Source organism: Equus asinus, chromosome X, assembly GCF_041296235.1.
Source record: "Equus asinus isolate D_3611 breed Donkey chromosome X, EquAss-T2T_v2, whole genome shotgun sequence".
Lineage (NCBI taxonomy): Eukaryota > Metazoa > Chordata > Mammalia > Perissodactyla > Equidae > Equus > Equus asinus.
Genome location: NC_091820.1, coordinates 95,014,483 through 95,070,832, shown reverse-complemented (window position 1 = coordinate 95,070,832; position 56,350 = coordinate 95,014,483). Strand labels below are relative to the sequence as shown.

Here is a 56,350-nt window from a genome sequence, read left to right as displayed (position 1 = left end):
TCTCAACAATGTCATATAAATGGAATCATGCAATGTCTGACATTTGCGACTGGCTTTTTTTTCATTCAACCAGCATAATTCCCTTAAAAGCCACGCAAGTTTTTGCACGTATGAATAGTTCTTTCTTTTTTTATTGCTGAGTAATATTCCATGGTATGAATGGACCACAGTTTAACTGTTCACCCATTGAAGGACATCTGGGTTATTTCCAGTTTTTGACTATTATAAATAAAGCTGCAAGCAGGTTTTTGTGTGAACGTGTTTTCGTTTCTCTCGGATGAATGCCCAGGAGTGCAGTTGCTGGGTCATGTGGTGTTGCCTGTTTAGTTTTATAAGAAACTACCATACTGTTTTCCAGAGTGGCTGTACCATTTGACTTTCCCACCCGCAATGGATGTGTGATCCAGTTTCTCTGCATCCTCACCAGCGTTGGGTGTTGTCGCTATTTTTTGTTTGAGTCATTCTGATAGCTGTGTAGTTATCTCCTTGTGGTATTAATTTGCATCTCCCTAAGGACTAACGATGTCAAACATCTCCTGTTCTTATTTGCGATCTGTATGTTCACTTCAGTGAAATGTTTGTTCAGGACTTTTGCCCATTTTCTAAATGGATTTTTTTTTAATACTTGAATTTTGATAGTTCTTTGTCTATTCTAAATACTAGTCTTTTGTCAAATATCTGGTTTGCAAATATTTTCTCCCAGTGTGTAGCTTGTCTTTTCATATTCTTCACAGGATCTTTCAAAGAGCAAAAATTTCTTGTTTGATGAGGTCCAATTTCTTGATTTTTCCTTTTAAGGATCTTGCTTTTTGTGTCAAGTCTAAGAAGTCTTTGCCCAGCCCAGATTCTGAAGATTTTCTCCTATTTCTTCTTTCTAAAAGTTTTATATTTTACATTTAAGCCTGCAGTCCATTTTTGAATTAATTTTTGTAAAAGATGTGAAGTTTCCTTTTTTTTTGCCTTTGCATGTCCAGTACTCCAGCAGCATTTGTAAAAAAGGCTATCCTTCTTCCATTGTATTACTTTTGCACCTTTGTCAAAAATCAGTTGGGCATATTCGTGTGAGTCTTTTTCTGGGTTCTCTGTTCTTTTCCATCAGTCTATGTGTTGATCCCTCCACCAGTATCACAGCGTAGCTATATAATATGTCTTGAAATCAGAAAGACTGTTGTCAATTTATTTTCCTTTGTCAAGATTGTTTTAACCGATTTACAGCTTGTACCTTTCCATATAAGTTTTAGAATAGTTTGTCTATATCTATAGAAAACGTTGTTGGAATTTTGATGGGAATGGCATTAAACTTCTAGATCAGTTTGGGGAGAATTGACAGCTTTATTGTGTTGAGTCTTTCAATCTCTGGACACGAATGCCCTGGCTTTTATACTGTCAGTCAGCAATATTCGTGAGTGCCTACTAAATGTAAAACTAAGTTAATAATACTTTTAGAACTCTAGCTTTAGTGAAGTAGAACTATCGTAATGTAACTTCATTGTTTATTGTATTTTATTTCATAGCTCACGGATGTTGAAGAAATCAACCTTACTGAGGTAGAGTAATCATAATATAACTTTACCGTTTACCCTTAGTGTGTTTTATTTCATAGCTCATTAATTTCAGAGAAATCATAAAGGTTACTTCCAAGCCTACCTTCTCACCTCTAACCCTCACTCCCATAGGCATACACTGAATTTGATTCACTGAAAAATGAATTCCTTCTTTACTGTTTGATAACTCCTAGAGGAAAAGATACAGTTTGGCCAATGACCCTGTGTATTCTAATCTGCTTTTTTGTCTGATAGTTATTTAAAAAGCCATTTCTTGCAAGCTGGAGTTCACTTTTACCAGCAGTTGTTTGCAATTGCTTATTCCCCCTCAAAGTTCTAATTTCTATTTGTGGCATGACGAATTGGTTGCTGTGGAGATGATTGTCTAAAACTGGATTTAAGGGAGAACATGTAACTAAGACCCAGTTTTTAAAGGAAAATCCTTAATAATAAAGATGTGGGGAAGTGACGTCCGGGCATTTGGACTTTTAAACCAAATTGTTTCTAAGTAACAAATAAGGAATTATAATTCTTTGCCACTGTGGGTCAGGGCGAATAATTAATAACTGAGACCTAAAGGTTGTGCCTCTGAGAGAGGTCTTTAACCTAGAGTTGCAAATTGAAAAGATTAAATGTCTCAAGTAATTTGGGAAAAAAAATAAGCTTACTGTACAAAAATCTAGACCCAGGTCAAAAATTCCTCCATAAACAGTATTACTTACAGTAGAAATTTGGTTGGATGGATATTAAAGAGGCCTAATTATTTGAATTCATTTGTATGCAGGATAAAGACATTACTGCAAAACCCGGGGAGTTAAATGATGTTACTGGTAGTCCCTTCTCTCCCGCTCCGGTGCAGTACATTGAGTCTCCTGATGTGGAAAAGGAAGTGAAAAAACTGCTGTGTTCTGATGCCGAAGCCATCAGTGCCCGTATCCTTTTATACTAAGTGTTTTCTGTGTCATCCCTCCCACCCCATATGCACTTCCTGGCAAGTCCTCGCTTCTGGTATTTGTGTGCCAATTTTGATGTGCAGAACTTCAGATTTTTGGAACTGTTACTTTCTAGCTAGGAACAGTAAATTCAGGGACTAGAAATTTATTTACTTGTGTAATTCAATATAAGGCACTTCTCCATACTAGGAATCCGGATCCAAATGGCCTGAAGTGGGCTAAATTAAATAGCGCTTTCAGCCAGAGACCCTCTTGCCTTTCAACTGTGCCTTCTCCTTTCTTTCTGCTTTTTCCTTGACTGCCCCTGTTTTCAGGATGGGAAGTCATTGGTGAAGATGGAACCAAGGAAATAGATAGTCAAGGCTTCATCCCTGTCTTTGAGACATCCCCAGGAATAAGTGGCTATAAGCAGGGTGGTGTCTCATCAGGTAACTTAATAAAGGCCAAGCAGCAGCTTCAGAAAGGGCAGGTGTTGGCTGTGTGTCAGACCATTCTCCCTAGACTCCCCGGCCAATCACAGGAAAGGGATTCCTTTGCCCTTCTTTTCTCTTAGTGGTCCCTCAGTGCTTTAGGGGTTTCAGATTGGTGTTCTAATCTCTCCTCCATCCCTGGTATTATAGATTTCCATGGGCCCTTAGATTCTCTAAATGTCTTGATCATTGAATACATGAATGAACGTTAGTGTTTCGCATTTCCTGTACTTGTTTTGTGAAGGGGATAATCTTCCTGTGAGAAAATTGTTTATAAAATTCATTGGTTACCCAGTGAATTTGAGGGGGAGGGAGTATAATTGCAGCTAGAGTGAGTCATTGGAAAAGCTTCAGATAGTTCTAACTTCCTCTTGCTTAAAACCAATAGAATGTGATACACTTCGGGAGATGTTCAGTGATTCCAGCAGTGACAGTGATGATGAAGAGGAGGATGATGAGGATGAAGATGAGGAAGATGATTATGAAGAGGCTCTGGAAAGGGAGCTACAGGCCAAGTTAATTGAATCTGACCAGTATGAGGCCAAGGAAGGAGCCAGTTCAATAAGTAAGTTAGAGGAAAAACCAAAGGGTTGGGACAGAGTGAGTGGCAGTGCTCAAGACTGACTCTAAACACGTGTGAGATGCAAGGCGAAGTTTGAGAAACTGTTGTTCAGATGTGTAATGGAGTTTTAGTTGATTTGGATCTCAGTCAACTAGTTTAGGCTGTGTTTAGATACATAAAGTTTCTGTCTGTCTCTATTAGCCGTGGAAATTCAGAAGGAGATTTACTACATGGAGAAAAAGCTCCGAGAGATTCAGTACAGAGCGGAAAGACAGAAGAATCTCATCATGAAATTGGAAAACCTGATGCTCAAGGTAAATTCTTGTTAGCTGGTATAATCCCATTTTTGTGTTTCCGTTCCTGTCGTCTCTGCAGCATTCTTGTTCATTCATGAACCTAAACAACCTCTTAGAAACCCTGAATAAAAGATAACCCTATTTCTTTTTATCTGGCTAATTTTGATCATCTTATGATAAGCATTTTTGTGAAGGGACCAGGAGACTTGAGGTAATCACCAATATTGAGCATTTACTTATGTGAAAGGTGCATAAAGAGCTGAGCATTTTACATGTATCATCTCATTCCATCCTCGCATCTCTGAAATAGAGGTACTGTCGTCATTCCCATTTTATAGATAAGGAATTGAAATTCAGAGAGGTTAAGTAACTTGCCAAGGACCACAGGAAGTGGTAGGGCATAGATTGAACCTTGTTGCGTGTACCAAAATGTATTCATTGCAGTGAAAGAGAATTAACTAAAGTCATTTTAAATTTTATGATGGATGGTTGAACAAGAATAAGTAGCTTTATTTTTATTAATACACATTTCATTAATACACATTTCAACAAAAGGAAAATACATGTTATGATATATTTGGTTCCCTTTTTCTAGTGAGGGAAATTTCTGAAGCATCTGGAGAATTCCTTGCCGGATATAATTTTCTGTAGAGCTGTAGTCATCAAGAAGGAGCAACTTGACACAGAACTATACCTATTCAAAGTGTCGTCCTTAGAGTAACCAAGTGAGATGAGATGTGGATACACTTTGAAAGATACATACATATGATTGTTGCTTGCAGTACTAGGTGGGAATAGTAATATTCTGCCCTAATGCAGGCAAATGAAGGTGTCAACACCAAATTCTAAGCCAGTTTATTTAATTGTTCAACACAGTCAAAGGGTTTGTGCTAAACTAGAGAAAGGTAACACGAAGGCATTTCAACTGTTTATTTTAGGGCAATAAAAAAATGCTGTGTAGGGTGTATAAAATCAAATCGAATGGCCCTCTAGTTAGGTGGTGCAGTTTTTATACTCTAAATCCTTTAAAAAGAGTGCTCTTGTTACAACTGACAGTTTTCTTACTTATCAAATTATTTGCCAAACTCTCTCTCTCTTGTCTTCCTTTGAGACTCAGCATTCATCATTTATACAATTTGTTTTCCAGAGTCATTTACAGTCTGCACTGGAGCGGCTTAAGATAGAGGAAAAACAAAAAAGTGAGCAGGTGAGAAGTGTGTTTTCAAATCAACAGAAAACATTTGCTGCAGGGAATTCCGCCCACCCTACTGTCAGTCTCCTTTCTGGCTGTTTCTTTCACGGGAATAATAGTGACCAAATCTTCTGAATGAGGGTAGCAGATTGAAACAAGGTCTTTGTGCAAATTCACTCAGATACTGAATGCCTGTTAAGTAAAAAGCACCGGATGTAATAGCGTGTTGTTGAATAAGACAGACATAATAACTGTCCTCGTGGGGCGAACAGTCTAGTAGGGAAGAGTGACAGGAAACAAATGACCATACAAATAGAAAGGTGCATATCATGAAGAAGTGCTGTGAAGGAAAAAAAGTCAGTGGCGCTATTTGAATAAAGAGAGTCCTGAATTAAATTGAGGGGATCGTAATGGCCCTCTCTGAGGAAGTGGTAATTAAGCTGAGACCTGAAGTATCCTTGACTTCAGGCCAAGAGTGGGTGAAGAGCCTCCTGGGTGGAGCATATGCCAAGGCCCACTTGGGAAAGCACTTGCCGTCTTTGAGGACCTCTGCGGTCCTCTGAGGAAGAGAATGACTTAACATAAGGTTGGAGAAGTAGGCGGAAGCTGTATTGTGTGGTCCCTTGCAGGCCATGAGAAGGAGGGTGGGTTTTAGTCTTCAATGCAATGGGAAGCCCTTGAAGACTTAAGCAGGAGAGTCACATTTATTAAACTTTTTCAAGATCACCTTGATTATTATCTGGAGAATGGATTAGAGGAGGGCAGGACTACAAGCAGGGGGGCTGTCAGGTAGTCTAATAAGAGATGATGGTCACTTGGGCTAAGGTGGCGGCAATGGATATGGAAAGAATATGTATATTTTTAACTGCAATAAAAGTGTTTAATAACAGCTTTATTGAGGTATAATTAACATACCGTAAAATTCACCCATTTAAATTGTACAATTCAGTGGCTTTTAGTATATTCACAGAATTGTGCAACCATCATCACAATCAATTTTAGAACATTTGCATCACCCCCCAAAAAACCTGTACCCATTAGCAGTCACTCCCCCTTTCTTCTGAATTCCTCTCACCCCCTCAGCCCTAGGCACCCACTCATCTACTTTCTACCAGCCTACTTTGCTTTCTCTGGTGATTTCATATAAAAGGAAACGTGGATGGTCTTTTGTGTCTGGCTTCTTTCGCTTAGCAAACGTTTGCAAGATTAATCCATATTGTGGCATGTATCAGTACTTTATTCCACTTTATGGCTGAATAATACTTCATTGTGTGGATATCCCATATTTTGCTTATCCATTCATTGTAGGATATTTGGATTGTTTCCACTTTTTGGCTATAATGAATTATGCTGCTGCGAACATTCATATATGAGAGAATGTGTTTTAAAGGTAGAATTGATGGGACTTGGGTCAGTCACTGGGTGTTGAAGAAGGAAGCGTTAAGGAAGTATGCCAGATTTCTAACTTGAATGACTGTATTGATAGCCACAAGAGAGTGAGCAGAGTGAAAAGAGAAGAGGGCAGTGTAGGATAAGTGAGGGTCAAGTAGCTGTGTAGAAAATGTCTGCTGACTCCAGCCCTGTACTGTTGAGAGCAACAATTTAAAAGAGACTGGAGGTCATGTTATGAGGATGGGGTTAGCATGGGGCTCTTAAGGTAGAGATGCCATCCCCTGTCTCCAGCCCCATCCCAACAAGGTCTGGGGATTTCTTATGTTCTGTACCTTCCTTCCCCTCAGCAAATCAGTTATCCAAGTACCGCTTATAGACAATCATGGGAACAGCTAATACCAAGATTACTTTAGCACCCACTAAACATCTTTGTTTTCATCCATGGAAGTAGTTAGTATTTTTTGTTGTTAGTGCTGTCCAGTTGATTGCGACTCCTAGTGATCCTGTGTGTAGCAGAGCAGAACCCTGCCTGGTCTTTTTGCGCCATCCTCTCACCTTCTAGCACCGTATCAGACAATGATCCACTGCTATTCATAGAGTTTTCATAGCCAATTTTTCGGGAAGCGGGTTGCTGGGTCCTTCTTCCTAGTCTTTCTTAGTCTGGAAGCTCTGCTGAAACCTGTCCACCATGAGTGACCCTTCTGGTATTTGAAATACTGTTGACATAGCTTTCAGCATCACAGCAACACGCACCTGCCACAGTATGACAACCAACAGCTGGGTGGTGTGGTTCCCCGACCAGAAACCAAACCTGGCACCATGGGAGTGAGAGTGCCAAATCTTAACCACTAGACCACCAGGGCTGGCTAGTTAGTATTGGGGAGTGCTATTTTCAACATAGAAATATATGTGTAAAGTTTACTCACTTAGAGCCCTTTATATTAGCTCCTTTATTCAGTGTAGATTTCTTGAGTGCCTACTTTAAGCTAGGTTCTGCAGGGAACAATAAATGCTTGCAACACAGTCTGCCTCCAGTTGGAGAGAGATCCATGAGAGGGATAAGAAATTAAGAGAATGAGAGCTCACTTTTGTCCATGGAGATTAGGGAAGACTTCATGGAGAGATGGTGTTTGACTGGGCCTTAAAAGGTGGATAGGGTTTTAATAAGGCGATAGGGAAAGGAGGGCATTCTGTATAGAAAGTAGCATGCACAATGGCGCAGAAGTGGTGATGCCAGGGTAAAGAGTTTAGATTTTTGGTGTAGGTCATAATGGGCCATCAAAGCTTTTTCGCTGGGCAGTAACTCGGGAACATTTCTTTGCCAGCAGCAAATAGGAGAAATTGGAGTGGGAGAGACTAGAGGAAGATGCAAGTGATAGAAGGAATCAGAGCTTAACTACTGATTGGATTTACAGGGCAAAAAAAGGGAACAAAGAGGAGTCCAAAGCCTGGTTCACTGGAAAATGGTGTGCCACTAACAGAAATGAAGACGACAGGAAGAGGATTACTGGGGGTGGAGGATGGAGAAGATGACGTGTTGAGTGGGAAGCATGTTGAGTTGGAAGCGCTTTTGAAAATGGAAGACTGGAGAGTGGCTCACGCTTAGAAGTGATCATTGAAGCTGTGGGGCTAGATGAGTTAGCCAGGTTGACTGTTTAGCAAGAAGTCTGAACCTAGGGAAAAATTTCCCTTTAGTGGGTGGTGGGAAGAAAAAGAGCCCACATAGGAAAAAGAACTGAGACAGTCAGTGGTTGTCATCATGGTCAGCATCTGAGTGAAAAGAGCCTTTAAATTACCGTAGTTGGCAATGAGAGCAATTCAGTAGGTGACGGCAGCGTAGAATCATTTTCTAATGCTCCATTCCTTTCATTTCACAGAAGGAAAATCCAAACTGGTATGGAGTGACCATATTTGAATAATAGTCAAAAACAATCTTTTCCCAGAAACAGTATACCTCTCTGAATGTTATTGGTCACTTTGTCATTTCAAGTAAAAAAAAAAAATCCTACACCACAAAAGGTTCAGGGCTTCTGACTTAGAAAGCATCAGGATAAGTCGAACATCATCAGGCTCCTAATTGGTCAGGACTCTGACCTGGTTTCCGGGTGTCTCAACATGGCAAGAAGCAGCAACTAAGATGCAGTTTAAGATCCAGTGTGCAGAGGCTATCCCGATGGCTTTATCTTCTAACTCTTACAATATGGCTACAGTGATCCCATTTCCTTTGTCCCTACAGTGAGCTGTGACTTCTGCCCACTCTTCCCCAGAGGTACAGTTTCTTAACAGCAAGCATATTCCATTTTTTAAGCATATTCAATTTTAAAGGCTTCCTTTTATAAGTTTGGCATAATAAAGGACAGCATCCTGGCTGCAGCCTCGTGGGTGCGCTCTTGACTGCAGCCCTGTTCTTTGGAACATTGCAAGACTAAGAGAATCTAGTAAATGCAAAATTACAGTAGTTCTTTTTCATTCATGTAAGTAAATTCTGGATCAAGTAATGGGACTTAAGATTTCAGATGGATTTTTCATGTTGTTGCTGCCTCTGTCTATAGCTTATTTCCCTGCGGGAGCAATTGAAATATCTTCTGGAGAAGTGAGGAGACCCTTCAGCCTGGGGCAGAAACCTTGGATTCACCATCCAGACTGAAGACTGGATGAAACTGTGCACGTTTCTGTTCCCTTTATTGCCTCACGTTGGATCATTTGTATCTGTTTCTCTGAACCTTTTCTTGCTAGTTATATTTGAAGTTTGTGCTCCTGTAGAAAGCGACAGATATAAAAAAGTAGTAGGCCTAAAGATCCAACTTAACTATGAGATTTTGCTTCTCTTCATTAATTTGAGAATTACTTACATTGTTTCTGGTCTATGGTGTCATCAGATGATTCAGCCATGTTTGCCAAAGGCAGACAGTCTAGCCTAAAGGCCGTACAGCTGTTTTGCATATGTTTTAGCTTTTCTTTCTTCTGTTTTAAATATTTCTTAAAACATAGAACAAATCAACTCACTTGTACCAAGGGCCAGGCCCTGCCACAGTGAATTTAAGTGCCTACCTCACAGCAGGCAATACTAAGCTGTGTCCTCTGCTCAGGTCATGGGGCCGCTTTCCTGCTCAGGGATGATTTCTTGCTGCTGCCATCTTTGCTCTGTTATGTCTTTAGGACTGTGTCTGGTTGTTACTTGTCTGCTAAGGGAATAGTCAGATGAGCAGAGATGAAATTCCGAGCTGCTACCTTTATTCTGAGCCTCTTCATCCTAGCCCCTCTCAGAGAAGGTTAGGAAAAACCAGATGCCTGCGATGCCTGTGAAGACTTCACCTTGAAGACCCTGGGTGGGTTTGTTTTTTCCAGCTGTATTTTTAAGGTTTTATAGTCTGTATTCTTTAAGCAATAAATAAATTTTTCATTTTAAATGGATTACTGTCACCTTATTAAAGCGCTCCCATGATGCGTACACTCATCCAAAAGAAAACTGGAGAGACAAGCAATAAACTATGATTAGGAAATGACAGAAGGTGCTGTCAGTACTGGGGCATCCTTCTAAAGAGCTCTTAGGATAACTCCTAAGGAACTAAGCAAATCATCTCATATTAACCATATAGCATTGGGATTTTGAGAGAGGGTATAGAGAAATGAGGCCAGCCCTGGTGGTCTGCTGGTTAAGATTCGATGCTCTCACCGCCATGGCCCGGGTTCATTTCCCGGTCAGGGAAACACACCACGCATCTGTCGGTTGCCATACTGTGGCAGCTGTGAGCTGCTGTGATGCTGAAAGCTGTGCCACCACTATTTCAAATACCAGCAGGGTCACCCTTGGTGGACAGGTTTCAGAGGAGCTTCCAGACTAAGAAAGACTAGGAAGAAGGACCTGGCCACCCACGTCCAAGAATATTGGCCATAAAAACCCTATGAATAGGTGGAGCATTGTCTGAAACAGCGCTGAAACGTGAGAGAGAGGATGGCGCAAAAGACCGGGCAGGGGGCCAGCACGGTGGCGCAGCGGTTAAGTTCGTACGTTCCACTTCTCGGCGGCCTGGGGTTCGCTGGTTCGGATCCTGGGTGTGGACATGGCACCGCTTGGCACACAATGCTGTGGTAGGCATCCCACATATAAAGTAGAGGAAGATGGGCACGGAAGTTAGCTCAGGGTCAGTCTTCCTCAGCAAAAAGAGGAGGACTGGCAGTAGTTAGCTCAGGGCTAATCTTCCTCAAAAAAAAAAACGACCAGGCAGGGTTCTGCTCTGCTGTACACGAGGTCATTAGGAATCAGAAGCGACTCGATAGCACTAACACCACCAATAGAAAAGTGGTAAAAATGGCAGCTCCACTGTTTGCAGTGAATTATGTTGCAGAGGAATGAACACAAGCTTGGAATCCCAGCTCTGCCACTCACCTTGGGCAAGTCCCTACACCTCTTAGAGCCTCTATTTCTTCATCTGGAAATCAAGGGTGATAATGCTTATCACCAAGAGGCACCTGAGGGTTTTCTGGAAGTAACCCAGCTAGACCCAGCTCTAGTCCCAAATGATGAAGTTGGTGCTACTCTAAGAAGTGTACTCCCAAGTTTTCTGGGCCACTTTTGTGCTCCCATTCCAAGTTGAAGTTAGTAAGCCAAGGGCAGAGAAGAAGAGGTCAATATGTACGGGCAGGGCCTACAGAGGAGGGATGAAGGCAGAAGGAATGCTCGGGGCAAATGCAGGGAAGAAGTGGGACTAAGGGAGATAAACAAGGGCAAACAAAATGAAGTCAAGATGAGGAGAGAATTTAGAGGACAATTTGAAAACCAAGATAATATAAAAAGGAGTCTTTTTTTCAGAAACTGGGAATTTAAAAGAGAAGAGAGAATGGGGAGAAGGAATTGACTGTCGGAGGCAGAAGGTGGGCGAAGAGGCAGGGTTTGAAAAGAAGATAGGCCTTTCCAGATGAAGGAAGGCAGAGGACTGGAGCAGAAACAGATAAAAAGTACCCTGGGGACATGGCTGGAGAGACAGGCCAGTGAGGGTGGCACATGTGCCCCAGGTGGCATCCAGGGGCGAGAGACGTAGAAGAGCCGGCGCTCAGCCTCTGTTTGATACTGCAGCCCAAGAGTAGCCAGAGCTGTGCTGAGAGGCGGGGCGGATGGCGAGACGACAGGACGGGGCAGGGGCGAATCCGCGCGTCTGCAGTGCCCGTCTGTTCCTCTGCCACCACACCTCACTGTAACCCCGGCTAGCCGCCTCACCACTGCCCTCTGGTCACCCCACACACATGATACCTCTGGGAGTTTTCCTTTTCTATAGCCCAGTGATTCTGACTCTTGCATGTTATAGACCTGCACTGTCCGATGTGGTATCCACCAGCCATGTGTGGCTTTTGAGCGCTTGACATCTGGCTAGCCCAAATTGAGGTGGGCCATAAGTGTAAAATATACACCTGGTTTCTGTAGGGGAACTGCACTGTCTACGTAGGCCGCATAGGCAAAGCTCAACTGCAGACTCCCCCAGGCCTTGGCGGGGTGCCCTGTGATCCTCTCAGAACATGGGAACATGGGAACATGGAAAGACAGGTGGTCTCAGGAGGAGCTATCAGACCATTTCTGACCCTCTTCTCTTGAGGGAGGCTGTGGTGAGGCAGTTTCTTATCTGCCTCCCTCGTTCTGGTGAGGCCTGGGCCTTTCTGCCTGCCCCCACCGCCAAAGGGCACGGCTGCAGGCCGTGAACTGCTTAGCGGCAGCGTGGACTCCCTTCTCAGCCACAGGGAGTCCCATCGTTCATGTTGCATGTCAGCTGGCATCTTTTGTTTCAGTGTTGCCCTGTGAGACACGGGACGCAGGGAGCTGATAGCATTGCTGATTTGCTTTTGCTGTCTCTACAAGTAATAAATTGCCTGGACTACGTGCGTTTCTTGTTTCTTTACCAGCTGAATCTGTCAGCCTGCTTGACAATTTCTAAGACTCAGTGAAAAAAAATAAAAAGGAATATAAAAGATCTTATTCATTGTTTTATACTGATTACATGTTGAAATGATAATATTTTGGATATGTTGGGTTAAAATATATTAATTAAAATTAATTTCACCTTTTTCTTTTTGGAAAGCAAATTCTTTTTTTTCTTTTTAATGATTGGCACCTGAGCTAACATCTGTTGCCAATCTTTTCTCCTTCTTCTTCTCTTCCTCTTCCTTCTTCCCCTCCCCTCCCCCCTACCCCGCTCCTTTCTTCTTCTCCCCAAAGCCCCCCAGTACATAGTTGTATATTCTAGTTGTAAGTCCTTCTGGTTGTGCTATGTGGGACGCCGCCTCATCACGGCATGACGAGCGGTGCTAGGTCCGTGCCTGGGATCCGAACCGTATGGGATCTGAACTGGCGAAACCTTGGGCCACCGAAGCAGACAGCGCAAGCTTAACCACTGGGCCACGGAGCTAGCTCCTAATTTCACCTTTTTATTTTTACTTTTTTAATATGGCTGCTAGAAAATTTAAAATTGCAAATGTGACTCACATTATATTTCTATTGGACAGTGGTGTTATAGATTGGTGAGAAAAGAAAAATTGGTAGTAGGAAAGCAGGATTGACAGGGTTTTATTTTGCCAGAAAATGGAATTTTTAAAAACCGTCACCACCAATTCACAGGGACATTTTAACACACACACATATATATATCTATAATCTAAATCTAAAGGATAGACTTTTAAATTGAATAAGTGTAACTTTATGGAAATTCGCCACATTGTCCTGACTTCTCTCATATTGCTTCAGGCTGGTGAAAAATTCCTCAGATTGACGAGGATGGTATTTAAGAACCATTGCTATAGAGAGCTCATCCCATGAGGAGACAACGAACTAATTTGTGTGGGGCCTTGAGAGGCAACCGCTCCAGGTGACAGGGGTGGACGGGGCTAGTGGGGTGTCTTTTTGCTCAGTAGCTGGTGGACTCATCTGGTAGCCGACAGTTTGCAGTGCTCCTGTGGCTTCTTGGGCCACCCTCTCTTCCCACACCCAAAAAAGGGAAGGATGTAGAATATCAGAGTCAAAGAGTATAACCAGAGGACCCAAAGTAAACAAATACAAATTTATTCTTTTCAAAGCAGAATTCAAGAGAAAGGGGAAAAGCACCACAGTGAGTGGCAAAGTTAACCAATTTGTTCCCAGCCCCACCCCTTCATCCCAAACTTTTCTAGACTCGTGTGCCACCCTTGCCACCTCCCCCCAATCCCTTCCCCAGCTCTCATCCTCGTGACCAGTTCTTGCAGCCAGCGAGCAGCATAGCAGGTTTCAGTCTGGCTTCAGTGCTGTCCTGAGGACGGCAAGGACATTCAGCAGGTCCCCCCCAAAGGCGGCAGCTGTGGGAGGAGATAGAGGCTGGGAGCTGAGCCCTGGCCTTGAGCCTTTCCCTCTCCCCCAGCCACTGGTGTCAAGAGAATAAGAAGGAGCTGAAGTATTTCTTTGTTCTCAGGGCCGGATTTTGGCAGCGAGGCCCAGAGATAGAGCTGCCCAGCTGAGCAGCTAAGTTTCCACAGCCCTAGGGCAGGGCTCCCAGTTTCTCCCCCAGGACTGTTCGTCTTAAGGCAGCTACTTTCTTGGTTACTGTCACCCGTGTCAAGAAACTTTGATAAAATTCTTGGCCTGCAGTAGTCTGGGAGACCATAAATCTGCCATTGAGAAGGTGTATTCAAGGAATGCTCTAACCTGAAGCTAGATATGGAGCCCAGATCCCAAACACACACCTCAGGCAGCATGAGTAGTTCTTAAAATTAATCTGGAGGGACAACATCTCCCAGGATTGGCTTCGGCCTGGCCTCAGGGTTTCTCATTACTGCCTCCTGCCAGCCCGGTTCCTGGAGTATAGAAACTCAAACAGGTTTCTCTGCAGAGAAATATCTCCAAACTTTGAGCCTTGAAGCAAATGAGCATTTGTGAGCTTTGATTTCTGCCTTTCCATTCTGGAGGGAAGGGCACATGTCCTCCTGGGTAGGACCCTTCCTAGGGAACCATACAGCAAACACTCGATGTCTTCCAGCCAGTCAGCCTTCCCTAATAATTCCCCAGTCAACATGACTCCACTCTGCTTTTGCTGGGAGCAGAGGCACCCTCATAATGGCATTTGGCCTCTATGTGATTCTGCCGAGAAGAAATCGCCTATCCACCCTAACTGTTCCCTGATACTGTTTGACGACTCCAGCAAATGCTCACATTCCTTATCGCTGATGCTAATCCCACAAGGCAGAGGTTTTCGTTAGGCTGCCTACCCAGCAACTCCCTTCACCACCCTTCCAGCACAGGGCCATAAACTACCCACATCGTACACAATACCTCTAGGAGACACGATACATGACAGATGCCTAACAACATACAACACATCTCAGTAAATCCCACCCTAATTTGGATTCACAGTGCCCAAAGATCCGTTTACCTCACTGAGGACAAACTGCCCACACCTGCTCTGCAGTGACATCACTGGACCCTTGAGCGATATACTCCTCTCCGGCATTAAGGTAAACGCAGGACCCCAAAGTGTCAGTGACCCTGTTAGTGAGAATTCAACTCTTGACTTGCTGCCTCGGTCCACCTACAGCACAAATCCTACATAACAAGATCTACAGCTTCTCTACCATGGCCCACTGCGGCTGCCACAGGCCCTCAACAGTCCAAGATCTCTCAGGTGGAGTTGGGGTTACAGAAAAGATTTTCCAGGATTTTCCTGGTCAAAGGTTGTTTCATAACATCTGCCCTCCTAAGGCTTAGCAGGCATATGCTTCAAAGACCCTGAGCTCTCTGTCCTATAGCAAATTTCTTCTATCCCATTCCCGCCCACAACCTAGGCCCCTGCGAATAGAGCTCCCCCCACCCCACTGACTGATGCCTAGGCTCTGTGTTTGATGCTTGCCTACCACCTGCTCGCCATACATCCAGATACCCAGTTCTCCCACCCAGAGACCTCGTGAGTTCTAAGGCAGATGTTGTGTTGAGGTCTGACACCCTGGACCTGTGGCTTAGTGCCCCCCCGGTGATACTAGAAGGAGGCAATCCTAGACTTCCGGACCCAAGCCACTGCCCTCCCTCCCCTGCAGGAGATAAATCCAGCTTCTCAGGAGCTCTACCCACTGGCCCACTGCTCAATTATAACACAACACCTCAATCGTCTCACACCCTCCTGACCTTGGTGGCAACCGCTGCTTTCTTTAAGGCCCTGAGCCAGACAGGAATTGGAGGGGACCAGAATATGTACTCTGTGTGTTAGCTTGGCAAAGGCTAATAGAAGCCTATTTATTCCTTCTTTGCTGCATAGGGTGAGTAGAGCTTGGATTTGTTCTATTTTAGCACCTGAACCATTGTTTAGAGGAGCTCAGGAAAATTCATCCAAGGCCCAGGTCTCAAGGGAACAAGATTTGGAGCGAATGAAGAGAACAGAGTGACTCTTCCTGTTAGACTCCTCTGTGGCCACAGGCTTTTCTTGCTTTGGTCTTGAGCACAGCTCATCCCAAACATGAATGGAGAGACAGCCTAGGGGAGCAGCCAGGATGCATCTATCCGTCCAACCAGAGGCTGGGGCTAACAAAGAGCAAGGCAGAACATTAATATTTTAAGAGGTATTAGAATTTAATGTGTGAGTGAGGCCAGGGGAGTACTGATGTACAGTAAATATGTAGCATAGATATGTACGTATGTAAACTTAGTCAAATTAAGTCAATTGCAGGGCTCTAGGTTATAAAGCTCCTTTTGATAGAAAGCTGGCTAAGTGGCCTCTGACTCTGTTCAAAGTTCTCAAGCCCACTCCCCCAACCCCTGCTGTCTACTCTGAACAGTATCTGGATAAAGGGATCGTGATATATGTTGCCTAGGAAGAGTTAGTTCAGTTTGAGGACTGGATTTGCCTTCCAGAGTTAGAAAGAACAGTTTTATGCAAAGGAAGGCCTTGCTGTTGTCTAAGTGGAAAGTGGTCAGCTTCCTGATTCGGGGCCAGTGACTCCTAGGAAGGGGCCGCTGTTGAGGCTGGCCCATTGCATCTGCCTTATGATTAGCTGGGGGCAATCAGCCACTTCATCGGGTTCAGCCTAAGAGAAAGAAGGGTCACAGCCTGCAAGGGTGTTGGGCAGTCACACTCCTCCAGACCTAGAGGGTGCTTCCCCTTCCCCGCCCAAGGAGAGGAAGACCCCCCGCCTTGCTGATCAAGCTGCTGCCCCTCCCCCAGGGCTGTGAGGGCAGACTCAGAAGAGCCAAGGGTGGCTTCAGCTGGGTTCCCAGAACAACTCAGCTGGTCTCTCAGGATGCTGAGGCCTTCAGGAAAGAGGAAGATCAGGGAAAAATATCTAAGCCCATGAGTATTTCTTTAATGTTTCCAAATGTAAGGTAGAAGTAGGAACCAGAATGAACTGTTCTCCCCTTGAGGAAGGTCTGCCAGGGACTGAGGCAGAAGGAACTGAAGATATCCGAGGAGGACAAAACACCTAGGTAGCATCAGGATGGCTAGAGACATGCCCTCGAGCTGAAGTAACATGGCACACACTGCCCAGACATTTTCAGGGGCACTTTGACGGGGAGGGTTGTCTCCAAAATTCCCTTTTGCCTCCCTGAGTTGGGCCAGAGAGTAGGGCTAACTCCTGTGGATTCATGATGCTAGAACCCTGCGGTCATTAGGCTTCCCAATCTCCATAATTACACGGAGAAGGGAAAAGGGCATTGCTTCACTCTGCGAGGCAGCTTCTCTGCTCCCCATGTGAACGGCCTCCGAGTGCCATTTGCCTGGGCTGCAACAGAAGCGGACTTAAGGGACCCGTCTCAAACTTGAAGACTAAAGGGTGTACTTCTAGAGTCAGAGGAATCATCCCTCTCCCACCCCGGGCCCTCCCCCACACACACCTCACATACCACCAGATCCCTGCTACTACCCGGAGCCCAAATAACTCTGGCTGAGGAATGTGGGGCCAATGGGGACTGGAAGGGTCGGGCGAAGGCTGAGGGAAGGCTTTGACCAGAACTGGGAGAGGACCGTGGCCTATAGGATGGGGATCTGGCTCCATCAAGAGGCCAGCAGGGTGTTGGCAGTCACATCAGAGCTTCGCACACTGGGGAAGGCATGGCGGAGCTTCTCCATGATGTCCTCCAAGCACAGGCTGACATCTTGGCTCTTTGACCCCACATCATCTGAGTTGGAAAAGAGAGATTTTGGAAGAGAACTAGACATTCCCTCATGAGGCCAAGGGGCTGATGTAGGACACAGCCAGCTGAAGGGCAAACTTAAAGCATGTGTATCTTCCTAGCACAATGCCTAATACATACAAGGTGCTCAATATACATTTGTGGAATAAACGAATGAATGAATCAGTCAATAAGCCAAACATCCCTGACTTTAAGCTCAAAGCTGTGAGAAGAAACCATCCTAGCTCTCCAAGAAGATTGGGCAGGAGATCCGGGGCAAGACAAAGCCATAAAGGAAGGGACTTGGAGAGCCAGGGAACTCACCTGCAGCCTCAGTGTCTGGAGTCGTCTGTCCCTTCTCCTGAGGATGACTGCTTTCTGACTGCTGTGGAGACGAAGCTAGGGACGAGCCTGCAGAGTCATTGCCCTCTGATTCCGTGGGTGGCTAGCAAGAGGAAAGGCATGACTTAAGTGGCTTGGCCTTCCTGACCTTACTTTGACAGACTCCTGAACTTAGAAGGGAACTTAAAGACCTCATGCCCATCTGTTTGCCCTTGGACTTTAAGAAGCTTTTGGTAGTGCCCCCAAACAGTGGCTTCCCCTTTTAGGAAGCTTCTTGGAGTATTTAATTACCAATTACCTTCTTCCTTCAACAACACGCGTCAAAGGCTCCCAGTTCTTACAAGGATGGCATTACACCTAAAGGTCATTTCAGCTATAATTAAGCTATTCAGAAACCAATTCTGGGTGGAAATGTAAAGTGGCACACCTCATCCTCAGTTCATAACATAACATCACATGTTAGAGACCTCCAGGTCTCTAGAGGCCATTGGTTAGAGCATCCGGGGAAGAGCAGGGGCTGATATTACTTGGCACGTATAATGACAATAATCAGAAACATTATGAAGTTTTTACTATATTCCTGGCATTGTGCTAAATTCTTTAAATGCGTTGTCTCATTTTGTGTTTACTGCAATTCCGTCGAGTTGGTATGTTATTATCCCTGTTTGACAGATGAGGGAACTGGGGCTTAGTGAGGCTAAGTAGCTTTCCTAACACTCCACAGCCATTAATTGGCAGTGCCACGTTCAGACCCAGGGCTGTCTGACTCCAGAGCCACGCTACATCATATACACCACCCCTCAAAGAAGAAAGGGACAAGAAGTAACAAGAGTTCCCTTCACAGCAAAAATTTTTCTCTTGCCAAGCATGTCCAAACCTGCTTCTGTCCAGCAAACATCAAAGTAGCAAAATCAATGTTTTGGATGATTCTTTGAACTTGTTCTTTCAATACTGGATTCAAACGGGTTGTGGGGAAGGGAGCCCTCAGAAGTCCTCCCTCTGCCCCTGGCCCCACCGTGGCTTGAGAGTAACACACAACAGTGGAGTGGAAGCTAGGTGGAAGAGAGCTGGCCAAGCAATGTGACATACCAGCCCCTTCCTTCCCCCGCTCTTCCCAATTGCCAGGCCAATTCTCTTCAGAAAGTCATCTAACAGCCAACGCCAAGGAGAACCCTCCTCACCCCTGTCCCCATGCTCAGGGGCTGCTCTGGTCCTTCTCCTGGCTCCAGCCTCACCTGCAGGAGCAGCTCCCTTAAGCGCTGCAGCTGGGACTCTAGTTGCTTGTTGTGGTCTTCGAGGATCTGCATGCGTGTCTCCAGGCGGCTCTTGTGCTGACGAAGGATCCGCGCCTCAGCCAGAAGCTCCTCATTGCGGTGGTCCTGTGCCACCTCGGCAGAGCCATCAGCCAGGGTAGGTGCCTCAGCAGCCTCCTCATGCTGCCACTTCAGGCGCCTCAGCTCTCCCTGGAGAATCCTGCCAAGGATAGAGAAGCCAAGACCTATGGTCTTAATGGAGTATTGAGTGTCTAGGTCCCAGATGTCCGCTCATATCTAGGTATGAGCAATCCCTATGCTCTACCATCCCCCCATCAGCCATGTTCTTGCTTGAATGGCCATATCTACTTCCTCTCCAGCACACATATCATTTGCTCTGCCATCCTAGGCCTTGGAGCAGAGAGAGCTGACATTTCATATAACAAATGTCTCAGGGCTTTGATGTGCTGCTTCTGGGATTAATTTTGACCTTAAAATCAGGCAGAAACACAGTCTGCAAATAAATGAGGCATTAGGGCCACTGACTCATCTCCATTTTTAGATTTTCAGATTCCAGGGGAAGACATAACACAAGCAAAAGATCACCCATCTTGCCTCTGCTCTTCACTACCCTCCTCTTCGGCCCACTTTGAACACTCATGTTGAGTCATCAAGGAAACATTCCAAAGAGATGGTCTACTTTGGGGGACACTGCTTTTTCTTTTTTGCAACAGAATCACTCTCTCCCTCTCCCCCGTGTTTCCCAGGGCCTTCCCACTGCTGCTCTAATGCAGAGCTTCTCAAACTACCTGTGCCGGAAAACTAGGGGGATTTTTAATCCATCGTGGATCAATACGTGGTCCAAATGCTCACGGCTAGTATGCAGCTCACACCACATGTGACTTGCCACGACAACACTCAAACTGTTCTATACCTTATTTAATGAAGACAAGTTTACTAATTATGTGCTTGGATGTCATGGCAATGTCAAATTGCTACAAAAGTTTCTAAAAGCTTACTCTCTATTTCTGTATTTATCTTGTCTTGAACCAGTAACAAACACTTTGCGGACTGGCCCTGTTCGAAGGACTTGCTACTCCAAGTACATGGAGCCATGGGTCAGCGGCATGGGCATCCCCTGGGAGCAGGTTAAAAATGCAAGAACTAGGGGCCAGCCCGGAGGCGCAGTGGTTAAGTGCCCACGTTCCACTTCGATGGCTCAGGGTTTGCCGGTTCGGATCCCGGGTGCAGACATGGCACCGCTTGGCACGCCATGCTGTGGTAGGCGTCCCATGTATAAAGTAGAGGAAGATGGGCATGGATATTAGCTCAGGGCCAGTCTTCCTCAGCAAAAAGAGGAGGATTGGTGGCAGATGTTAGCTCAGGGCTAATCTTCCTCAAAAAAAAAAATGCAAGAACTCAGGCCCCACCCTAGACCTATGAATCAAAATTTGCATTTTACCAAGCTCCCCAAGTGCCTTGGACACACTAATGTTTGAGAAACACTGTTCTGAGGGATACTATGGATTTCTCTGCCTGTCCCCAAAGGGACTTGGACCCTACTCAGGCCCCTGCTGCCACCCGTACTTCATGGAGATGAATGCCATCCCTGTAATCTTCTTCACCTTCCCTCTTCCAGTCCTCCTTCACTCCATGTAGTGTCATCCTTCTCTTCTGTTACTGTCACTAAGTGATGAGTATCCCTTTCTGTTCCAATACTGAACGTTCCTGGAGGGCAGGGAAATGTCATACTCTCTTCTGGACTCTCTCTGCTTGTATCTAGTGGGCACTTGGAAATATTTGGATTGAATTAAAATGGCTCAAATAATTATTATAATAGCTAACATTTATTGAACTCTTACTATAAGCCAGGTACTAGCTAATACATTTATATGCCTGATCATTGGATCTTCACTAGTGACCCTAGGAGGTAGATACTGTTATCATCATCCCCATTTTACAGATGAGGAAATAGAGGATTACAGAATATACGTAACTTGTTCGAGGCCATATAGCTAGGATGTGGAGGTGCCAGGATTGAATTCAAGCTGTCTGACTCTAGAACCCACACAGATCTGTGCCATCGGCACACCCACCTGTTCTCATCCTCTAAGTGAGCCAGGATCTTCTCTAGCTCCCCCTTGCTTTCTGTGGCCATGCTGCACGGAGCCTGCTGTCCGAATCCTGGCTCTCGGTCTGTAATGGGGCTGGAGTGCCGCAGCAGGTACTGGTCCTCATCTCTGCATGGGTGTAGGGAGAGGAAAGGAGGTGGCCAGGCATTGAACCAAGAAACAGCTCAGGGCATGAGTTTCCAGCTCCCAGCTCAGGCCCCAGGAGACACACGCTGGAGGATTCACTTCTAAGTCACATAGAAAGGGAAAGGCCATGTAGTCAGGCTTAAGAGGGATGAAAGTGTTCAAAGGCAGCAGAGGACATGGTTGGCGGTACTAGGAGAGAGTGTTTTCAGGATGCTGGGGCTTCTGGGTTCTACTTAAAGCTCCCTGGGAAACAGCAAATCACTTCCCATTCTGTGATGATCCTCCACCTCGCCCCCCTTCACTCCCTCACTCCTCAGGGGGACCATTTCCTGCCTGAGTTCCAGTCAGGGCCAGATTGACCCATGTAGCCGGCAGCTCCTAGGCCCTCTGAGCAGGTCAGGGACCTCCCTAAAGATGAAGGGCCCCTTCTCTGAGCTGTAGCATCCGGGAATCTCTCTGGCCACACTTCAGTCAAGACCCTGGTGACTCCCAAGAGTAGGTGTGGCACTAGATGGGGCATTGGCATCTTGAGCATAGAATAATGGCTCATTTCTGCCCTTTAGATGAGGGCATATTCTTCTTCCTCAAAGTTGAGCATAGAAGGATGGAATCCTGCAGAAGGAAGGGACCTGGGCAGATGGCAGAGAGGTGGTCCATCATTCATTCCCCAGCTCAGTTGATAGATAGCAGAGATTGTTTGTCTTACTAAACACTGTGCCCAGAAAGCACCCTTCCTTCCTTAAGATGTCAAGGGCCCTAACCACCACACCCTCCCTCCCTTTGAGGATATAGCCTTCCCAAACGGCGGCAGAGGGATCCCAAGGAGAATTATTCCTGGAAAATAAGCAGCTGTGAAAACTCACATGCTGTCATCTGGGGACAGGCTGTCATTAAAGAAGGAGCAATTCTGACTTTCCATCTCAGCAAGCCTGGAAAGAAAGAACAGGAACAGAAGGGAAAGCGGGATGGGAAGCCTGCTTTCATCTCAAGGGATCTAATCCCCTAATATGGTCGTTAGCTTTGGGGGCTGCCCCAACCACCCCTAGGTGTCGGGCCTCGCTGGCTGCCACATACCTCACGGTGCACATCCCCTGGTCCTGACTCCATGCTCTTTGCTCTGACTGAAAAGCCCTTTCCCCTTAGACTCCTTAAAATCTCCCTCCCCCAAACCTGGTGGTACCTGCTGGCAAAATGCTCAATGCGGGAGTGCGTGTCAGCGTGTGGCAACATCGGGGAAGAAGCCGGCCTAGAAGAAAGCAGCAAAGACTCAGAGGACCAAAGACTGTGTGGCTGGGCAGCCTGTCTCCTCGCCACCATGCTCCCTCCACCCCCCACCCCCACCCCAAATTAGAGAGAGATGGGCAAGAGCTGACGGGAACAGGATACAGAGATTGGAATCCAGTTTATTTCTCAGGCCAGATTCCTGGTCAGGCCCAGCTGAACTGCCATGTCACTAGTCAGGTTTGCCCTGGAACACTCCCCTAGCCTGTGTGGGATTCAGTCCCTTAACAGCACATCCCTGGGCTCAGCGAGGCTGCCCACAGCCCCTGCTCAGCCGCTGGTACTCACGTCTCACTGTAGTCGGCCTCCAGCACTGATTGCACAGGCAGATAACCTCGCTGAGGGTGTTTGCTGAAATAATGCTTTGAGCGGAATTTGTTCTTTAAGGTTGTGGCAAAGTCCCTCATGTTCTCACTGGATGTGGTCTAGGGGGAGACAGGGCAGAGGGACTCACCCTAATGGCATCAGGATATGCTGGGGAGGTGTGGCTGCTTCCCCAGTGCAGGGAATACGAGCGGGAATCCCCTCTTGTTTGTGCCTACCACACCCCACTCCTCGAAAAGGGGCTGGAAGGATACACGCCAAACTGTGAATACTGGTTGCCTCTGGGAAGTTGGACCGGAGGGGTGGGGGCAAGACTGAGGAGAGCGGAAGATTTTTGCTTTATATTTTAAATACCTCTATATTCTTGGAATCTTTTACAATGAGCATAGATTTGTTAATATTGAAAATATCTTTTATGTAAATTCTAGGGATGTAGAAATGAGCAGGAAGTAGAGGATTATCAGTTACCATCTCAAGCCAGCTTTCTGTGTATGACTTTTATAGTGTTGATTTTAAAATGATAAGAAAAATAAAGGGCAAGTTCCCTGCTCCTACTGGGTCACACATTTTTCTGTGCCAACAGAATTTGGAGAATAGACGACAGCTTGGAGAGATGGATTATGGGGAAAAAGTTGAAAGATGGTAAGGTAGGTAGGGAGAGGGCAGTGGGGGTGCTGGGGATATGCTTGGGACTTTGGGAGTATCTGTGGGGCAGGAAGGAATAAAGGAGTTTAGAGAGCAGAGTCAGCTCAGGAAGCCAAGCCTGGAGCTGGGGGTCCTGAACATGGCAGATGAAAAATTCTGTGGCTGGAGGTCAAGAATGCTGACCAACCTGTTTCACGTGGCTATGAAGGGCACAGCTACCAATGAAAACCAAGTGGAATTTGAGGACCCAGGTAAAGAGCACACCTTTATTTTCCCCAGGAGACTGAGTAATTAATTTGAGCACAAACTTTGGGATTGACTAGAAGGGATGAAAACAATGACAAAGTAGCAGGTGAAGACCAGGGGACAGGAACAATACAGGAAGCGAGGCAGGAAAAGTGAAAGCCAGTAAAGTAATGCTAGTCGCCTGGAACTGCCATTCTCTCTCTATTTTTTCTGGAGACTTCTCTCTGCAGGAAAATAGTGAGTGCCTTTTAAGTGGCCCAGAGTATCCTCGGCTGCTACAGCCAGCTGTGGCCCTGGTGAGGGAGAAACTCTGCTGGAAGAACAGAGAGACCTGAGTCCTCCAAACTGGTAAATCACCAGGACTGCTTGGTGAATGCTCCCCAAAGGAGAGCAGAATACAGTCAGCCAGTGCTTGGCAAAGTGGGTCAAGGGCCCAGAGCCTGAGAACTGCCTACCCCTCCCGCCCGGCCCAGAGGCTCCATACCGGGGTGTAATATTCCATGATGGGGTAGTGTAGCTTGTTGCCTTTGCTGGCCCTGCCTGTCAAGAAGCAGGTCTGGCAGATGTCCACATTAAATTGTTTCAGACTCCGGTACCTTGGGGAGAGGAGAGGCGGTAGGACAGAGGATCCAACGTACCATAGTGACCTCCCCATTTCCCTAACATCCAAATATACACACACATTAGAAGAGGGGGAGGCATGGAGCCATAACGTGCTCAACCTCCTATACACAGCAGTGGCTGAGTCCTCACTAGATGACTAGCCTTATCTAGACACCGTAAACCTCCATGCAACCACATGCTCAGACTCCCAAGAAATGTGGGAAATAGCACTGTCTCACTATCTTTTTTAAGGGAGGGGGCAGGAGTAAAGAGCTCATGATATCGAATAAGCATTCTAAAGTAGGATGGCCCCAAAAGGTCGAGTCTCACAGGTACTACTTGTGTTGGAAAAGTTACACTTCCAATACAAAGGCCACTTATTCTACTAGCCCTGGGCAAGTTGGCTAAAAGTTATTTATAATTATAACTCTATTATTACCAAATATATCCTAGCCCTTCAGATCCAGTTCTGAAGCCTGGCTGAACTGCCCAGACCTAGAAGTATAGTCTGGTGAAGCACCTAGACTTATTAGAGAAGTCAGAGGGTCCAACATCTGGTCCTGGATCTACACTGACCAGCTGTGTGAACTTGGGTAAGTCACGTTCCACCTCCGTGCCTCATTTACTTATAAAAAGCAAGGTAGTTACAAAACCTAGACTCATAGATCCAGAAGACAGATTGGTGGTCGCCAGAGGGGAGGGGAGTTAGGGAGGAGGCAAAATGGGTGAAGGGGGTTAAGAAGTACAAACTTCCAGTTATAAACTAAATGTCTGGGGATGTAATGTACAGCATGGAGAATATAGTCAATAATATCAAATTAACTTTGTATGGTGACAGACGGTAACTAGACTTATCATGGTGATCATCTCACAATGTATACAAATATCGAATCACTATGTTGTACACCTGAAACTAATATAATACTGTATATCAATTGTACCTCAATTTTAAAAAATGCAGGGTGGCTGTAAAAAGAGCGTGTGTTAGTGCTTTAAAAAGTTTTCGAAATTGAGTGCTTTATGATGAAAGCCAAATTCAAGATAGTGGTTACTTTTGTGGGAGGAGGGGAATGTAATCAGGGAAACTTCAAATGTACTGTAATCATGCTTTATTTCTTAAGATTGGTGGTAGGTGCACACCATGGGGTGCTGGAGCTGGCTCACACCAGCTCACAAGAGCCAGCTGTTAAAATTTCAGGGATTTTCCAAGCCAGTTGTTAAACACAGCCATTATTTAAAAATTAGATTATATATTGGGGCTGGCCCCGTGGCCGAGTGGTTAAGTTCGCGCGCTCCGCCGCAGGCGGCCCAGTGTTTCGTTGGTTCGAATCCTGGGCGCGGACATGGCACTGCTCATCAGACCACGCTGAGGCAGCATCCCACATGCCACAACTAGAAGGACCCACAACTAAGAATATACAACTATGCACTTGGGGGCTTTGGGGAGAAAAAGGAAAAATAATAAAATCTTTGAGAAAAAAAATTAGATTATATAAACTCACAATTAAGTAAATGATCTTAAAAACAAAGGTAATAAATACTCAAAACTCATCATTTCCTAATTATTTTACTGTTATCTGTGCTCTTGAGGTTGTTTATGTCTATCATATCCACATGGTGAAAATACTATGAATAGTACGCAATTGTGCATCTCTTCCCGACCTCTTGTGACACTGGTCACAGTGGGAGTATTCACATCATGGAAATTAGCAAATGCCACAAATTGGATTTCTTCTTTTGCTTTCTGGAGAGTCTGTTGTGAACCATTTGCTAGCATACCATTTGGTACATAGGGGTTCTTATATGTCAGAGTGTTGGGGCTTCTGAGTTCTACCTAATGCTCCCTGGGAAAAGAGCAAATTATTTCCTTTTCTGTGCTGTTCCCCCACCCTGCCCCCTTTCGCTTCTCTCCACATTTTTGTAGGTCTGGAGTCCTTCATAACACGACTAAAAGAAAAGAAAATGTTTCATCAGTTCTGATTTTTTAAAAGGTTAAACACTCTGCAATAGAAAAGATTATAACAATATATAACAATGTACGGTAGATTAGCTCTAATTATATAATTACGTAATACATTGCTTTGTAACATGATTTATGCATAACATGGCCTATTTATTATTATTATCATTCCAGTAGGCGTTGCTTTCCCTACCTGAAGCCCTTGATGGGGCACTGCCTACAGATAGAGCACTTGGTCTGATGCTTTACTTGCTCAGCAATGGTGACCCGATGCAGAACAGCCAGCCACACCATGGACTGCGGCTCCAAGTTGACCCACTCCAGGAACTGTGAAGCTTCAATGACTGGCTTCCCAGTGCTCTAAGGAAACAAGAAGCCCAATGGCAATGACTGAAGCCCCAAGTGTCTTGTCCCTAGAATGGCAGCCCTCAGAGGGACAAGAGAACCAGCAAGGCCTGGGTTGGCCTATTCTCCAGTGGTGTCCACCTTCTGCCCTGTCCTAGCTGAGCTGGTACCCTCCCCGTCAGGACTCTGACCCTAAAAGCCCAGAGAACTCTCTGCCCCATTGTTTCATCCCAACAAACTCCCTTACATCTGGGTACTTCGGATCAAAAGCCTAGCTTTTAGTCCTCCCTCCCTTCTTCCCACCCTCCCTCTCATCATCCCTCCCCAGTTCCATACTCACAAAACGGAAGCAACTACGAACACTGGGCTCCACATTGCTGCCCCCAAAGGCTGCCACTTCCCCCAGCTGACGGGGCACCTGGATAGCCTCATGAAGCAGGACACCGAGGTGGCGTTGGTCACATTGGCTGCCTGAGTTGGCCACTTGGCTGAAGAGGTCTGCTGGCCCCACCATAAGTCATAGCCAATCCCGATGCAGGAATGGCCAGAGAAGGGTGCGAGGAGAAAGAGCAGAAAAGAAAGATAGGGAAAGAGCACACAGACTTAGCTAATGACTTTTGAAACTGGATACCTCAAGGTCAATCCCTGACCTTCTAGAAGCCCAGGAGTTCTGAAAAGAGCATTCTCTGTGTTCGGAGGGAAAGAGTGAGATAAATACAAAGAGAGAGAGCATCAGAAAGAGAAAGAGAGAGAGAGAGATGAAGACAGAGAGCGAGCTGCATGTGAGAGTAGTGCCAGACACAGATATGACATCGCTGGGAAAACAGATTCTTGAGAAGTGAGATGAGAGGCTGTGGGGCTCAGAGGTGCCTGAACATGAGCTACAGCAGGTCTGCCCTAGCCCCTCCTGTTCATGTAGCTCATGTAGTCTGCTACTGCAGTAATCTCTCAATTACCCACACAAATGGAAAGAAACACTGGCGTGGGTAATCTAAAAAGAGGAGGTAATTCAAAGCACTTGATCATCTAAGAAATATCTTTAAGTGATCGTGGAATAAACTATAGGACTTATATTTGAATATTGGCTACATCTGTCCTGTGGGAATTCCTCGATCCCACTCCAACCTTAGAAAATCTCCTACAGAGGTTCTTGGCTGTCTGTTTCATACCTCATACTTCCTACTTCAATACACAGAAGTGGAAGGCAGAGGGCCTGGGTTGTAGTTCTGGATCCATTACTGACTAGCTTGTAGAACCTTGGGTAAGTCATGAACCTCTCTATGCTGCAGTTTCCTTACTTGTAAATTGAGGATAAATAATCACTGTCCATCCCTTCCCAGAGGAATGTTCGAAATAAATAATATCATAGCTATGAAATGCTTTGAACTGTCTCCTTCCCTCTAGAGTCTTCCCAGACCACTGTCATCTCTCTTCTGTGATCTGATATAGCCCATATCCTTTGCCATTCAGATTATGCTAATTAGCACTTTAAAACGTGATTTCTGTGACTTCTGCTTCCTCCTCTGGACTATAAACCACTTGAGGCAGGGACCATGTCTAATTGAATCCTTTACTCACCACATTTAGCATAGTGGTCAATGCTAAATGACACATTAAGCAATTGACAACTAACGATGCAACTGCAGAAAAGTACAAAATGCCGTACAAAAGATGGAGGAGGGAGGGGAAAGCAAAGGTACTTTAAAACAGAGAGGTTAAAGACCACAGAATTACATACTGTTCACCTCCCAGATATTGGGGATTACTGTACCCTTCCCATGGGAAGTCTCCTGTAGAATGTGTGATGTGGCTGGAGCTTCAGACTGGGAGAGGGCTAAGCCTGATAGGCCACAGAGGAATGGAACTAGAAAGTCCAGGCCCTGGGTACCCCAAGATGTGAACTCAGATCCTGGTCAAGTAACTACCTCAGATCAGAGGAAGCCAAACCCTGTGGAGTGACACTGGGAATAATCACAGGCGTTAGGCCTATATTGGCCTTTGGCTGTTGTAGGTTCTTTGCAATAGCCTAGAGCGGGAAGCATTACCCAAGTAGCCCTCCGCTCAGTCACAAGACCTACCTTCTGCTTATCTTATACCCTTCCTCTTCCCGCCACATGTCTCCCTCCACCCAACTCCACTCCAGACTTGGGAGTTGTACTCACACTGCAGTTTTTCCTTCACTTCTGTGCCACACAGGCATGCAATGCCAGTCTTAAAGGACAATGCCCGCATCTTTCCACTGCGACCACTAGGTTTAAAAGAAGACACTGAGAACATGAATATATGTAAAAGGTTAACATCTTGGCAGACATTTCCCTCACAGAGTTGATCCCAGCAGGGCTCTGTGCCAACTATGCCCCATGCTGAGCTGGGTCCAAGTCTGCCACGGGAGAAAGCCCTTCCCACCATGCCCACTCCAGCTGCCTCAGTGAATTTAATCCTGAGGGCTGCCAGGGCTTCAAGACCTTACCTATCAAAAACATTGAGCAGCCAGTTGAGGCTCATGTCCACACAGAGCGGCACATTGACCAGGATGCCTCTTTCCTCCTCCAGCCGTTCATATAAGGCGGTCAGGCAATGAATGACCTCCACCACATCCATCACATGCTCACTAGCCTGCAGATCATGCTCGTTGAAGATCTCCAGGGCTGTGGTTAAAGTTACCAGGTCCACTGGGAAGGAAAGGAGAGAAGGAGAAAGTATAGCCCAAAGTAGAAGCCCAGGGGCTAGACAAGGAGATAAGGCCACCAGCCTCACTGAATTCGACTCAATCTCCAGAGCAACCATTTGTAAGTATGATACAGGCTTTGTCCTTTACCAAGAACCTCATCTCAAAGAGGAGGAAGGCAACAAAAGCCCCCATAAATTAACACAAAATGTTTCTACATCCACATGTTCTTTGATATCCGTTTCAAGAAGTTGATGGGATGTGAGTAAACTCACCTCTTCTGTTGTATTAACTCCCAAGGGGTCAAATGCCATTTTAAGTTTCTCTGTCTTTACACACATTTCAACTGCAAATAGCTTTGTTAGCCCAGAAGCCTTGTTCTGAGATCCTAGACACCAGTTATGAAGGCTTAGGTATGCCTGGGTAAATGTGACATACCTCGGGAAGATTTTTTTTTTTTTTGAGGAAGATTAGCCCTGAGCTAACATCTGCCGCCAATCCTCCTCCTTTCTTTCTTTCTTTCTTTTTTTTTTTGCTGAGGAATACTGGCCCTGAGCTAACATCCATGCCCATCTTCCTCTACTTTACATGTGGGACGCCTACCACAGCATGGCTTGACCAGTGGTGCGTAGGTCCACACCTGGGATCTGAACCAGCGAACCCCAGACCACCGAAGCGGAACATGCAAACTTAACTGCTGTGCCACTGGGCTGGCCCCTCAGGAGGACTTTTTGATTACCCCCCAATGCTGAAATCAGCCTAGCCAGACATGCCTGGACCAGGAGGATTGAATGGACAGTGTCTCTGAGAAAGGCCAGAAAGCACATTATATCTGCGGCCGTGCTGTCTCCTAACCACTGGAATTTGCTTCCACAGTTCTGCTGCTGCATGCAATGACCTCAAGATGACAAAAGAACACAAGCCCCCAGGGGCTCCAAACCATCGACTGGGATACTTCCCGCCATCAAGGACTTGCTTGATTATCCATGTTGGGCATGGAAGAAGGGACAAGGAAAAGGATAGCTGTGGGTTAATTTGGAAACAAGTCTGGGGCTTGGGGAGAATGGAAGGGCCCTGGAAAGAGCAGGTGTCCACAGCCAGCATATCTCAGCCTTTGGAGAGTTTCCATCAAGCGAATCAACAACCCTGGCCAAGGTGGGATGAAAGTGGGAAGCAGCTTACAGATGAGGAAGAGCAGGAGTGGGGTGAAGGCCACAGGGAAGTGCAGTGGGAGACTTACAGCGCAGGGCCTTCTGGACTCTGCGTAGCTTCATGGCAGTGCGGTAAGCTGAGAACTTAATGTTGTTCAGATCAGCTGCAAAGAATAGAGACTCAGATCAGAGAAATGCAAACTAAAACCACAACGAGATACCATTTTACACCCACCAGATGGGCAAAAAATAAAACTCTAACAACAGCAATTGTCAGCAAAGATGTAGATGAATGACAACTGCTGGTGGAAAAGTCAACTGGTACAATCACCTTGGAAAACAGTTTGGTATTACCTAGTAAAACTGAGCATTCGCATAGCCTTCAACCCAGCCAACTACGTATCCCAGAGCAGTGATTTTCACATGTTTTCTGACCAAGACACATAGTATGAAATTTATTTATATCGCAGTCCAGTATACGTACACACATGTGCACATAAATAAATAAATGAATCAAACATTTCAGGAAACACCACCTTACTAGATTTGATAAAGTAAAAACATAAAATTAATATCACCTATGACTCTCGCTAGGGATCTGTTGCAGTTTCATATTTCCTAGTCTATTTCAATTTTTTTATATGCTTGTCACAACTGAAATGACGTTATGACCTGTAGACTGGAAAACATGCACATGCGCACTGGAAGTCATGGGCAAGAGCTCCTTAGCAGCTCTGTTCTTGTTAACTGCAAACTAGAAATGACACACATGTCCATCAACAGTAGAATAGATGAAGAAACTGTGGTATATACAATGGAACACTCTACAGCAGTAAAAATGAATGAACTGTAGTCACATGCATCAACATGGGTAAAATTTACAACGTAATCGTGAGTCTCTCTTAGTAGCCAAAGATAAGGCACATGAGAGTCACCCTCATCACAGCCGGGATAGTGTCTCTCAAAGTAATCTGGTTCACATCTGTAGGATAATTCCCTAATGTGATGATAAAATGGTCCAGGGGGAGTGGAGAGCCTCCAGTTGAGGCTCTTTGAATGGGACTCCCTTCTATTCTTATAGGACAAAGGCAGCTGTATAAATCTCCGCATTCTTACCTAGAGTTTGGTATAACTCCGTCATCTTGGGATGGTCCCAGCATGTGGTCTGAGCCTGGTGGCTACAAACAAAAGCATAAATAGCGCCAGGGTCCACACCATCCCCCACCCGCTCCCACAGGTGCGCACCACTCAGTGATAGGTTGGATGCAAGGAGCAGCAGGATCCGAGGGTGAACCCTGAAGATCCCAAGGCACAAGCATTCACCTTTACCCAGGTAGAAACTTGAGCTCTTGAGATGAATAGGAGGAAAAACTGGACTGGGTGGAGGAATCCCAACAGATAAGAAGTGACAGGGACACGTGGAAAAAAGACAAGTAAGGGAGGAGGTGGGCAGGTGACTGACCCGCTTCTGATTCAGACGATCACTCACTTGATGTAGTAGGGAACTTTATTGGGTGAAATTGCTCTTTCCCAGGGAACCTGGACAGAGGCTGGTAAGGGAGAAGAGAAAGAGAAAGAAGCTGGCCACTAATGCTCTTCAGGCTCCGGGCAACTCCCCCGCTCTATCCTCCCAAATAGGTGGTCAAACCCCAAAGAGGATGCTTGACTTTCACTGCCAGCTCTTAACAGCCCCTGAGGGTGGGACAAAAACTTCTAATGAACACACTTCTCTCCCTGATGTTAGGGCAAGGGAAGGAGAAAAGGTCATCACTGATACCCTCATGTGCCAGAGACGTGGCAGGGGCATGAACAGGAATACCTGGCCTTGGCCACCCTGACAATCTTCTCCCTGAGCAGGCCGCCATTTCTACCCGTTCAGCTGCAGACAGCTGGGGTACTGCTGTGGATATGAAGTGAATCCTACTTTCCTCGTGCGGCTCAAAGCCCTTCCCCAAGAAGGTCAAGCTTCTCAGTCCTGTGGGACAATGGGGAATGGTACTGCCCATTTCTGCCTGGTGAGGAACTCTGGAAAAGGATGGCCCTATCTGCTCTGTGTCTTTATCTTCTGGATGTTCCAGGAGAGGCTCAGTTCCCTGGCCAACCTCCTCATTGCAGCTTCCCTGGGTACAAGAGCCCTCTGCACGTATAGCTGCATGCCAGTGATTCTAACAGCAATAGTTCTAACCTCCATTAACATCGATTGAGCTCCTACTATGTGCCAGATACTCTGCTGAATGCTTTGTGTAGATATCTAATTGTCATATCTATCTCTTCCCACCATCTCCACTGCTACCACCCCGATCTGGGTTACCATAGGCCCACACCTGGATTATTGCAATGTGCTTCCTAACAGGTCTCCTTGCTCCCACTCTTGCTTCCCAACACGCTGACACTGTTGAAACATAAGTCAGATCGTGTCATCCTTCTGTTCAAACCCCACCAAAAGTTCTCCATTCCATTCAGAATGAAATCCCAAGTTCTCACCTCTTGCCTCCCACTACCACTCTGCCCTCCCGCTCTCTCCCTTCCTTATGCTCTTCTACACGGCTCTCCTTGCTGTTCCTCAGCCATGCCCCTGCCTTAAGGTCCCGGAAGTCACTGTTCCCTCTGCCTGGTATGCTCTTCCCTCAGATGTCCACATGGCTCATCCCCTCAGCTCCTTGAAGCCTCTGTTCAGTTGCCGTGCTCTCAGTGAGGCCCCTCCTGACCACACTATTAAAATCGCAACGCCTCCCCACTGAAGTCCAGCACTCGCTATTCACGCCTTCCCTGCTTTATTTCTTTCCATAGCGCTTGTCATCATTCGACCTTATATATATTTTACTTATTTGCTTATGGCCTGGCTTCCGCCACTAGAATGTAAGCTCCACAAGTCTGAGGGCTTTTGTCTGTATTGTTCCTGATACACCCCCAGTGCCTAGAACAGTACCTGGCCCACAGGAGGCCCTCGACATATGTTGTTGAAAAAATTAAGTCATTTAATTCCCATAACCCTATGAGCTAGGTAATAATTCCCCCTCTTTTTTCATATGGGAAAACTGAGGTTCGGAAAGGTGAAGCTATCTTTTTCAAGCTTTCACAGCTATGGAGTCCAGGAGCAATGACTCTGACCCAGGTCTCTCTGACTGGAGAGCCTGTCCTTTTAACCACTGTGCTACACTGCTTTATCCTTACTGCTTCAGTATGCCAAGGTATACTGGGATCCCATCGGGCCCCCAAGGGACAACAGCAGGCTCTCTTGGAAGGTGGCTGAGGTTCTGCTAAGTGAAGTGCCGTTTGTCTCACGTACAGGAGAGGAAGTGTTGTGATCCAGGCCCAAAGTCCCGGTGGGCATCCTGGAGCTGCTTAAGCCTCTCGCCAACTGATCCCTGTGGAAAGAACAGGTAGGAAGTCAGTAGATTCATTCCAGATATTTAGTACGGGATTTCCAGGTCCCTCGGGGGATCTTTGTGAACTCCCTTATAGGCTGGCTCTCCTCTGGTTCCAGCTCCTCCCAACATCACCCAACTCCTAGCCCTCTCACAGCACTCCCAAGGGTCAGAGAAGTGCATCCTTTGTTCCCGGCTGCAGTCACTCTTCATCTGCCCCTGTCTACCCTAAGTGCCCACGTGTAGACAGGCTCCTCTCAGATCTTCATTTCTTTTTGTGAGGTTAGCCCTGAGCTAACTAACATTGTGCCAATCTCCTTCCACTTTATATGCGGGATGCCTCCACAGCGTGGTCAATGAGTGGACTAGGTCCACACCTGGGATCCGAACCTGCAAATCTGGGCCGCCGAAGCAGAGCGTGTGGAACTTTAACCCCTCGGCCACAGGGCTGGCCCCGATCAGATCTTCATTTCGATCACTCCCTGCAGCTTAGAGATTGAGAAGTCTGTTGCCTGGCCTCAAACTCTCTACTATTCCTTTCCCATGTAGATCTTATTTCAACACCCCTTTACTTCTTTCGGGCCTGGAGAAGTTTCCCCCAAGCCTAGTTATATTGAGGCTCTTCCTCATGGCTCACTCCAGGCTCCTCTTCTACCTGTAGCTGTTTCCACCGGATGTTGATCTGCTCCAGGGCCCGGGAATTCTCCATTGACAAATGCACATCCGAAATGGCAAGTTGATGGGCCAGATCGTTCACCAACTTCACTCCATCTTTCATGGGGGAGAATTCTTCTTTGAACAGCTGTAGGGCCAGGACCCAAGTCCCACATCGGACAGAGAGTGGGACAGAGGAACCATTAGTCATTCACCTCAATTCCTCCCTCTTCACCCAGAGATTTTGTTTCAACAACACAACCTAGGTGCTTGCCTATTGGGGCAACTGAACTAAGGTGTGGGCAGCCACCATCCTTATCCTCTTCCCTTTCTACTCTCAGAAAACACTAGGGAAAGAGAAGACAGTAGGACAGAGGAGACTGCAGCTAAACCAGCCCCCAAATCCAGCACATAAACTGGGAGAGGCTCAGTTGTAGCCAGGGCCAACAATGGAGTCTCAGCAGCAGGAGCATTGTCAGGGTCTGGGGGAGTGTCAGGTCTCAGGGTGGACTGTAGCCAGGGGGCCTGCATACCTTAAGAGCCTGGATGTGCTCAGGGAGTGAGTCAATGAAGAGATCCCCGATAGGCTCCCAAGTGGCTCGGACTCCCTCAGCCTGGGTCAGAGTAGTACTTAATTCCTCCATTGCCCCCTGGATCTCCAACAGCTGCTCCAGAGTGCGCTCAATGTGGCGGTGCTGGTCCACACAGCGGGCTGTCAGCTTCTCCCATAGTTCACTGGCCACCGTCGCCTGCTTCCACACAAAGCGACTAAGATTCTGGATCCGCTGCCTGGGAGAGGTATCTGCAAGGGTAGGCAGGAAGTCAGGTCAGGCCAGGCAGGCAGGGGCAGCCCAGGGAAAGACAGAGACAAAGACAGCCCTTCATAAAAGTGTGCGTGCGTGCATGTGTGCACATGTGCATTTGTGTACATATTCATATACACACAAATACACATTTTTCCATGGTTGAGCTCCTTTTGTACACTCAAGTTTTTTTAAATTAAACTTTTTATTTTGAGATAATTGTAGATTCACATGCAGTTGTAAGAAATAACATAGAGATCTCGTGTACCCTTTACTCAGTTTCCCCAAATGGTAACGTCCTGCAAAATATAGTACAATATCACAACCAGGATATTGATACTCGTGCAATCCACCAATTTTGTTGAGTTCCCCAATTTTATTTGTACTCATTTGTGTGTGTGTATTTAGTTCTATGTGATTTTATCATATGTGTAGGTTCATGGTTCCACCAACACAGTCAAGAGACCATATTGGTATTTTCCACTGACTATATAATTTCCTCATATTCTTAAAAACTGGGCAAGGTAAATAGTGAGTAAAGTATATTAAAAGGTGCAGTGAAGCAAATCACCCAGGATCCTATTCACAGGACCCTGGAATGCAATTTTGCGTTAGTGTCTGCTGCCCACTTCCATCCTAAGAAGGGGGATATTTATGAAGGCCCAGCCCAAGAGAGGTCAGTATAACTTGCCCAACTTTTCCACCTAGGCTCCTAAATTGTAGCTTTCCTCTTCCTCCTTCAGACCTCCCCTCAGAAGTAGATTCAGAGCCCCCAGGCTAATTGAAATTGTCCTGCTCTCTCTTGAGCTTGTCCTATCTGAGGCCCATTGGGCAGTACACTGAGTTCTGGCCCTCCTACTGAGGAGCTCAAAGTAAACTGAGAGGGTCAACAACATTGACAAAGGAGTCAATTAATGAAAGGCCTGTCCAGGCTATTCATAGCCAATCTCAGAGGGTTGAAGACTCTTTATGGAGAAAAGGGCTTGCTGGGCCACCGCTCAGACCTAATCACCATCGATCCCACCCTGCTGCCTTATTTGAACCTAGGCCTGGCGTGGCCCACTCTATCGAGGGAAGGGGCCAGAAGTCACCAGGGGAAGTATCAAAAAGACACAATTTTCTTCTCAAATGTCATCATCCAACTTTTTAGATTGTAAAAACGTTTTTGTATTTGTTGGTTGATTAGAGCATTGCCACATGTCTCTCTATGTTGGGATAAATCAGCAGGGTTTATTTATTTATTTATTTTCTCTTTTGTGAGGAAGACTAGTCCTGAGCTAACTTCTGCTGCCAATCCTCCTCTTTTTGCTGAGGAAGACTGGCCCTGAGCTCACATCCGTGCCCATCTTCCCCTACTTTATATATGGGACACCTGCCACAGCATGGCTTGCCAAGTGGTGTCATGTCCGCACCCAGGATCCGAACTGGCGAACCCTGGGCAGCCAAAGCAGAACGTGCACACTTAACTGCTGAGCCACTGGGCCGGCCCCAAAATCAGCAGGTTTTTAAAGGACATACTACTACTTTTATTCACTTGAGTGCATTCGAGTCTCTTCTTTTTTCCTTTTCATGCCTCTTTGGAAGGCCACACACGATGCTCCAGAGAGCCACATACAACTTTGGGTCACACACTCGTTCTGCTCCAAGCTCTGTTCTCTTTGCTTTTTCTTGCAGTATGAATCTTGCTCCTCCTCACCTTTGGACTCCTAGGAGAACACTACCCTTCTAGATAACAGTCGAGAAAATGAGCAGGGCAGGAAGGTGTTTAGTGGTTCATAGCTCAAGAAGAAGGGGAAAGAGAAGAAGACCACGCACCTTTGCTCTCAGAATGAGGCTCCTCTAATTCCTCAAATGGGTGCTGGGAGAGGAAGGCCTGAGCTGACTCCAGTACAGAGTAGATGTAGGGGCCCCGAGACTTGACATCTTCCATAAAGGCCTGTGAAATTTAGCAACATGGTCAACAGGGAAGGAAGTCTTTCAGTTGCTTTCAATTTCATCCTGTAATTGACAACCTTCCTTCTCCTCAGCGCAACTTGATCCTTTGGCAATGTCATGTATCTTTCGGCTACCCAGACGAAAAGAAGTGCAGTCCCCTCATAGCCAGAAGAATAAGTCTGACGCTGGAAGGTCTATTTGGTATGAAATGGGTTTGTCTATGCTACAAGGTACAGAGAAACACGGTGATTTGGGGTTGGGAATCTTGGTTCTCTGGAAGATTCAGAAAGTCCCCTGTAAGGGGCTTAGAGACATCAAAATCAGGATGGACAGAACTTACATTAAAATTTTAATTATTTTTTTTTGTTGAAGTATGCACAAAGAAGAGTACACAAATCAAAAGTGTACAGCTCAATGAATTTCCATACAGTGATTTCTTCTCTGTAACCAGTACCAAGATCAAGAAACAGAACTCCACCAGCATCCTCTAAGGCCCACTCATGGCTCCTTCCCGTCGCTGTCTTATCCTTTCTCCCAGCAAAGTAACTCCTGTCCTGACTTGTAACACTAGTGCTTAGTTTTGCCCATTTTTGAATTTCATATGAATGGAATCGTACCGTATGTATCTTTTTGTACCTGGCTTTTTTTTCAGTCAATATACTGTCTTTTAAGATTCATCCACACTGTGGCACGCAGTTATAGTCTGTTTATTTTCTGGCTGTATTGTATTTCTTTCCATAGTCATTTTTTAAATTGAGATATAATTGACACACAACATTGTGTGAATTTAAGGTGTACAACACATTAATTTGATATATTTATATAGCAATATGATTGCCATTGTAGTGCTAGCTAACACTTCTGTCACATCACATAATTATCATTTCTTCCAGTGCATTCCACAGTCATTTTTAAGAAACATCTGTTATTTTCTGATTATAGAGGTAATATAAGTCTCAGAAATCTTAGAAATTTCAGAAAAGTATGAAGAAGACAATTAAAAAGAACTCTAATTTCACCACCTGGAGTTTATCAATGTGAACATTTTGATATAGCTCCTTCTCTGTTTTTCCATGTGTGTATAGGTGCACACAGATCTATATCGATTTTTGCACAATTGAGATCCACCTGTATACAGTTTTGCATCCTGCGCTTTTTCACTTCATATCGTATCATGTTCATTTTCCTTGTCCCCATTAAAATTCAGGGCAGGATTTTAAGGGAGGCCAGTATTTGATGAGAGGAATAGAGAGGGAAGGTTTGACTTACTCTGTGGAGTGCTATCCACAGACCAGTAGGACTGCATAGAGCTTCCTGTTACTTTGAGTGTCTAAGCAGAGGCTGGGGGCCCGGCTGTCAGGGTGCTGCAGAAGAGGTCCCTTCCCCACTGAGAGGCTACACCTCGCGGCCTCCGTAATTCTAACCTACCGCGTGTGTCTCCTTCTCCTGTTGCACCAGGGCCACATCCCCTCGCAGGGGCAGCTGAGCTGACAATTCCTCATCCTTTTGGCTGAGCCAGTCAATAATCTCTTGGAGAGGGAGCTGAAGCTTTCCACTGTGGTCTGAGAAGGCCTCTAGGCGAGCACTGCACACAATGGGTAAGATCAGTGATTTTCAATCTTCTTTTTAACTGGCAAAACACCTTTTTCCCCAAACAAATATTTATGCGGAACCTTAATGTATACAGTCGTCTCTCAGTATCTGCAGGGGATTGGTTTTAGGACCCCCGCCGATACAAAAATCCACAGATGCTCAAGTCTTTTATATAAAATGGTGCATTTGCATAGAACCTACACACCTCCTCCTCTATACTTTAAATCACCTCTAGATGACTGATAATGCCTAATACAATGTAAATACTATGTAAATAGTTGTTAGACTATATTGTTTAGGGAATAATGACAAGGAAAAAGGTCTGTATGTGTTCTGTCTAAATGGGCCTTTCGATCTGCGGATGTGGAACCCTCAGTGACAGAGGGCTGACTACACAGATTAAAGAGGTACTGCTCTGGTTGAAGCAGGAGGAGGCCGGGAGTCCTCCTTCTTATCCCCCCACGGAGGCTCCTGAGGCACCTCCCCATGGAGCTCAGTACTAAAACACTTTGTGGAGGTCGGTTCATTGAGTTGAGTATCCAGCATCAGGCTGGGAAGGGTAGGAAACGGACCAAGGGCATTAGACATGACAGTGTCTGGTTGCCCTCTTGCCTTGGAGGAACTCAAGTCATGCCAAACTGTTCATCCACAGGGGCTTCTCAGAGTCTGCCCTCTGACTAGGAGAGGATGCAGTAAGAGGAAAAGGCAAGTCAGGTGGCTGAGTGTGGGCACTCACATGTGTGAGAATGCACCCAAATACTAGCAGCCCAAGGGTCCCAAAGGATGGTAACAACACAGGCTAGAAGTTTAAAGTGTGGAAGGAGAAAAATGTACACTGTATGATCATCTCTGTCCACCTACCCCCCCAAATGAACCATGAGCTGAGGTCCAAGCGATAGGAAGCTGGAGGCCAGCCTAGCCTGTGTGCAGCCATGAAGCCCACTCCCCTCAGCCGACAGTAATAACTCTTCATTGCCTCCCTACCACCTGGGCCAAGCCCCTTACCTAAATTTTTCCTTCTACTAATTCCCAGAGCAGCTTTTAAGATAGGCACTGTTATTGCCCAGAGAGGTTAAGTAATTTGCCCGAGGTCACACAGTTGAGTTACTGGGAAAGCTATGATCTGAACTCAGGTTTGTCTGGCTCCAGAGCCTGCATTCTTTCTACTTCTTCATGCTGCCTCATCCCCACCAGAACCCACCAGAAGCCAGGAGTTTGGTCCTTGATGATAGGGAGTGGAGAGAAAAAGTGTGTATGTGTTACAGAGCGGGGTGAGGGAAGAGGAACAAGTGCTGCGGATATTGCCCTCAGGCTCTCACTGATTTGCCCTCAGCTTGGGGAGGAATAGGTGGGCTCACAACCAATGGGTGGGAGTAGAGGGCTAAAAGGGTGGGAAGAGGGCAGATGAGTCCTACCAAGATGGAGGACAGTTCTGAGAAGAAGAAAAGGAGGGCGTAATCATATCCTCCATTTACACATCAGCGCTTTGAAGTTCAGAAAGGATTTCCATATCTTATTTGAATATTCACGAAACATTGTGAGGTAGGTAGGACCGGTATTATTCTTCTACTCATTTTTTTCCTCAAAAAAATCCACAAATAAGTAGAAGCTAAAATTTAGATAACTCAAACCGCTTATCCAAGGTGACACAGCTACTTAAAACTGGGGCTCCAATCCGAGGCTCCTGACTTCTGACCCGGGTTCTTTCCCCACTGCCCGAGAAGGAAAGAAGCGGACGGTGAGGCTGACAAGGAGACGCACAGGCTGCGAGGAGAAGGACAAGCTGCAGCAGCAGAAGGAGCCCGGCACCGTCCGAGCCCATCCCGCAGGCCCCTGTTTCGAGGGGCCGGGCCTTACCGCAGGTTGTGAGACTTCTTTTTGATTTCGTTCCAGCACAGATTCATGGCTGGTGGTTCCAGGGGTCCGGCGGCGCCAACAGACCCGTTGAAGAGCTTTGGGCTTAGGCAGGAAACCCCAGCACCATCCTGAGGAGGTGCAGGGGTGGTGGCAGCAGCTCTAACCTGGATAGAAACACAGACATCCTGCAATCCCTGGAGTGGGCCGCACCCTGGTCTGCACCAAGCCAAAGTAGGACAAGTGTGAACAAGGGGAGAGAAGGCCTTGTCCCAGGGTGTGTTCAGTGGGGAGGTGGGGGTTGAGATAAAGGAAGACTCTTTGGCTCCATTTGTTGCAAGGTCCTCTCTTGGTACAGGTCGGTCACAGATAACTGCTGATGACTATCATTATCTCTCTTGTTGTAAATTCTGCCAGGACTATTGCCCAGATGAGGTCCTGGAGGTACTTGCATTAGATAAGAGCGGCTCACAATTGCCCAAACACTGGCAACCATAGCATTCAAGGTGAGCTGCAGGCTCCTATTTCAGGGCCCCACAGTTTACCCCACCTTCCAGAACAGAAAGCTGAGGGGCTGCCCCATAAAGATTCAGAGAGAGAGCAGACCAGCCAGAGAGCTATCAGCAAGAGACGTCCTTCTTCCCAAATGAATCTAGGCCTTGGCATCCCCTCCCCCTCTTCCCCACTCGCATTTTCCACCAGTCAGGAAGGCTGGAAATCGTCCTAAAGAGGACTGTTCACCTTCCATGGGTTGAGAAAGGGCTAAAGCAGCATTTTGGATCCTGATCTCCAAGGGACTCCGACCAGAGTCGGCAGCTAAGATGACCAGCCTTGGAGCCTGCCAAAGTCTTGCCTTGGGCCCTCAAGCTCAGAGCCCATCCCTTGCTCATGGGGTATTGTGGGGGTCGGGGGAGTGGAAGTTGTGCCAAACAGCCCTTAAGAAGTTAGCTACTTCCAACACAGTGCCAGGACTGCCCAGCCCGGGGGCAGTAGGAGGTGGAGGGAAGGGGAGCGTAGAAGAGGAAATCCCAGCCTGTGCGGCTCCACCCTAGGGGAAACCCACCTGCCAGCCTGCCTGTCCCCCTACTTGCCTTCTCTGGAAAGAACATGGTCCTGCTGGTGGCTGAGACTCTTCTAGTCTCCCTTTACCCCCAAACCATACTTCCTGCCCACACAAGACTCTCCAGGCAATTAACAAAAACCAGTCATCCATTAAAACAGCGCTCCCAACACAGACTGAAGGGAAGTGAGGGAGCAGCCAAGCTTTGGGGCAAAGCTCGGAACTCAGTCACTCTGTGTCCCCATGAGCTGACCCTACCTGTGCTGCCTGGGGACTCTGTTGCAGGGTTGGGCAGCTCCATGATTATCCCTCAGCACGAATCTGGACTCAGTGCCTGGTGAGCTGCAGGCAGAGTCCTGACGGGCTCTGAGCAGACTCCCTCAGGCAGAGCAGACAGAGCGCTGAGCCAGGCCAGGAGGCGGGAGCTGTCACCCTGTTTGTTTACTGACCCCCCAGGAATCTGGAGGGGGCGGCTATGTCAGGGCTCAGCCGGTGAATCAGAGCTTTGTCCCTGGGGAATTCCGGCTTGCTCCCAACTGGGCCTGCCACACCGGGGCCAGGAGGGCCCTCCCAGGCTGGCAAGGATGGCGGGAGTGGGACTGGGCATTCCACGGTGCTGAGGAGGGGCTTGCAGAGGGTAGCTCTGTTGATTTATTTTCTCTTTCCACGGCAGACACAAAGGACTCACTCTGCCTCCGGGCTCACCCCTCCCCTGAGGTGGAGGAAAGGAACAGACCACTTTGGTGACAAACCTCTGGTAAGCAATTTCCTCAAGGCCTGGCAGGAGGATGGGCTTGAAAATAAGCCTTGTCCTTGACTAAGTAAGTGTCCTCAGAGGCAGTGAGGAACGTATATGGCACACCTGGGACAGAGCCATGGGTTAGCAGGATCAGGAAGCCGGGCAGCAGAAGATTCATCTGAGCCCAGTGCGAATACGAGGGCGTGCTCTGCCCTGCCTCGGGGAGGCAGAGAGGAGTGGAGGGAGAGTCATACGCGCCCAGACCCCACTGCACTCCAGGGCAGGGGAGATGGATGGTCTACGGGCATCTTCTTGGACCTCTGCAGAGGAAGGAGTGGGCAAAATGGAACCCAGCAGCTCCATGCAGGCAGCCAGTGCCAGGGGGCTTCCTGTACCCTGCCAGTGCTGCCCTGGGCCACTGGCCTGAGGGGCAGGGCCCTTCTGGAAGTGACCACTCTTCTCTTTTTCCAGCAGACTTGCCTGGGGAAAGGTTAACATTCCCGAGCTGGGCTCCCACCCTCAGCACTGAGGGAAAACACTTCATTTTTACCAAAAAGGGTTCTGTTCCCATCCTCATTTATCTCCCACAGAGTCTTCTGGGCTTTCCACAGTTCCACATTGTTTCCATGCTGAGGCCCACCTACAGGAATAGTTGGAACAGCTGCTTGACCCTTTCTGGGGGTCTAGGGTGGAGCCATCCAGGGCGGCTGGGGGATGGCAGGGCTTGGCAGGCCAAGAGCAGGGAGTGGCTCTAGCTCTGGGTTGCTGCCTTGCTTATGCTGGGATAATTGGGCCTAAGCCAGTCTCGCAGAGTCCCCTGGACTGGGAATGCCCCAGAGTTAGAAATGGTCCCTTGTGACCCAGCCACAACCAAGTTGTCCTGGTTCTGAGGGAAGCGCCCACGATGAGCTGGGCTCCACCCATGTTAGCTTTGCATTCCCTCCAGCCTTCTTCGTAGTTTCCTAACTCCCCACTCAGCTCTATCGCCCTGTTCTCCCCTCCTAGTTCCCCCTTGTACTCACAAGTCCCACTAGCAGAGCCAGGCACACAATAGGCAAATAGCAAATAGTAATTGTTTTCTCTCCCTATCAATGGCCTTCTACTTCTGGCTTTCGTGGCCAAGATGTTGGCTTCTCACCCCGGTTCCCCACAGGGATCTCTCCTTATCTCTTGAAACTTTAAGACAACGTCAGGGCCGTAAGGAAGGAAGAGAAGAAACTAGACAGAGGCAGAGGAGAGGGGTTGGTCTCACCATTCTCAATCACAAAATGAAGCCCTCAGGGCCCTCTGCCTAGGTGGTGAAGCTTGGGAGGGGTGATGGACAATGAGCAGGGCAACCCGTTTGGAAGGGCCCAGGCTTCTCAATCCCTTGACATTGCAAAAGCCCCACTCTGGGGAAGGGACAGGTGCTCTGGGGGACTCTAAGTTGACACTGGCTCTAAGAATAAGAGGTAGCAATTTCTCTCTGGCTAGAGGTGGGAAAACAGCTCAGGAGGACCTGGATCTTATGCCTCTCTAGATCTTGACCTTTTCTCATTATTCTCCTTAAAAATGGGCTCCCCAGCACTCACAATCTCCATCCCAGTGGCCTTCCTCTCTGCCTTCCCCGCCGCCCCGTATATTCAGTTGCTGAATGCACCCCCAGCAGTGACTCAGCACCACAGCTCGTCTGTGAGATACCAGGAAACACGGTACCTTCTCACACCCGATGGTCTCTGGACCCCAAAGCATTGTACGGCAAGCCAAAGTACACTTATGCTTCACCCTTATCCAGTCAACTTTCCCGCGGACCTCCCTTATTGTCAGGAAGGAGGCTGCCCTCTCAGGATTACACATCCTCTCACACATCCTCTGCCCACCTACCAACATACACAGTCAGGCATACACAGCACCACCACTCCACTCCTAGGGAAGGAGAGGGAGAGGAGGGGCAGGTATGAAGCTCAGGGGATTCTTAGTGGCACTGAGCCAGGAGCTACAATAAGACTAAGGACTTGAGAAGGAAGAGCCGACGGAAGGAGAGAGAATATCCTGCAGATGCAGAATATGACATATACCACAGAGAAACCAAGGCAAAGGAAGGTCCTGGCTTGTCCTGGGCCATGCCCTGAAGGATCAAGCTCTTCTGGGACCTCCCTTGGGAGGTTAATATAGAACCAGCCATTGCGGGCCCTTTGGCTTGCCCAGTGCAACACACTTCCTTGCCCCATACTCCCCATAAAAGGCCTCATGAGTGACAAGAGATGAGCCCAGAGGTCGCATCATATCCAAGAGGTTTCATGCATATTGAGAGTGCCCCTGAGCCTTAGGAAGCATGGACATCCACAAGAATACACACAGATTCTGTGTCCACTCTTTCTCCACAGGTTTTTGTTTTATTATCGGCATCTTACCTGAAGCTGGGGGCAGGCACTTCGGAGGCTGCTGCTGTGATGGAACTGGTCAGCTGCCTGCCACTCATGACATCGTGGGAGGGTGTAAGGGCATCCCTGCATGACCATAGGTTGCATCAGAACCAAGGCTCATGGGGGGTGAGGATGGGCAGTGCACCAACCGTTGAGCATAAGCACCTGTAAGAGTAACAAGGAGAGATTTAGAGTCAAGACCTAGAGAAGCCTATGAATCCAGCACTTACCCAGAGGTGACTTGACCAGTTATGTAAATAAATATTCAAAGCTTGCTGACCTACCCAATAGTTTTTCCCAGGCCATTCTGTACCATAAAAGACTTTCTTTATTGATCAAGGAAGTATTTATTATCTATTGTACTTTGTGCTAGAGACACAAAGATGTCCGAGATTTCAGAGCTTGGGATGGGGGTTAGGGAGGTGGGGGGACAGTCATGTAAGCTGGTAATTATACAAGAAAATGCTTATGTGGCAAATGTTACAATTAAGGATTGACCAGAAGGCTAGGGGAGCACAGAGTAGGGAACAACTAACTCCATCTGAGGACGTGCAAAGACTTCAGAGAGACGGCATTTGAGATGAGTCTTGAAGGATAAGTAGGTGTTTGCCTATGCAGAGAAGGGGAGAAAGGGAGAAGGGCATTGCCAGCAGAGGGACCCACCTGTGCAAAGGCAGATGTTACAAAAAAGCATAGCATGTTTGGAGAACGGTAAGTTCAGCATGGCTAGAGTTGGCTAGAGTTTAGGAGGCACAGAAATGAAACAGACTTGGTGCCTGCCCCTGAGGAGTTCACATACAGGAAGAATAAACATGGGAAAAAATCAAGCCATAGAGTGTTGCTTGCATTAACGATAGAAGTATTTATGGGATGGAGAGAAGGGATAAACGAGGTGAGTTCTTCCTGGTCATGTCAGCAAAAGTCTCTCTAGAGGAAAGATACTTGAGGTGAGTAATGAAAGAAAAATCGAATTGTCATTAGGCAGAGAAGATAAAACGAAAAAGAACATTCCAAACAGCAGGAAAATAAAATGTGTGACCAGAGTACAAGGTAGGTGCCCTGTGGGGAGTAGCAGACGAGGCTGGAAAATGAGGCTGTGGCCAGATGGGGTCATGCCTTGAATGACAAGCAGAGGATTCTTGCTTTATCTTATAGACAATAGGGAGGCACTGAAGATTTTAAGCAGGGGCATGACACAGCCAGATTTGCATTTTAGACAGAGCCCTCTCGCTGCCTGGTGGAGTGATTCTCCCAGGGGAAGAACCTATTGAGAAGCTGGTATAATAGGCAGGCAGTTGCAGCGAGCATGGAGCAGAGAGCATGGCTCTGAGATACCCTGAAGAGGTAAAATACTGTGGGCTTGGTGATCAATTGGATGTGAAGGGTAAGGGAGGTGAAGGAGTCAAAGGTTTCTAATTTGGGAGCCGGGTGGATAATGTTGCCAACAGCAAGAGAGGGAAGACAGGAGAAGGAGCGAAGTTGGTGTGGTAGGGGATGAGAGCAGTGTTCCATAATAAGCTGTGCTTGGGCAGTGTTCCATAATAAGCTATGCTTGAGACATATTCAGCTTTACATGTCAGGAGCTAAGCTTAGAAAAGGAAGATATCAGTGAAGAAGTTAGATCTACAAACCAATGGACAGTTTAGTGAATGTAGACAAGAGCAATGAGAAAGGGTGGCAAAAACAATGCTTGCAAATAACAAAAGTGATATCTTTTAGTGCGGGGCAGAGACATACAAATCTTGACCCAAAGGGCAGGAAGTAAGCATCTTTGATTCCTGATGCTGATGATTAAATAGCCACCATGTTTAGTCTCTATTTCAGTGGTTCCCAACATTTTGGGTATAAGGGCCACTTCTTAAGATTAAAAGAAAAGTCTCACTTCACCCACTCACACCTACAATAGTAGCTGTACTTTTATACTTACAGAGTGAGAAAAACACTCACACATTTAAAGATCTGTGGACTCCTTGCAGTAAGTACCCTTCCCTCCTCCTCAGGGGTCCATGATCCAAAGATTGGGGACTGTTACAGATCACGACGGTGCAAGAATTTTGGTCTAAAGGACACTTTATTGTAGTCGAAGTCCCTAGAGGTTACACAGATACATAGCTCCTCGTCCCCAAAGAGATTCGCCAAAGAATGGATGAAAAGATGGCTCCCCCTGGTCCAATGCCAACATAAAAGACTTAATAACTCAGATAAAAAACAAAGTATTGCTATGGACGTGCTATAAGCATGAAAGCTTGCTTTCAGACCTCTTTTTATATTAATGTTTTGGTTTTTGGTGATTACTTGAGTAATGCACGTTCTTCATAGAAAAACTGGAAAATACACAAAATCATAAGGATGAAAATAAAAGGAACCTACAGTACTACCACCCAGAGATAACCATTACTAACAGGTGAAAAGCCTTACAGTAGTTTTTCTATGAAAAAATATATATACACTTTCAAAATAAAATTGTCATCATATGATATACATCACGTTGTATTGCGCTTTTCTCGTTTGCCATTTATATCATGATTATTTTAGAATGTCACCAACTATTCCTCTAAACTATGATCTCCAGTGGCTGCAAAAGAGATAGAGCGTTATGGTTGAGGTCATGGCCTTTGGCGTCAGACAAATCCACACTATTCAACCTATTAGCAGTGTGGCCTGGGACAAGTTAACCTCTCTGAGCTTCAGTGCCCTCATCTGCAAAATGGGGATGACAAGGATACTGCCCTCATAGAAATTGTTCTAATGATTAAAATTAATAATGTATCTAAATAACTTAGCACAGTGTCTGACAATAGTATGCTGCTCAATAAATGTCAGCTGTAATTGTTGCTGTATACTATTCTACTGAATGGATATACCATAATTTAACAATTAAACCTAAGTCACACTGCAGTGAACAGCCTTATGCATATTTGTGATTCTTTCCTTAGGATAATTTCCTAGAAGGGAGAATTCCTGGATCAAAGGGTATGAGCCAATTTCAGGCTTGTGACGCATACTTCTAAATTGCCCTAGAAAAAAAGTTAGACCACTTTATACTACCACCAGCAACGTAGAGAGTGCCAGTTTCCAAGCACACTTGCCAACAGTGAGTATTCTTATTTTTAGAATATCTTTGCCAATTTTGTAAGTGAAGATGGCATCTTGAGAATTACTTTGTATTTCCTCAATTACTAAAGATGCTTAACTTTCCCCCTACATTTTTAGTGGCCAGTTGTATTTCTTCTTTCGTGAGCTGTCTCTTTCTCTTTTGAGGTTCACCTCTCTATAGATTTCCTTCCTTCCTTCCCATTCCTCTGTTGACCTGATTTCAAGTTGATGCCTCACAAAACAAAAATAAAACAAACCCAGGAGTCAGAGAATTCAGATCTTCTAATTCCAATACTGGCAAGAAAAGGAATAAACTCCTTTTGGTCCTAGCATGACTATTCTCCGCTATTTTCAGACTTTGCCACCAACTGTGAACTCAAGTCATTTTACCTCTCTAGATGTTGGTTTGCTAACTTATAAAATGTTGATGTTTAAGAGTTGCCACGCATGAAAACTCTAGCATTTCCCATGTTTGTGCAGCATGCTTTTGTAGCCTGCTGTACTGTCTTTCTTGATCCTCAGTGTAATCTGGTAAGATTGGCCCAGCCGGGATTATGATCCCATCTGACAGAGGAAGAGGCTGAGACATGAGTGAACCTGGGCCTCATGACTCCTGGCCAGTGTTTTGTTCTACACAAAGATTCTTCTTTCTGCTTCTCTACTTATCTCTATCCTGTCCCAAATTACCGCCTACACACACTGCTTCTCTTCCTATTCCTCCTTTAATTTGCAGAGGCTGTGAGGAATTGGAGATGAGTATGACTTGGTCCTCAGATGGTCAAGTGTAGGAAAAAAGATATATAAACAACACTAAAGTATAACTTAAGGGAGGACATGACTCATCCCTTATGTGGGACACAGAAGTCAGGCCATGAGAGGTCACAGAGGAGGAAGTGTTCACCTAAAGTTGGGGGGATTTAGGATGTATTTATGGAAGAGATGCTTTTGAGCTCAGGTGAGAGAGAAGATTTGGACACATGGAGTAGTGTGGAGGATGCTTCTGGGGTGGAGCGAACTCTTCTGGGATCTTCCCTAGGGATCCTGCAAGATATCAAGCTGTCGCTTTTTGCCACTAGGGTTACTCTTTTCCTGGTTCTCAAAGCGGCACACAGGCCCTTCCAGGAGGCTTCTGGGGGAAAACATTATTTTTCTTGGACAGAGATATAAGCTTTAAAAACAGGTGGGAAATACCAGGATTCCAGCATGAAAACGAAATTGATGGCTCGTGGAGGACGAGGTCTTTGCCTGATATTTATCTCTATCCCACATATTTTTTAACACAGTGCTAGGCACAGAGCAGACACTCGGTGAATGTTTCCTGACCTGATTTATTGAATTGAACTCCAATTAGGTAGCTGTACAGGTCCTCAACTTTGTAGGTACAAATCTCCGGAGGCACAAAGAGAAAGGCTTGGGATATGCATATTTACTTGCATTTATGTGAAATGATGTATGCAGAATGTTAGCGTTTGAAGCAAGCCTTGAAATGGCAAAACATTGCAAACAACCTGAATATCCATTACTAGTTAAATAAATAATGGTGTATCCGTACAGTAGAATTCTATACAGCTAGTAAAAACAGAATTAAGAACTCTTTATGTGCCAATATGGAATGATCTCTTAAGATAAGTTTTTAAGTAAAATGAAAACAAGAAAAAAATATGTTTGGTTAGTTCACATTTGTTTTAAAAAAAGGAAAATATGTGCTTGTATTTACAGTAAAATATCTTTGGAAGTATACAAATGAACGTGTTTACATTGATTGCCTTTGGGGAAGGGAACAAAGTGGCTACTAGATAGAGATGGGAGAATTCCCTCCATTCCTTTAGAATTTTTCCCTATTTTCCCTCTTTTTAAAACTGAGAAATATAATATACCTACAAAAAAGTGCATAAAACATATGTGTAAAATATATTGAATTGTTATAAAGCAAATCCCTCTATAATTACTGCTCAGGTTGAGAAATAGAATAATTACCCACATCCACAAAAGCCCCATGTCGCCAATAGCACATGTAGTTTTTACTGAATATCCTTGTACCTTTTGAATTTTGAACCATGTAAATATATTAGCTATTTAACAGCTACTCCCCTCCTCCCCTCCCCTCCTCACCAAATTGCCATAGACATCCTCAACTGTTTTCTGAAAGATTGGTGTAGCAGCTTTTCTATAGCCAAATAAATAATAATAGTTAAAACTTACTGTATTCCATGTTTTCATATATTAACTAATCACTCTACATACTGATCAGTCTGCATATCAAGTCATTTAATCCTCATGACAACGCTATGAAGTAATTACTATAGTTGTTTTTCTTGTGCAGATAAGAACACGGAGGCACAGAGGCAGTACATAACTTGTACAAAGTGATGTTGTGAATGTGAGATGAGGAGCTGGAATGCGTATCCAGGCAAGTGTGTCCCAGAATACGAGTTCTTCGCTGTTACACTATTCTGTCTCTGTAAATTCTAGAACCCAGGCTCTGAGGCATTGTAGTCCCTGATCCCTGTCAAGTAGAGAAGATTTTTGGCTATGGGCCACCAGGTGGGAGCTCAAGCACTGACTCAGTCATGCCACTACCCAGCCAAAGACATAGCAATTAAGAACAGACAGGATGCAGTGAGCCTGGGGTCTAGGGCATCACCCAGCTGGCAAACCCTACGGAGCATTTAAATGACTTTCCTAGGACATCTGAGAAGTAACATTCTTGGTCAACTCTCCTAGTCTGACCTCAGAGCTCAGTAAACATTCTTTTGGACAAATGAATAAGCTCTTTCCACCTGTAAACTGGAGAAGTCTAAGAACCTGTCTTACAGAAATACTTGCAGAAGTGGGTGAGGAATCTGCTGCAATATCGTTTGCAATAGCAAAACTCTGCAATCGACTCAAATGTCCAACCACGGGGGACTGGTTAAACGGACTATGTCAGAGAGGTGGCACAGCAGGACAGTTAAGGGGCGGGCTCGGAGCCAGGATGCTCGGGTTTCATCCTGCCTCTGCTGCTTATCAGCACAAGTTCGGACAAGCTCCCTGATCTTACTGTGCTTCGGTCCCTGTATCTGTCAAACAGGGATAACAAAAAGACCTATCTCATTGCCTCGTTGCAAGGAGTTAATTCATAGTTGCTGATATCCAGTAAGTACTCAGATCTTATCTGTTACGGTAGCCACTCACACAACAGAATATTACGTAGCTGTTAGAGAGGTAGATCTGTATGCACTGATTGGAACAGATATCAAAGATATATACTTTAGGCAAAAGAAAACAAGTGTCAGAATAATGCATTTGGTAGAACTCCGACTTTGAAGAACCCTCATGAAAAAATCTACATGTGTACATGCGCAGAAAGAAAGCCTCCGAGGATATGCAACAGTGTTCAGCAACATTACTTCTGGAGAGTTGTATGAGGGGGATTCTCCTTCTGACGTTATACACTTTGTGTATATATATATCTTTTATAACAAGCATTTATTATTCTTGGAAGAAAAAATAAAGAAATAGGGCAAACTTCTAAATCACAAGAGCCTCGGGGGAGAACAGGGCAGTGGGAAGAAGACCCTTTTCCCGTGGGCTACAGAGTCTTCCTTCCAAGCCAAGGTAACCTGGCATGATGCCCTCCCAGCACTGCCTTTCTACCTGACAGCACGACACTAAGAGACGGGACACACAGTTCTTTGGTTCTGAACCTTGTTGTATGTTCCTAAAATAATTCCGGCAACGTAGCCAAAGGCCAAGCTTCTGCTTCAGGTGCTCTCACTTAATGAATAAATCATGGAAACTCACATTGTCAAACTGGAAGGGACTTTAGAGATTATCTAGGCCACCCTCTCATTTACAAACAGAACAATGATATACGTTCCTGAGAAGTTAGCTGTCAAGCAATTTTGAAAAATAAAATTTATTTTCCAGTGAAAAAATCAAAGATGTGTCCTCATGGGGAGAATTTAATTCTAAGAGCCAATTAATGTAACACGTCTGAAACCTTTATACACCGCTGGTGGGAGTATAAATCAGTAAACCATTTTGGAGAGCAATTTAACAATGTCTCCCAAAGGTGAAGATTCTCGTACCCTGTGGTGGGACATTTCCGTCCTAGGGATATATGCGACAGCAACAGTCACAGAAGAACATCTACACAAGAATGATCATAGTAGCCCTAACTGTGAGCCAAAAACTGGAAACAGTTTAAATGTCTATATGCAGCAGAATGGATAATAAATCATGGCATATTCATTAAAGGGAATGCTATACAATAGTGAAAAAATGAATGAACTAGAGGCACATGTCACAACATGGATGAATTTCACAAATATAACATAGAATAGAAAAAATAAATTGAAAAAGAATACATATCATTAACAGAAAATTTTAAAACACATAAAGCAGTGGTATACGCTGTTTAAAGACACATACACATGTAGCAAAAGTATAAATAAATGCATGAGAATAATAAACACCAAATCAAGGAGAGTGGTTCCTTCAGAGGGAGGAAGGGAAAGAGGGAGTTTAATCACAGAAGGACAGACAGAGGGTTTCAACTCTACTGGTGATGTTTTTTCTTAACCTGGGTGGTGGGTATCCTGATTTTCATTATATTATTCTTTACACCTCTTTGAATGTATAAAAATTTTCGTAACACATTGTTTAAAAGAACGCAAGAAATCCCATGCTGAAAGGAAAATTCATAATTTGGGGGTATAACAAAATACTGAAAAAAATGCATAAGATACAAATTCTGCACTCAAAATGCCGGCTTATTCCTTAAACCAGCTTCAATTTCCTGGGACTAGTTTCCGAGGAGGGAGCCTGCTAGAGAGCAGCAGCTGGGCACGGTGGACCGAGGCAGGAGATAAAGGCTTCCCTCTCTCAGATATTCATTGGCTGTGGGAAGAAGAACAATCTGACTAACCTCTCAACTTTCTCACATTTAAAAATGTGGCATTGGAGCAGATTATATCTTACAAATTTTTTTCCATGCAACAATCTCTTCTAGCTTTTTTTTGAGCAGCAATTCCCAAAACTGTGCCTGCAAGATGCTAAAGTGTTTTCCATGCAGAAAAGTGTTCCCTGGTCAAATCAGTTTGGGATATTCTGGGTCAAACAAAATTAAACAGATTTCTTTCCAGGAGTACTTCTCAGAGCCTTTAATACATGTCTATACATTGTGACTCTCCAAGAAGAGAATTCAATGATGAAGCATTTTCAAAAAATTCTTGGACGGTAGCATGTCCCCCACTAGCACTACCACCACTCCTTATTTTAAAGCAGAATCTATTACCAGTCTCTCAGAGCAACGTTCTGTGGTTCAGTTCGGTAAGTGCTGTCCTGGAAGGATTTATCTCACTGGTGATTTCAGTTGCTGATGCGTGTCTAGAATCCTTTGTAAGGAAGGAATGTAGTTTCATGGTATAATGTCCACAGAGTGGGGTTCCTAAACTTCCTAGCAAGTTTAGAAGGATATCTTCTTGAGCTTCATTAGTGAGAGCCCATCCTATCTGGCATCATGGCAGATTGAATGTCAGAAAGTTCTGAGTATCTGTGGTTAGAAGTCCTGCATCCCAGATGCGCTCTCTGCATCTGGCTCTTGGGCCTTTGCTAAATTTGCTGCTCCAAGCCACATTGTCCTCCTTTGGGTGACTGCAGAGCTGAAGGGGCCTCTGGCCCGGAGCTCAGAGCTCCTTAGCAAGGGAAGAATGCCTGGGGGAATAACCCTCATAGGAAGAGGAGCCCTTTCCATGTGCCTTCAGCCCCCAGCAATAGTTCAGGGCTAGCAAGACAGCAGGGCAGGTGGTGGCCAACCCAGGAAGAGAGGGGCTCACGTCTTCTCTCAGGGACAGGACACTTATCACTACCACCTGCAGCACTGCCTTTTCAGGGGGGTTCCTTAGAAGGCCCCTGAAGGTCTCTGGAATCATCTCCCCATCCAAATTCCAGAAGGACATTCTCCTGAGGTTTGTGGCTCCACAGGACCTTTGAAGAGGTGATTTACCTGAGGGCCTTTAATCTAGAAACAAGCACTCCTTTGGAAAAGTCAGGAGCTGAGGTGAACTAGACATAGAGCATTTTATAGGCTTTGTTCTTTTGAGCAATCAGAAAGAAAACACAGGACAAAAGTATGCTCTTTTCCAGACAGCATGCACCATGCTCTCAATGGAAGCAGGCAGTTACTCCAGCTGCCATCCCTCCTTCTCCACTCCACCCCATCTCAGCTACTTGCTTGGACCCAACACCGTGGGGCCTGGCTCTACCTGCCTACCAAAGGCAGGATAAGCCCGACTACCCACACAGTCTCAGGCCCACTTGCCAGGCTGGGGCACTGGGCCTGATGCTGGGGAAAGGTAAGGAGAGCAGAAGGAATGGGGTGTTTGACTCCAGGAGAGGGAAGCCCCATTTCAAAGCACTCCAAGCTATGTTCTCAGGAGTGGAGAGGTGCCTACTGATTACAGGGGGTAGAAAAGAAACCAAGGGAAGAAGCAAGGGGAAAAACGGAACGGGAAAGACAGATGGAGCCAGGATGCGCCTTCGGTGCCAGGCTCCTAGGTCAGAGCCCCATTTACTCCAGGGAAGCGCTCCTGTGTCCTGTCTGCTGGCCAGACACTCATTTGTTCAGGGAACCTGCTCTGAGGTCCCACGTTTTGTCTCTCCTCCCTTTTCAGCCAATGCTGTCCACACCCCTTCCCTCCCCTCCCACCAGGAAATCCACCCATGGACAAAAAGCATGTCATTGAGGACAAACATAAATAAACAAACAAATAAATAACACCCCTCTCCTCTCAAAGAAGCAAACTATGGGCCTTCCTCTTATTCATCAGTTGCTCAAATTGGCTTGAGTTTCTAATCCAGGGCATCTTTTTTTCCCCCTCTATGAATCCGAGCGGTGGCTACTTCATTGTGGGCATTTTCTAACGCAAGTTTTCCCCTAAAGGCACATGCAGGCAGTAGGCAGGCAGACACACACACACACACAGAGTACCCTCAGTCATTTCCCCTCAGCCAGCCGAAAAAGGGCGAGGCTTGGAAATCATTTCTCTGTTGCCTACCTTCAGATTCCGTCAGGTCTGAGGAGCAGGCGGCAACTGGAAGCTGGGAGGCCGGGGCTGGGCTGCCTCTGTGAATCAGCAAAGAAGTCCCTGAGACAGGGATGCCGACAGCTGCTGTATGCACACTCTCCCTCCGTCTCTCCCACCTCCCTGCCCTCCTTCGCCTTCTCCTCCTCCTCCCCTCTCTCAGGCGGCTCTGTGTTGCTATGCCATCATATCACCGGGACTAACAGCATCACTCTGACCGCAGGCAAAGATACCCTTGACTGGACAAATGCAGAAAGAGCAAGGACAGTTTTGTAAAACTACCAGAGCCTTGGCGGCTCTCGGAGATTTCAATTCATTAGAAGCAGAGGAGGAGAGCGGAAGAGGCTGAGAAGCAGAGGGGGAGAGGGGGAGAGGCTTCCACTGGGGAGGAGGAGACAAAAGAGGCCGGGAGATCAATACAAGCTGCTGAGTGAGGAGTCTGGGCCCCAACTTCCACAGATCTAGCCCAGAGCCAAAGGCAACTTCAGAGCCAGCAGCTGGCAGGGCCCCTCGGTAGCCAGTCCAGGATTCAGTTTCTGTGTTGGAGGTTGAAACGCTCTGCTCTAGAATCATCACTAGTACCCAAGGTACAGTCTTGGGCTCAGGGCAGTCTGCCTGTCACCCCTAAGTTCTGTCCTCACCCCCTCTTAGGTCTACATGTAGAAAAAGCCTCTGCAATAGAGGAAACAAAATGGACCTGGAATAACGGGAAAATACAGCTCCTCCGTGCCTCCCCTCAGCAACTACCCCAGTCACTCTCCCGCCTCCTGTCCATACCAGCCCTTACTCTTTTAACTATCACCCCTGTTAAAGTGTTTAACGCCCTGGGTATGAGCTCCAAATACACTGGGAGAACCCGCTAAAGGGATGGAGAGGATTATACCACTTTACAGAGTGCCCAGCACACAGGAGGTTACTTAATAAATATTTGTTGAATGAATATGTTAAATGGATGGATGGAGGGGCTGGCCCCGTGGCCGAGTGGTTAAGTTCGCGCGCTCCGCTGCAGGCGGCCCAGTGCTTCGTTGGTTCGAATCCTGGGCGCGGACATGGCACTGCTCATCAGACCACGCTGAGGCAGCGTCCCATATGCCACAACTAGAAGAACCCACAACGAAGAATACACAACTATGTACCGGGGGGGCTTTGGGGAGAAAAAGGAAAAAATAAAATCTTTA

At 46.1% G+C, this 56,350-nt stretch overlaps 2 protein-coding genes across 6 annotated transcripts in view; one reads left to right on the top strand and one right to left on the bottom strand.

Annotated features, from left to right (window-relative positions):
* The window catches only part of TAF7L (TATA-box binding protein associated factor 7 like), a 14,091-nt gene extending 4,269 nt beyond the window's left edge, over positions 1-9,822 (top strand). The window contains exons 6-12 of one of the 2 annotated variants that reach the window (XM_044763893.2): positions 1,515-1,547; positions 2,329-2,476; positions 2,812-2,925; positions 3,356-3,532; positions 3,731-3,843; positions 4,973-5,032; positions 8,962-9,822. In XM_044763893.2, the coding sequence (XP_044619828.2) occupies positions 1,515-1,547; positions 2,329-2,476; positions 2,812-2,925; positions 3,356-3,532; positions 3,731-3,843; positions 4,973-5,032; positions 8,962-9,006 (690 nt within the window). In that variant the 3' untranslated portion in view covers positions 9,007-9,822. Of the gene's footprint in view, positions 1-1,514; positions 1,548-2,328; positions 2,477-2,811; positions 2,926-3,355; positions 3,533-3,730; positions 3,844-4,972; positions 5,289-8,961 lie in introns of those variants that run through there. The other variant, XM_070502572.1, reaches the window with a different exon arrangement.
* A 3,619-nt stretch (positions 9,823-13,441) lies between these two features.
* Positions 13,442-55,287, bottom strand: DRP2 (dystrophin related protein 2). 4 transcript variants are annotated; one of them, XM_044763889.2, is made up of 23 exons: positions 55,146-55,287; positions 44,998-45,174; positions 40,809-40,972; positions 38,787-38,943; positions 37,239-37,359; positions 35,154-35,422; positions 34,622-34,768; positions 33,888-33,966; positions 32,088-32,148; positions 31,715-31,776; positions 30,688-30,762; positions 29,250-29,451; positions 28,942-29,027; positions 27,120-27,277; positions 26,628-26,794; positions 24,356-24,467; positions 22,945-23,081; positions 22,556-22,621; positions 22,239-22,304; positions 21,214-21,357; positions 19,100-19,337; positions 17,847-17,967; positions 13,442-17,528 (listed from the first exon to the last, which is right to left on the bottom strand). In XM_044763889.2, the coding sequence occupies exons 2-23, from the start codon at positions 45,112-45,114 to the stop codon at positions 17,404-17,406; spliced, it is 2,874 nt and encodes a 957-aa protein (XP_044619824.1). In that variant the 5' UTR covers positions 45,115-45,174; positions 55,146-55,287; the 3' UTR covers positions 13,442-17,403. The 4 variants fall into 4 exon arrangements, with proteins under 4 accessions (XP_044619824.1, XP_044619825.1, XP_014684067.1 ...); XM_044763890.2 differs by having other exon boundaries at positions 13,442-13,726; XM_014828581.3 differs by lacking the exons at positions 44,998-45,174; positions 55,146-55,287 and adding an exon at positions 42,124-42,256.
* Positions 55,288-56,350: the final 1,063 nt, after the last annotated feature.

Coding starts and splice junctions, on each gene's coding strand:
- DRP2 (XM_044763889.2), bottom strand. CDS start 45,114: ATGCAACCTATGGTCATGCAGGGATGCCCTTACACCCTCCCACGATGT. Junction 32,149..33,887: donor ATCACAACACTTCCTCTCCT/GTACGTGAGACA, acceptor CTCCCTTACCAG/CCTCTGTCCAGGTTCCCTGG. Junction 27,278..28,941: donor AGTGAAGGAAAAACTGCAGT/GTGAGTACAACT, acceptor TGGGGCCAGCAG/ACCTCTTCAGCCAAGTGGCC.